Source organism: Phaenicophaeus curvirostris, chromosome 5 (assembly GCF_032191515.1).
Source record: "Phaenicophaeus curvirostris isolate KB17595 chromosome 5, BPBGC_Pcur_1.0, whole genome shotgun sequence".
NCBI classification, from domain to species: domain Eukaryota; kingdom Metazoa; phylum Chordata; class Aves; order Cuculiformes; family Cuculidae; genus Phaenicophaeus; species Phaenicophaeus curvirostris.
The window spans coordinates 20,631,889-20,703,977 of NC_091396.1; the positions used below are offsets into that span (position 1 = coordinate 20,631,889).

The 72,089-nt window shown below is 40.4% G+C and overlaps 1 protein-coding gene across 4 annotated transcripts; it reads right to left on the bottom strand.

The window, feature by feature from the left end:
* Positions 1–30,205: 30,205 nt before the first annotated feature.
* KMT5B (lysine methyltransferase 5B) lies at positions 30,206–57,599 on the bottom strand. Of its 4 annotated transcripts, none has more exons than XM_069857764.1 (10): positions 57,494–57,599; positions 51,035–51,277; positions 50,055–50,202; positions 40,243–40,408; positions 38,824–38,933; positions 36,736–36,902; positions 36,083–36,102; positions 35,773–35,909; positions 32,730–32,926; positions 30,206–31,754 (listed from the first exon to the last, which is right to left on the bottom strand). In XM_069857764.1, the coding sequence occupies exons 2-10, from the start codon at positions 51,192–51,194 to the stop codon at positions 30,286–30,288; spliced, it is 2,574 nt and encodes an 857-aa protein (XP_069713865.1). In that variant the 5' UTR covers positions 51,195–51,277; positions 57,494–57,599; the 3' UTR covers positions 30,206–30,285. The 4 variants fall into 4 exon arrangements, with proteins under 4 accessions (XP_069713865.1, XP_069713866.1, XP_069713867.1 ...); XM_069857765.1 differs by having other exon boundaries at positions 51,035–51,280; positions 57,494–57,572; XM_069857766.1 differs by lacking the exons at positions 50,055–50,202; positions 51,035–51,277; positions 57,494–57,599 and adding an exon at positions 44,970–44,988.
* Between the last annotated feature and the right edge of the window lie 14,490 nt (positions 57,600–72,089).

The following is a 72,089-nucleotide window of genomic DNA, read 5'->3' on the forward strand; positions in this document are numbered from 1 at the left end:
AAGAAACCTGCTCTAAGGAAGAATGTGCCAGAGCCACTTCTAGCCATTTCAAGTGTGCAGCACAGGCAAATCACCTGCACAAGCTGGAGCATGTTCCCCTCACAGCAAGTAGACTAGCATTAGGTGGGTTTGTTATAGTGACTAAGGAGGGGGGAAAAAAGCCACAGAATTAATTACCATGGATATAATAATGGTCACTGATAAAAGGCTGCAGAGATTCACATAGGAAAAGATAGACTATACCAAAGCATCAGGCACTCTCACTGCTTGTTTAAATGCTCAGAGCCTGTGAGCTGTGAAGAATCCAAGAGCATTCACTGGATGCTTGCATGAACAGAGCAGGAGCAAAGCCAATTAGAAGACTTCCTTCTTATGTTCATGTAGCTGCCATTAAACTGATAGTAAATATAGAATATTTAAATACAACACAATAAAAAGATCTGAGAGCACAGCCTCATCAACATGTTGCTTGAACAACAGCCAGTAGTAATATGAAAATGTGCATACATTTCTAAAACCTTTCAAAATCTATTATTGACCCAAATAGTGAGGTAGATTGCAGACTAATCTTAAAAAGACTTTGATTTCTAAAATAACATCTTTCTTTTTTTGCCTCCCCTTTTGCTCATTACACAACAAGTTGCTATGCTGAACATGCATAGCAATGGACTAATACTGAGCTGAAATAACTGATTTGTGATGGAACTTGCAGCTCCAGTACTGCTGGTGGAATAAAGCATGCTGCAGTTTGGGGCTTTTTTTCTGTGTTAGGATATAAAACGGTGGATTGCAGATATGGATTCCAGACACTTTGGTTTCAACTTGGGCACTGATTGTACTTAAGTAATTGATACAGTTTTTATGACATCCTGGCACAGTTTATCATCTATCATCTAAGCCAAAGCATAGTTTCTGGCTTCTTATTTCCTTGTGGGCTGTTAAACCTCTATATTGGGCACAATTGGAGTAAGGAAGTGGCAGAGAGAAGTTCGAGAAGACAAGCCTGCAGCAATGGCAGCAATAGGATTCTGCTGGCGGAGCTCGAGGCAAAAAATCCTGTTTGCCAATAGCTTCAGCAATCCACCTCAGACACATTTGTTCCTTCACAGTGATAACAACTAGCAGCCTGAGGTTAAAGAAAGGTCATTGAGTTAAGAAATGTTTCCAAATATGCAGCAGTATGCTTGTTCATGAGGAAGTGCCTGCCAAAGAAGTGTTCATGGGACTTAAGGCATACATGTGCTGAAGAGCAGACAGTGTAAATACCTAAAGAACAGCAGAGCAAAGAAGTTAAAGCATTTCAGGGAGCTATCTGTGTTCTCTCTCTCACACAGAGACATTGATATTCAAGTGTTCTAGCCTGAAACCTCGAAACCAATAGGTTGTGTCTGTTTCACACAGGATTTATTAGCCTTTTCAGACAGGATTTCTTAGCCTGACTGTAGAGTTTTAACCCAGTATGTCCATCTATAGGAGGAAATAAATAACTCTAAATTTCTTGTACTGACTGAGTTGTTTGTTTTTTTTTTTTAAATCCCTTTTCCAAAATATCAAACAGCATTTGCAAAGTCAGTTCTTTGCCCTAGTCTCTGACTAGCAATATCTGGTTACTGTACAGGTTTTCAGAATTTCAGTAATCTTTTTATTGCCATATTGGTGTAAAATGAGTGGAGTGGATTTTTCTACGAAACACTCCACATCATCCAGACAAATGGCCTTCATTAAGAAATAGTGACTGATAATGCCTGGGAGGTGAGAGTAGTTTTACATACAGCCAAAGTGGTTTTGTGATATACCTAAACTTGAAAGGTGTGGACTGTTTTTTGACTCCAGAATTAAGCTCACTGTTAATTGTAACTGGAATAGTGTTACACGCTATAGAAGTTTTTCACTGTGGCATTTTGTAATTAACTAATTTAATCTTACTTTGTTTCCATTTTGACACAGAGGAATAGTACAATTACTCATGACAACTAGAAAATCTTTACCAAGCAATTAATCCAGATTAGAAACCCCTCTGAAAGCAGAACAAAACCCATTGCCTCTTTAACTGGAGTACATTGTACTCCATTAAAGTTATTTAATAGGTTTATGAATTAAATAAAATTTGATATAATGAATTTCTTCTTTCCATCTGGATGATAACTTGTGCCAACTGAATTTACAAATCTGGCTTGTTATGTATTAACCAGTCATCGGGGAATCCAATTGAGTAACGCAGCAGTTGTTGCAATACCAAGACTCCCATATAAATCATGCCTAAGTCCTAAATAAATATTGGTTTAAATATTGATTCACATGAGAGATATGACTGCAGTTAAAGAGGTTATAGCTGCCAGCTGAACTGCTTCAGAGAGGACCACTCCCTCCACGTTCATTTGCGATTCACATAAAAGTGCTTACTTCACTTTGAATTCATGGCAACAGAGCATTTCCCCTCACTTTTGATATTGACACTCTTTGTCAGAACTTATTTTTGATTCTCTAAAATCAAAGGTGTCATATCATACGCAAGTACTAAGTTATTCGGTTATTTATTCTCCAGATGAATGTTATATCTGAGAAGAGAGAAGTGAGACACAAGAAGTTATTTTTCATGAGGCACTGAAAGCAGGAGGAGAGGAGGACACATGTTTTTTTTTCCTGACATATAGGTGCTATAATAAGTGCTGCCCAAAAATATCCAGAAGAAGGAATTTGAGGTGAAGGAAATATCTGAAGACAAAATGAAAATCTATCTTCCACACTTCGGAAAATTAGAGGAGTTTCTCATCAGTTGAAGGAAGCTCAAGGGAAAACAAGTGCCCTATCCAATTTGTTTTTACACTAACAAAAGGTATTGTGAGCCACATCTACACTAGCAATCTGCTTTTCTGTGGCAATATAGAGATCTTCTTTGCTTAGCCTTGAATCCTAATTGTTCTTCTGGGTAGGAGGAAAACATATCCTTTTGTTTAGATCTCTAACTGCAAAATGTATCCAAGGATGAGTTTCCCCAGTCTCCAGGGCACTTCTATCTTAGCAAGTCCTAAGTCAGCAACTGAAGAAAAGAGCACATATGTTCCATTCCAACCAGTCTGAATAAGTGGACTGTGAATAATACAAGTCAGCTGCTCTAACTCTAAGTCTTGTGGATATTCACTTTTAAGAGTGGCTCTGTAATTACTATAGTCACTAAGCAAATTGTTAAGAAAGAAGTTTACGTATCACAGAAATGAAGTTCCTGTTTTGAGCAATTGAAGTTAAGTATGTTCACATCAAAAGAGCTCAACCTTTTAAATGTAGGAAGCCTGGCATACCTGTATCTCTTAGATTAGCTCATTGCTTTTCTTTTTAAAGGCACAGAAAATAAATCTTTGCATTATCTTAGCTTTCAGAGTAACACTGTTTTCTTAATATTTGTAAGAGGAGTGATTGGAATCAAAGCTTAGGGCATCACACCACATGAGACACAACATAAATCATAACAGTTTGGAAGTAAATAACCAATACCTAACTAGTCACTGAATTCAGAGTAATTAGAATCATATATCCTCAGTAGGAAGGGATCCATGAGGATCACAGAGTCCAACTTCCGACTGCACACAGGGCAGCCTCAAAGTTAAACCATATGCCTAAGAGAGTTGTCCAAATGCTTATTGAACATCGACAGGCTTGGTACAATGACCACTTCCCCAGAGAACTTGTTCCAATGCTTGACAACCCCCTCAGTGAAGAACTTTTTCCCAATATTTGATTAGCCCAACAAAATATTCTCCAAGTGACACGTTTGCTATGATATACTTTCCACAATGCACATGCAGAAAATCACTGTTCTTTGAACTGTTCTCTGCACACACTCTCCTTGCCACGGACACATCCCATACCTGTGCAACTGAATACTTTTGGCCTGCAGCGTCTGCTGTGGTTGAGCCTCTCTTGCTCCATAGAACAAAGGGTAGAGTGAATTCAGTTCTCTCTCTGTTTCTTCTGATTTCCAGTAGATGTGAGATAAAATCTCCACTTCTATCATTCCTCAGCACCTTGCGCAATTTTAAACCCTTTCCTTACATATGTAGTTAGTTAGCATATTGCTCTGAATTGAGCAAGAAATTCTTTTGTCCACTGGTTGACAAACTTAGTTAGTGTTCAGTATCTTTTTGCTATTACCATCTAGTTGATGCAGCTGAAACAAACTTCTTTTGGTTCCCAGCTGGTCTCTAGCCATATTTTTTTGCCCTACAGAAGCTGCCTTATCTGCCACAAGAATTCAGTTTGCCAGTCCTCTTCAAAATGAGGCTCCTTTTGGGGACAGGATTTGGCCAGATGGAGATCTGCCTCAACTTCTCTCTGACGTAGGCCTGGCAAATCTACCCACCTTGAAAGAGCATAGGTCCTCCAGCAGCATGTGGGACCTCTCTGATGTGGCTTTCAGTTGGATGTGAGTGATCTCAGCTATGCACCTCACCGAAGTGTGGCATGCCTCATAGCCAGTCATCATATAAGGCACACAGTAATTCTTTGCTACATCTGGGGATGAGATTGGCCACATTGACTTGTTCCTCTGCTTATTACTATAGGATTTGCACCTCAGCCACTTGGGAAAGCTTCTGCTGTGATTTGGAAAAATGGCAGCAGCAAATTCAGCAGCAGTTAAAGTGGACTTGACAAACCAGAGCTGTGTGGTATCCAGCCGAACAACATCTACATCAGACATAGGATGAACTGACTAATTTAGTAAGTGCTGCTCTGGACCTGATGTGCACCTTTCCTGCTCAGAAAGAAAAATCTGCAGCACTGGAGCAGAGAGAGTATTTTGAGTAAGGTGTGGTCAATTATTGTGTAATTCCCTCTCAGCCCTTCTCTTGAACTGGCTTCAGGGAAAGGGGCACTTTTGTAGTGGTGTCATAGTCATTACTATGTTTTGAAGATATTCTTCCAGCTTCTAAACAAGAACATATAAGAGTTAAAAGATGTGGTTTCCGGGCATGCTTGAGATGTAAGATTACCAAAAACAATCTCTATCTCAGCAATTGGCTCTGCTACGAGAAATAATTCTAGCTCATCAACCACGTAAAACAAAAATTATTGTGATTACAGGCCTCCATATTCACATTAAAAAATCCTACTTAATTCTGACTCCAAGTATATTATCTGTAAGATTATTGTCACTCTGAGGTCTTCAGGAAATTGTCTTTCTGTAAGACATTCAAACAAGCTTTCAAACAAGAATATGTTCTTCCAAGAATGAGTAGTTAATTTGTTTTCTTACTTCTGTATTGTAGATTTGCCAGACATTGTTTTGTGAGGCTTTTTGAAAAAAGCATTTCTGCCAAGCAAGGAGATAGTGGACAAGAAATTTTTTTCCTTGGGGAATGGATGTAAAAGCCTAGTTAACCCTTTGTAAGAGGTGCAATTCTTTCACTTTTGCCTGCCAAGGCTACAGCTGCCAAGGGCAGCGCTAAAAAAGGTTTTGACTCAAGAGTGGATAACTTGCTTAGCACACTGGCAGACAGAGTGTGCAGATCTTGGTAAAATGCTCTCCACTCAGATGTTTTGAAGCACGCAGCTATCTGCTTGTCTTGTGACTTACCACTCCCCTCCTCCTGAGGTCCGCTATCAAGGACCTAACAGACAAGATCATAGCCTCATAGCAAGTCAACAGAAGAGCAGAGCCAGGCCGTCTCTTCCTTGCCATTAGCCTCTTTGGCTTGGGATTTTGTGTTTTTGTCCTTAGAGGACACCAATGTCCCTGTACCTGCCTGGCAGTTTGTGTTTCCTGGCATAGCCCAGCCCTGGCAGTCCTGTTATCCCGAGGAGGTCAGAGGTGGAGGTCCAGCAGTGATGGCCCTGGCCTGGGTCAGGCCATTCTGGCACTTGTGCATGACCAGTCTGTCAGTGTTGTCTGAGGGATGTTGCCAATGCTGCCTCTTTCTGCCCTTCAAAATCCTTACTCGTGACTGCATGGCTAATTGCCACAGAAAGACGGTGTGCAGTTAAAGTTCAAACCAAGTTTGTAGCCCAAAATCCAACTCCTGTTCCCTTCCGGCTCTGAATCAGAATGACTTCAAAACAAATAGAGTGACCTAAAAAAAAACCAAAAGAAAATAGAAGTACTATTCAAACACCACCTGACTTCCTAGAAAATCCTGTTTCCATCATTTGCATCTACTGGCAAGCCCTGCAGGGGCTTTCTATCAGTGTCTCAAGGCTAAACAGTCAAGCAAGCTAGCCCTAAAATGAATGTTGAGCTGTCTGCAGCGGTTTGTCCCCCACATTGAAGTCTACAGTGATCTGTTACATTTATTTTTCCATATTCAAAACCCATCCCTCTCCCTGTAAAGTTGGTGCTACAACTTTAATTGGACTTTCTCGTTCTTAACAGACTGTTTATTTACAGTTTTCCAGTGCTCTACATCTTCATTTTACAATGCAGAACAACTCAGGACCCAGGTTCTCCTCCAAGATTTTATTACACTGAGGGTGGGATTTCACCACGGACATCTGCATCTCAGCCCAGACTCTTGTGTACAGACAACAGCCCAAAGGCAAGGTTCACTTACCCCTGAAATTTCTTCAAACAAGTACCAATTTCTTCCCTTTGGCTATTAAAGGCACCCAGACCAGGCAGCTTGGGTGTACATATCTACCTGGCAGATACCTAGAAAAAAGATGAACACCATTCGAAGTGACTGAATTCTGTCTGAATAGGATTTACCTCCTGATTATTTTCCCACTGTTCATACAAATGAAGGGAAAGCTAAGCCATGCAGTGTCAGTGTGCCAGGAGCATACTCTTGTCTCCAGCAGGAGAGACAGACTTCCTTTTGATTTGTAACCTTTTCAGCAAGATCATTTTCCTTAAATGCACACTGTAAATGAATGAGATTAGATCCTCTTAAATTCAGTATAGTCCTCAACACCTTAGGTGAGACAGTCACTGTTAGGCCTCTGTGTCCTCTTGTTTCCTCAGTAAAGACCTAGAGAAAGTACCAAAGCATCAGCACAATTCCAACACACATGCTGCAAAGGCAGAAGGGATACTGTTTTCTGGTTATCAGCCTAGCTGATGCTTTTGGCTGACAACCAGTAAAACCAAAACTTTGCTGTTTATTACCACATTTGAGGCCAGTGCGAAGGACAACCTTGCCACCAGGCAGAGAGTAACACAGAGGAGAATCTAATAGCTCCCTTCTATCCTTTTTTTTTTAGACTGTGCTAAAACGATAACACTTGCCTTATCTGCAAACTAACAATAGCTCTGCAACAGCATAGGAAAGTTAAACAAGCCTTAAGTAGATGTAGCTGTCAATGCAATCCTATGCATTGACTAAAGCTACAGACAACATACTCTTCTGGGGAAATATCTGTAAAGGGAACAGGTTTTGAGGTTCTACAGTTCTGTCGTCCATCATGTTCCACCTACAGATATCTCCCCCAGGTCCCGATCTCAGGCTAGCGAATCATAGATTTTTGTTGCATATAGCAAAGAAGGGAAGACCTAATTAGACTGGGAAATTCCTGCTCTTTTCTGTGTTCACAGTCAGGCAGTTCACAGATGACTGATGAGTTCTCTTACAGCACTTAAAAGTTAAGAAAAGGGGAAGATGGAAGCATATCATTCCTTGTTAGAGCTGTATCAACTCTGAGTAACTCTGCTGTGCTGCATCACGCTATGCAGAATTGGACCCCTCTGCTTCTAGAAAGTTTTTATGCCACCAGTTACTGAAATACCAAGCAATATACTTTGCACAGAGTGCACAGTACTTGGATGATTCTCCTCCCACGCTACATCAATTTAATGAAAATATTACAGACTTCTGGGCAGGGCTTTGTTTGTTCCAATATGTATTTTTGTTCCTTTCAGTAAGATGTGTTCTTCCACACCCACCCTTTGGCCTTGAGAAGGCCAGCCCCTTAACAAATCACTCCATGCTTTGTTTGTTTTAGTAACTCTTACCCAAGGTCTTTATCTTAGAATCCTGTTTGTGCAGCTTTGGACAAGATTCAGTACTTGGTGGGGTGGGGAAGTGAGGGGAGAAGGATTTCTTAGTGCCTTTAGTATGTTATCTTACCTGTGACTATTAAGTAGATGATTTACAAGCTTGTTAATACTGAGATGTGTGGATCTCTGCCTCTTACAGTAGGTGTAAGCACAACTTCGCACAGCAGCTATGGGAGGGGTAAGGGCTATGGAGAGCTACAGTCTCTGGATAATGCACCCAGGAAACCTTAGGAGGAAACACTGCGGTGGGTAGCCCACTGCAAGTCCTTCCACCTGCTTCTGGCAGGTTTGTTCAAGACAGCCACCCACTAAAATCAAATTTCCCTTCTCTGGCAGTTTCAGCTGCAAATTCACAGCTTGCAGTGCTACACAGCAAATTTAGTAATTAGAGCAGTGGATCTGAGAGTCTGTGACTGAGTAAGAGCCACTTGCCAAGGCCAAGCTGCTGCAGCCTGGGCTATATTAGCTGCTGCTATGTGAGCTTAGCAGCGCAGTGCAGGAATGACTGGAATGTTTCTGCCAGCAGGTAATTCAGAGATCCCACTCTAGGAAATGCCTGCACTTCTCACAGAAAGAGTCCCCCTGCCCATTGCCCCACAGTAACAGTGGCCTCCCTCTTCTCCCTTCCAAGCCCCATAAAAATCGAAATCTCTCCAGCTCCACTCTTAACTCCAGCTCCCCTTTCTGAGGCAAAATCATCCCACAAACCAGCAACATACTGGTGCATTTCCAAACATGCTATGGGTCTGGGTATGGGTGTGGAAGGCAAGCTGCTTTTAAGGAATGGTTTCCTCCAGCTCATCAATTCAACAGCTTCCAACAGCCTGAAAAAAGAAGTTGCAGAAATACCATAGTTTTAAAGACCGTCTCTGCTTTTGTAATAAACCTTCCTGTGCTGTCCTCATCTTCCTCTGCCTCTCTAACACTGAAACACCTTGGAGATGTTATAAGTAAAATTTTCTGAGAAGTCCTTTTCCAGTTTTCCATATTTCTTAAAATTCCCACCTGTACAGAGCAATGCTTGGTAAAAGATGGTTGTCCCTACCACACTACCCACGAGCCCTGCACTCACTACCATTACCATCAAGAAGAGCAAGTACTTGCACTCCAGTGTCTAGGGCTATTCTGGAAAAGGAGGAGATACAGTATGGAGCCCTTTTTAATATCATATCCTAAAGACATATATTTTCTTCAGAAAATACTTCCTTGCAAGATTCCCAAACTATTCTGAGTGTGAAATACCTCTGTCCATTGGATTAGTGCTTGTCACTTCTGGACAGATAAAATGACTGGCAAGAAATATCTTTTGCTTATTTATACCTGGTTAAGAAACTTTATTTCTTGCAGGGAAAACTGTAAATCACTGTAGCTGGCACTAAAATTGACATGAAGCGTAGATGAGTCAACTAGGGGAGGGAATAAAAGCAGCGCTAATTGCAAACTCAGCAGTGTAAACCCCTGGAAACACACTAGTCAATAACATCTCCTTTCTTGTCTCCAAGTTCACTTGTGTCACTTAAGACAAAATGCTATCAACCAATCCACACATTTGCAAGTTTTGTATGAGTTTTTATACCCAGTGTGTGCCCCATTCATGAAGTTTATGTTAGGGGCACACTAACAGGGATGATCAAACCAGCTATTCCAAAATACGCTGTAGTCACTGGACGCAGATAGAGGTCTCCTAAGTGAGCTGTAGGCAGATATCTTGTGTACAGGCAGGATAAGCAGAACTTTCTTAAAGAAGAATTAAACTAAACTCCAATATTTCTTGTACAGTGGCAGACAGACAATTGACTTGTTGAATAGAAAATATTAATTCAATACATAAATATGAGAGGAAGGAAGAAATAGATTTACTCAATGCAGGATTTCTCTGTTTTGGGAATCTACTAAAATTGTTCAAAGGAGAGATTCCTCCCATGTTCAACTCATTCATCTTCATCACCAGTCTGTGGCACTGGCAGAGGGCAGCTCAATCCATCCCAGGTGCATGGAGCACAGGAAGGCTATTTGGATAGGATGCCTCCATTTCAGTATGATGAAACCCATCCTGAGACAAGCTGCTACTGTTTGAGTCTCAGAAGGAAAGGGGCTTTGACAAAGAAATTGGATAAAAGATCTTCAAGAGTGGCAGTGTTAGTTACACAGAAAAAGCTCAAATCCTCAGCCTAGGAGTCTGCATCCCGAAGCTGCAGACCCAGCAATGGACTGGAAGATATAGGACTGTGCTGTGCCAGGCAAGATACGTTGGACAGGTTTCTCAAATGCTGCGTACTCAGAGATAGAGCATGCCCTGAACAGGGAAGACTACACTTGTGCAGTAGCTATTATTCTGGGGTCCAGTGTCATACACAAATCCTGAGCAAATGGGGAATCCATCTGCCCAGGACACATCCAGAGAAACTCTGAACTACAGCAGCATCTCTAAATGACTAGTGTTTGCTGCTGTTAAACAAATGCACAAGGAGAAGTGATGTGCAGATTTAGCACTTCATATTGATGAAATGTCCACGTCTGTAAACAGCAAGTCCACTTCATGACTCCAGGAGAAGAGCTGGAGGAGGGGGAAATTAGTGAGATGAAAAACAAAAGCAGGCTGAAAGGCAGATGATCTGCTTGATGAAAGCAGTTTAGCTGTGATCACACACTGCTACTGTATGCCACTTGACTCTACGATACACCCCTATAGTAATTCAATTGCTTCCCTATTTTCTTGTCTCAGTGTCCCATTCTTTGCTCAACTCTGTCACTGTTTTGCTTCCATGGTCTCAACTGAGATTAGTGAGGCAATTCCTCTCACCTGAAACAGCATAGCTTGTTTATTGCTATCAGCATACACCTTACAGATCTCTGTACCTTAGAGCAGATCTGCCTCTTCCATATTTTATATCCTCCTTGAAGACCATTTAAGTCCATCCTTTCTTTGGCTCTTTCTCTAAGTATCCCAGGGCTCTTACATCTTGTACTAGAGAGCCAATTTACTCTTGTGCAATTCAGCATAAGAAAGGGATAATCCTAAACATCTCTTTCTCACTCCTGTCTACACCTCAGTTGTGCAGTTACTGTTTTACCTACAGCCAATGCTCTGTTAAGGGTCTTTTTAAGTCCTAGGTGTCTCTATAATACTTGACCAAGGTTTTTATTTAGCAGATAAGGCCAATGTTATTCTTTCATGCTCACAACTTGTGCAAAACCCTTGACAGTTCACAACCAAATTCTCTTGGAGCATGCTGTGATTGGTAAAGCCTGGGCTCCAGATCTTCAGCCCTCTTGGACCAGGTGCTCCCTCCATCAGTGGTTCTCTTTTGGTAGATTAGGTTGTAGTGGACATTGAACAACAAAAGCTAGCAGTCATTCAAATTGTCAGGAGTCTTCCTGTTGACTTCCAAGGTTGGAAGTACCCCCAAAAATCTTGGCAAAGTGGATATAAAAAGTAAGGGGTAGTCCTCTATGATTTAGGGAAAAGGATCTTTCTAATAAGGTAAAAGAAATCAGCATCAAAAGTACTTTGTCTAGAGTGCCAGATTTTTAAATCTTTTCAGCAACTCTCTTATGCAAAGCAAGAGAACATGAAAGCAGGAGCATCTGCCAAAGCTTTTAAGCCAATGGGACCGTCTGTTCTGAATGCTAAGAGGCCTGCATTGAGGTCATTGATCCAACTAAAGCCTCAGAATCTTGTTTTTGAGAAGCATCTGGCCAAAGGCAGTCCGAAAGTTTCAGTTCTTGGATTGAACTTGTGCCAACTGTCATAAAGACCAGAGCAAGCTGAGAGCTGCTGCCATTACCCACGCGGGACACATCCTGTAGGAAAGCACTGACTGTCAGTACTGGCTAGAATGAACCCCACCTTTCTTCTGGCTGTATCAACATACCCCAAAGCTTTTTCTAGGTAGAGACTGACTGGAAATACCAAGGAAGATGGCATTGGATATGGAGGGTTGGCAGCATGCAATTCAGGGGCTTCATGTTGCTTTTATGCTCCTTCAGGCACAAGAAGCCATCCTCAACTTTTTCCTAAAGTAATGCCGAGTAATGGGGCCCTTCCTAGATTGCCAGTGAGAAAGTAAGGCCAGTCCTCTATGTACACCAGAGTGAACTTAAGGTAAAAGGTAAGAAACAGACACCTGAGCTCTTGCATGCTAGTTGTAGGGCCCTAGACAGAATGCAATCAGCAAAATTAGGGCAGTTTCAAGATTTTACTAACTCAAAAGTGCAGTGACATCCACCCTGCAGTCTTCTGTGGCTTTCTAAGTGAGTGGTAGAGGTGGCGGGACAGCTTTCACTCAGTCCCTCAGTGTTTCTGATCTGCCACTGACTGAAACTTCAAAACAGATCAGAAATGTTGCCTGCTTAGACTGGTTGCCTTGCTTGCAGGGATGGTGACACAAGCTTCAAGTGAATGTGGCATAACTTGACTTGTACAGAGAGGAATTTCCTTTATATCATTATTGCTCTACCAGCTGTAAAAAAATCGGATTTCTATTTTTGCACAACTTTTCTTCAAACAAAGGCATTATACTGACATATGCAATTAAAAGCCACACTTTGGGGAACAGCAAAATTGCCCATGCATTTTGAAGAAGTAGCTTCTAGAAGAAAAATCATCAACTCTGGAGAAAGAGCAAATTTTTCACAAAACTGGGGGATGAAACAGAAACATCCCTTACTCTTGTATTTCTGCTTTTTATCACACAGTGTGTATGTTTCTCTCCTTCACTGCAGGAGAAAATGGTTACACAGCTGCCTGGAAACCTCAGTGCAAGGTCCCTCCTCCTCAGTACAGATTGTTGTTGTTAATCTTTCCAAGGTCTCCCCCTTCCACTGCCTAGTGCAGTTCCATCTTCTGGGCCATCACTGCCTGTTATTTTCTCCTGTCAAGGTCACTCTTACCTCTATTCTTGTCCTGTTCTTTCTGCATCCCCCCCTTCTCCTGTTGCTGTCTTTCATGCAAGTGCCACTCAGCCTCTCTGTTGTCTCACTTGCTAACTCACCCAGTCTTGATCCATTTCCAGGGCATCCGAAAGAGAGGAAATTGGTAGAATTCAGAGAAACCAAAGCCTGGCTACAGGAACAAACGTGTTTGCTGTCCCTCATAAGTGGAAGTAATTGCAAGGAGACTTGTTACCTTTCTGTTCTGGATGAATATGTTGTTTTCTCACATAGTGTCTCAGTTCATAACAAAAAGGCTTGTGCACACTGAATATAGTAGCAGATGAGAAACAGAGCAGGAAGGATTGGGAGGCTGTGTTCAGTTTGAACCGCAGCCAGTGGTATTTCCAACCAAGAATAAGGGTAGTGCATAGTGTTAGCTATAGTGTCTCCCTCTGATTAACAGGTCAAGAAACCTGCATTCTTCACAGCCTTGTGTTCTGCAGCTGGAGTGCACCCACTTCTGCAAATATCAAAATGAACAAGTGATGCTCCCTCACTGGCAGTAGTCTAGCCATTGATATTTCTCGATTAGGTATTCAGCTCCATCCCTGCACAGTGAGTTTAGCAGCTTAAAGCACTATCGCCACCTTTGCCGCATAGTTTGCTCTCAGAGCACGAGTGTCACAGGGTGTTCTTTTACTGCCCCAGAAACAGGACAACAGCACAGTATTCACAGAGCCTGAGGGAATGATTTGCTGGAGCATACAATGTTGGCTTCGTGACGCTACCATGGATGTCAGGGATCAATCTGCCATTGGCTTATGTAGCAGCTGGTACTATCAAAAAATGCTACCCTTGGGCTTTGTGAACTTGGGCTGCTTTGTATCTCCCACAGCAGAACTGAAAACTACTTTCATCCACAACACTGTGAAGGGGATGGGCAGTGGAGAGTGCCATCCAAACAAATATCCTTTTCTTTCTATCAGCACTTTGAGATCTGCCCTTTAACCAGACTCCTCCAAAAAGGGACAAGATCATAACCCTTTAAATAGTAACTTTTTCTCTTGCATTTGCATGCAAGTAGAAGTCAGAGAGCCCACTAGTTGTCAGAAATCATCCAAAACTTCCGTTGAACTTAGCTTCTTGCAACAGTTTATCCTGTTTTATAGTTTTTCTCCTTGTTTAAACAGGTGCCCAGACTCAAGCAAAACATGATGAAATCAAAATCCTGGGAGACCTACTTTGTGTGATTATCACAGTTTAAGCACTGCTGTTGTGATTTCAGGTACAGTCATATCCGGGCAGTGTGGTGCCAGCAGGTAGAAAGGCCACCTGAAAAGAATCTTAAAACTTAAGACACAAAATTGCAGTAATGAAACATCTGAGCAAAGAGCTAGAAAGACACTAAAATGGAGCCTGAAGAGACTTGCCAGTGTCAACAGACAAAATCTGCTGCACACCCAGCCTTAACAGGAAGCAGGAATTCCTTGCCTAGAAGTATATTCTGAACAAAAAGTCCCGAAGATGATAAGCTCTGTAAGAATATTGACCCTTGGATGGTACCAGCCAACAGGTCTATGGTGAGACACCAAAACTGATTCCTCTGAAGTAACGCGTGCCATTATCTTAGAGCACATTACAAAGCTGAAATGGACATGGCATTTATATTGAAGTTCAAGTCATCTTTGTTTCAATGGATGTAATTCTGGAGCTCCTTTGGTGATCCATCAGCTGTGGAGGTCCAGAGTCTAAGGTCAGGCCCTCATAAATGGGAATTTACTCATGCTCAGCTGACTGATGTTGCCCTTTGAATTGACACATCAACAATGTTAAACTGCCTCACCCACTTCCACTACCCCCCTCCTTTTTTGATACCATTTTGTCAATGCAAACTGGAAGCAGGTATGACAACTCAGACCTGGTAGAGTGAACTTTGGCTGCAGTGTGAACTGTTTACTCTAACCACTGAGTAGTATCACCCATTGGGTTCCGAAATCAACATGAACTACATGATCTGATAGGCTTAGATAACATTCACTAACAGCAGAGAGAGCAATGCTAAAGAAGTAAATTATACTCCATCTACTGCTTTGTGAATTGCAACATCATTCAGGTGCAGTACACTCCCTACCCAAAAGAAAGGACACACACAGCTTTACAACTGAAATTGTACTTCACTAGTACACAAGCTAGTAACACAAGCTGTTTGCCAGCACTTGATCACGCCTCCTTGGACTAACTTGAAAGAAGCTACGCAGTTAAAAGTTTACCCCATTTCAAGCTATGTGTCTAGAACAATAGTCTCCTAGGACTGTTGTTAAGACTGATAACTTGCACTGCTCTCCGTCTGTCCTTCAGAACTCTGCTCAGTGCTCCCTGGAAAATTTCCCAGAGTGGTTCAGCTGACAGTAACATTAACAATCACAGCATGTGTCTGTAGACTTCTTAGTATCAAACGTTCAGAGCTAGCACGCAGCAGAGATGTAGTTGTGGCTGCTATGCTCTTAAAAGACCGCTTCTGACTCAGGGTATGTCTTTACCACAGATGACCACCTCCAAGCAGACAGCTGCATATCCATTGAAAATAGTTCATTCCCCTAACAGCTGTATAACTTCAAGTCTTTGCTACAAAATCTACTACTTAAGTTTTGCCCTTAATTTGAAGGTCATCCACTCACAAAACCTGGTAAATCTTTCTGCTGGAACATCAAAATAAAGAATAACACTATTATTAATGCCAGCTACTCTACAACAGCCTCTCTGCCAGACTAGTTTCCCAGGACTGGTACTGAACACATACCTTGCACTCTCCTCCTTGTCTTGTCCTTGAGAATTCTGCGCATTATTCCTTGGAAGTTTTCCCAGAGAGGTTCAGATTACAGCAGCAGTAAGAATCACAGCACATGCCAGTAGATGTTTTTATATCAGATGTCTGGAGATACAATGAAGCAGAGGCTTAACTATCACAAGGCTAGTTCTGTTACATTCCCTCTTGGTTATTAAAAAAAAGAGGAAGAAAAAAAGAAAAAGTAGGGGAAAAAAGAAAGAAAAAAGAAAAAGAAAGAAATCATCAGCAAGAAACTGCAAACCCTTCCTTAAAGTACAGCCAGGATACTGGTTTTTTTGGAACTTTTCCTGATGTAACAAAAGACGCCATGAAGACAGGAACTTTGGCAGCAGTGGTTTTGAACTCCACAACCCCTAATTTTCCTCTGGTTTTCTCTGCATCACTGGAAATGTAATTGACTTCTAGGGGAAAAAAGTCAACCTCCAAGAAGATATCTAAGCAGCAGCAAGCCTCTGGAAGTTGCTAGAATCAAAAGATTTTCACCAAAGCACCCCCAAATTCCCAGGTTAACCAATATCCTGTTTTGCGTGATCACTATCACTACAGTGACTGCAGGAGACTGTGTGGCTTGGGTCAGAGATGAACAGGATGCAGCACTGGGAAGGAAGTGACTTGAACTCAGGGGCCAGTGATGGAGACGTGGGCTGTGGGATGGGGTGTTAGAAGCAGCCTTGGGGTGCACTGTTGTGGGAAAGGCAGTTTAAAAAGGGAAGAGGTGCAAGCACTTTCACTGAATACCAGCCTCGAAGGGCTATCACAGACAAAGGTACTGTAATGTTACGAGAGGAGTCAGGAGGCGAAGGAAGAGGAGTTGAAAATTAGGAACATCATAGAAGGAAGAAGGCATTCACAGCAAGCAGCAAAAGCAGTTTAGCTGGAACTGGAACAAGTTGGTTCATTCCCTTTGACATCATTTGCGTGAACTGCTCCCTCTCCTGGGAAAAACTTGCCAAAAAAACCCAAAGCCGAAGCCCACAACATTTTTTCAAGCAAACAATGAACCCACAGATCTTACAGGCAGACAGTCCCCATGTTTGCAAGTTCAAGTTGGAGAGGGCAGGGTGCAAGATCCCCATGCTGCCCTTCCCAATATGTGGCTCTGTCCCAGCTAGAGGAGCTCAGGGTGATCAAGCAAGCAGTAACCTCCAGACTCCAGCGTACTGTTCCAGCCTGCACAGACAACAGCCAAGGTACTGCTGCCAAGCACCACTCAGACCATCCTCCGCTCTCAAGCCAGTGAAGTTGCCCAGTGGCACAACAGGCCAGGATCCAGGAAACAGTGCTTGCAAGCACTTTTCAGAATGAATGCTGGAGCAAAAATGCCTCTTTTCTGGGAACTGGACAGTTCCAGTCATGACTGCTGGTAAGGACTGACATTTTTAGCCGTAGAAATAAATTACAGAGTCTGTGAGCAAGGAGAAGGGAGAATGATCTTGAAACGTACTCTCGTTGTGAGAAATATTCACAACCTACCTACCCTTTACTCCTTTAGGATTCCAAAATCCAGTTAAAATCTTTGCAAAGAAGCTAGCTCAGAAGATCTTGCAGTAAGATTAAAAACAGCTGTTAAAAAATGGCAGGTTACAGCAGCCAGTAAATATCCATATCAAGCAGCCCTGAAAAGGTGAAAGGCTCTTCTGAGCTTAACAGCTCGTGAGCATATACCATACTGGCTGATACCAGTGTATGACTGATGTCTCTTCAGGCTCTTTCTTCTGAATTCTCACCTAGTTGCTGATATCTGCTGCAGAAAACTTATAACACACATAATTAATATGGGAAAATAATTATTTCCATTTTACAGAGGGGAAAAGGGGGCAGGTTTGCCTGTAAACAGGAAGCAGTGGCAGGGCTGTGAAAAATACCTAGCACTTTCCACATCCCTGAAGTTTGATCAAAGTTACCCACCTTGCCTAGTCGCACGTGCTATGCCAGCTTTGTGGAAACTTTCATCTTGGTGATGCAAGGATGAAAAGATAAGCCTCACTTGATTCTTAGTAGTCTATGAGAGTAGTCTAAGAGTCGTCATATGATACCACGTCGGGCAATCACACAATCAGCAAAGGTCACGAGACATACAGACATTCCTTTTGGCTTTGCAGCCACATTCCAGAGCCAAGACTCCTTCTTATGCCATTTTGCAGTCAAGTGCAGCAGCCCTCATGCCTGACTTCCAATTATTTTACTGTTCTGACTATGGGAGTTACGGCTATGTAATTGAAGACTCTCATTGCATACATAAGTTTGCATAACTAGTAAAAGACCTTGTCCTGAGGAGCTTATAGCTTTATTAGACTTACAGGCTTTCTTAGGCTTATAGATTTATTAGGTGACAGGTAGTATCATCCCTATTTTACAGATGGGACACAGATCAGGAGCCAGATTTCAAATACTTCAGTGGTGTGTGAGGCAAGTGTGAAGGACACACAGGTACAGGAGAAGTAATAGATATAAGGTGGAGAAGTTCAAGACTGTAAAAAATATGACCCATTGCAGCCCTCCCTAACAAAAACAACCAAGCAGCCCTATTCCCAAGCACTCAGACAAACTACTCCTTTCCTCTAGAGACTGGCATCTCTGCTGCTGTGGCTGTGGCCAGTGCTTCGGGCGCCACAGTGCACAGCCCTGTGCTTTGTCACTAACCAACATCCACCAGAGATTATGTATGCGAACTGGGTGGCTGAGGTGGGGCTGCGGGTTCCCTTCTGCCTCCCTTGGCCTGATCTCCTGGCAGAGACATTTCTTTCAGTAAGCTCTGGAAAGCTCAGCTCTCAGGGCCCTTACCCCACTGATATCTATGACTATTTCTTCGCTGACTAGAAGCATCTGCATATGCTTTAGACTTGGCAAAGCCTCCTAACTCCTCATCTTCCTTTCTGTGGGTCAATTTGACTTTCAGAACAGACAAGCATTTGGGCATTGTTCTGATCTCTTTTACTTCAGAAGTAAAATTCAGATTCTGGGGCCCAGTTTGAGGGCACACAAAAAGCTTTTATTAGCCAACCAAGATTTCCTGCATCTCTGACCACTGTCCTCCCACCAGACTAGTGAGTCGGTGTCAGGAAATGCTTAAACCTGCATAGAAGGAGACACGTCAAGTCTTTTCTCTGCACTTCAAGCAGTGTTTAGGACATCGGTGCTATTTCAGTCTCTCACTTCTTTGCTGCGTTCCCTTAAGGAAGCCAGTTCACATTTCTATGGCCCAGCGCCTCAATCTCTCCAACCACAACTCTGATCTCCTTTATAGGTCATTGTGATATGTGGTAGATTATTGCTGCATTGTTCTTGGCAATTCTTGATTTAAAAAAGGCATGGGCAAAAGTAAGAGTCCTGAGACTTAACCCCATGGTTTCTGTGAGAGCAGCAAGCCAGGGATGCAGTACAAAGGAAAAGGGCGACATAGCCTGAACTGAAGGAAGGCCAGGTAGAATTTGGCTACATCTTTCACTGTTTGTATTCCTCCATAGTCGTCCGTAAGACTTCACAGTAATTTATCTGTTATACTGAGTCACTTTAGTCAATAAATACCTTGCAGTGTGGGGGAGGATATCAAGTAAACCAAATACAAGAGTGTGTTATTCTAGAAAGAGATGCTGACTAGATGGCCAGGATCTTCCTACTGCTGACAGCACATAGCACGGAGGTGCAACCCCTGAGTAAACATTGATTTAAAATTGCTGCATAGCAACAGAATAGGCAGCAGCCAACTTGTTCTCACTTGATTTCAGCTGTTAAGACCAGCCAACAACCCCTCCCCCTCACGAACACATAGGTATTTATGAGGCAAGTGTTAATGCTGGATCTTGACCAAGAAAGGATTCTTATAGACTCAGCAGATGAGAGGAGGATGTTATGCCGCTTGCCTCTTTCCACTCTTTCCCCCACTAGCCTCATTCCTCCTCTGTTTGTACTTCCCTTGTCCAAGGACCTTTAACACAGCAGCAAGCAGCTAACAGCAGGATGTGGGGGGCAGCACCACATGGAGTCTGCCTACCCTTGGCAGGAATTATCCTGACTAACAGAAACAGTAGAAACTCAAGAGACAGGCATGGATAAGGCTGGAAAATGTTGAAGGGGGAACCTCCTCCTCGTGGAATGCAAAGGGATTGAAACTAGCATGAGCACAGCTGCATTCAGCATCAAGTTATTCCCTAATTCCCCTTGCCGAGCACTGCTCTGTAACTTGGATTGTTCCCTCCCTTCAGATCACTGCTGGCTGGTTGTTTTCTTCCCCCAGCTATCATTCAGATGCACTCTGGGATATTACACAGCAAAACACAATAAATAGACCAACAGCTTGTAAATAATCCATACTAGTTTCTAAATGTGAGTGGGGCTGCAGGCCTGAAAAATCCCTGTCTGGGAACGAGATGAGTGCCACCTCGTGCTGGGAATGGTAACAGTCAATGCATGAAACTCAACTTGTCCAGAAGAACAAACGAGAGAAGAGGGACAAGAAGCCGTGTTTGCAGCAAAGGGTTTTTGGCTTTTGGAGATCTTTTCTCCTGGTACCAACTGGCATCACTCTCAATATCCTACTACAGAGTAGATTCTGCTTTTTGAAGGGGAAAGTGAGCTACAGTGATCAGCAGTTTGCAGATGTGCTCTGACTCCAAACAGCAGCACAAAGCCTTACCCAGTCAAGCCAGACCTCAGATGTAACTGTGCACGAACAGCTACAGCTGGCAAGGGTCAGATCTGTTCAGTGTAGAGATGTCCATGGAGAAATAACCTCAGACAGTCAAATCTTTCTGAATATTACTGACATCCACACTGGAGCCTGGTTTGCAACAAACTAATACAGGTGGGGAAGACGAAGCAGTAAAATGCAACAAGTACTTTACAGAGCAATTTCCAAGTGTAAAATAGTACTATCATAAACCAATGTGCAGGTGAGAGAAGCCAGCTGCTTCTAGGGGAAAAGAAAAGCTGGGATTGAGTTTCTTATTTGTTTCTTTAAAATTCACTTTGAGGATTCTACTCTAAAGATGGTTCAAGTTTCATCTGGTCAAATTATATGAGGTGCCTCAAACGAACTTCCGAAAATGCCTGCTTCTCTACTCAATTTTTTAGGAGAGCTTTAGCACAGTCAGGCTCATGAAAATGTTTTTTGTTTGTTCAAAAATGCGAGGTTGTTGCTGTGTGAAAATATATTTCAAAGACAACCTAAAAGATTCTGCACTGCTGTTGAACAATTTGGGTTTAATCTTTTAATAACTTGGAATATTTTTGCAAGCTGACTATAGACTTGGAGACAGTATTGCTTTGAGTTTTATTTACCTTAGGGTTCCTTCACAAACTTAAGAGTAAAAAATCAGCTTCTCGAAAATATTTCTGTAGCAAGGTAAGAATTCCTTTGCAAACCCCTTGAAAAGGTACAGGTATCCTGTTCATGAAAACTACTGAAAATGATAACCCAGTAACCTGAATTTTGAAGTTAAGACCACAGCTAAGTACTCTGAGAATTTCAACATCACAAGGACAATGCTGTTTTCTCTCAGAGCAAGAGTGAGAAACCCAGGAAATTTAGACTTCAAGTTATATTCAAAAGAAATCTTAACTGTGCCACAGAAATGCAATTAGAGCGCACAGCTCTTATCCCAAAGGGTCTCATACAAAGCATTTCCAAAGCTACACATCTAAGCAGTCTCTGGCTCCAGCAAGACCAGAGGTGCATATAAAGGTTACCTCTGTGTACCCACTCACAAGGCTGAGTCAATAAGAACTAGATGGATCATTTTTTCCCGTTAGGGATTAACCACCACAACTGTGTGTGGGCGGGGGGGCGGTGCATCTCAGCTTTTTGACAGAATGTAACATCACATTCTGAAGGGGGAGGAAGAATGATCAACTGAAATTTCAGAGCTGAAGGCAGAGGGAACAACAGCAGGCTTGAATTTTGTCTTTCACCTCCTTCTCGTGGACTCCTGCCTCCTTTGGCATTTGCTGGACATGAGCTCTGATGCAACAGGACATATGAACATCATTAGTGACATCATCTAGTTCAGCAACTACGGTAGCGAAGAGGTGCCAATGGTGGTTCCCAGCAGCAGGGCTTGTGCTTTGGTGCTGCCTGTACAACCTCACCAGAAGGATAAGACTTCACTGCAACTGCACAGGAGTGAAGGTTTCAGTTTGACCCAAGCAGTGGTCCTTAAGGTGATGCTTAGCAACCACCGTCCATAGTGGCCTGAGGACAAACATTAGCAACTACTGGGAGTTCAGGGTTCTTTCTGACTGCTAGCTCTGCGCTCCTGGACACAAGCTGTTAGGTGTTTTTTTCCAGTCTGCAGACACCCTTCTCCTCTTTCTGTAGATGCAGCCACTTCTAGGACAGCAGCTGCATGTTACATGCAGGTCAGCTGCATGGGATGGAAGTGTGATATTGGCACAGCCCTTAAATAAAAGAGCTGACGATGGAGTAAAACATTAAACTCCCAGATGGAAACAGTAAGCAGGGAGCAGGAGGACTGCATGACCTAAATACTTCCCAGCAGGGAAGTATACTGTTTAATTGGATGCTTTTTTGCCATTGATGTGATCCATGTGCTCTGCCTGGCAGAGCTGCAAGAAGGGGTATGTACATATCAGCTAATCACTGATTAGCCTAATAACACTATCCAAAGTATTTGATTACAACACTTTTACTGACAGCATAACTGCCCAACCTGACAGAGAAGCACTACACACAAACAGGCATGAGAGCCATTAGCTTATCTCTTATCTAACCTGTCTTCTCCCTAGCCAACAGTGATCACTTTCCCTTCCTTCCTACCAAACGCTCCTCATAGCTCTTCCTTCTTCGGGTTTCCCCTTCTTCAAGCTTCTGAAAGTCCTGTATGTCCTGTTCATCCTGTATCCTGACACACCTTGTGTGAGCAGATCTGTGATGAATGACAGACCAAAAATGGTCCCTCTGTTACAGCATCACGTTCCTGACAGTCACTGATAGCAGAAGATTGGCACATAGCTAACAGGTTCACACACTCCTTTTCAAGAGTACTACCACTGTTTCCCCACAACTGTCTGAAGCTCAGGGGTGTAAACTCAGGGGTGTAAACTCCCTGTTAAGTGACGACACTGGCAAATACTACCATCAGTGTTCCATAGGCACAGCAACAGCTTTAGAATTTGTATTACAAACCTAGGAAGTATTAATGCTTTCTGTATTTATTCTACAGGGAGTAAGATTAAGTTCTGTTGTTTTGTTGGGGGATTTTTTAAATAAAAAGATGAAATGCTACATTTCAGCCTTTTTTGAATCTTTTAAAAATGTTCAGAACACTTAATATATCAATTCCTTAACCTTTCCTTAATGCTTCTCCCATTTATTGGCTGTTATTTTTCTTCTGTCTTGAGTTCACATTTGATGCAATTCATGTCTACCAAAATAACTCAAACACACACGCATAGTTTGTTTCACCAGAAATTACATTTGTCATCCTCTGCTATAAAGTAAAAGTAGATATACCAACATCTCTGGGCATTTTATGAGAAATCTAATAAAACTGAGAAGATTTTCATTTTACACAACAATTCCCCAAGCTGCTATCCTTCCCCATTAGTCACTTACTCTAGACAATTGCTACTCAATACCAACCCCAGAATTCAGATTTATCGGCTACAAAGAGTAATGCAGCAATGCAGTGCAGCACGGAACAGCATGAGTTTTGGGGGGGCAAAACTTTTTCTGCTTGATTTTACAGCACTCGATTTCAATATAGAAGTTAAGAAGACAGCTGAGAGAGGACAGGAAGAGATAAGCTATTCTGCCTCAAACATATTCTTTCCTCTCCCGCAACAGAAGAATACACAAATATTTTTTAATTTCAAAATGGTTTTAAATGAAAGCCAGCATGTAGAAAATGCACGGGGCAATCTACAGAGTTTTAACAACTCAAGATTTAAAAACCTGCATGTTATTCAGGTATCAACAGACACACATTAAAAAAAAAAACAAGAAAAGGTGCTGAATTTTCAGGAGTGATTAACATGACTTCAGAATCTATGTTTGGTCCCATATTTAAATGGGCTATAGGTAGTTTGGCTTCTGGATTTCACCGTAGATCTAAAATGTCTGGACTTGACACAATTTTCCTGTGCCATGTCAAGAAGAAAACTTTCAGAAGCATTGAAGTCACTTAAAAGCCTAAATCTGATTCATAAAAGCAACTGTAAATCCTGTCTTACTCTTAGTACTGAAGGCACCAATGCAGTGTCTTCCTCTCTAAGAACATATACTTTGAGGTCACACCTAAGGTTGGATCTCAAAGCTTGTTGTTACTTCTGAAGTTGCAAAGTGTTGTTTGCACAATCATTAGCACTTCAGCATTATGGGCAGGTTATCCCTCCTGAACTGTAGCCTGCTCAGACTGGACAGGCCATGGCTTATCTTTGGCTCTAAAACATTCTGGGCAGGCCTTGCACTTGAATACAGGAGAGTTCCTGCTCTCTGGATCTGGGGAGACTATCCTTCTGTCTCTGCATCACGTATTATCCAAGAGATTTTAGTAACCCTGACTGTGAATCACCCAGCAGTCCTGCCTTAATGCTGTATTCACATGATTTATGCAAATATGAATAAAATCATGTCTTATCCAACACATTTCTATGATTGTCATTCTCTACCCTTAGATCTACCAGTGTACAGCTAATTCTGTAGTAAAATGATGCAGCCAGACATAGTAATTGGAGCAGAAAAACTAATTATGAAATAGAATTGACTTATGATGAACATCATAAAGCATCAGTGGAAAAATCTATGGTTTGTTGGACCCATTGACAGCTCCACACTTGACTTAAACTCACTACCAAACACAACTCTTTGCAACACCATTTAACTGGCCCCATACCTGTTTCAGTGCTGACATAGTTGACCTACAACAAGGAGTCCTCCAGTGCCACCACAGGAGCTACTGTTTCTGCAGCAGGAGCTGTTCTCATCAAATGTCATGCAAGGATTAATCCGAGGAAAATTATAGTTAAATCAAATGTAGCTGCTTGGGAAGAAGTCATGGATTTCCAGTTCCTGTGGGGAAGAGGAGTAACACTGAAACAACTATGTCTGGTAATAATAGAATGGGATTAGTGTTAATAAGGCCCATGAACTCAAATATGACTTACCACAGAAGTTCCTTTGGTGGGCAAAAAACCAAGCAGCCACAACAGGCAAAAAAGAGCAAATACATGGCTAATGTTGCTGCCATTAAATGATGCTAAGACAGACAACCGACCATAACTTGTTAACTTGTGAAATCCAGAGTTTAGGAAGGAGTAACAGAGATCATGCAAAGCTTACTTATGACCCAGCCCAAACAAAAGGATACTCGCTGGGGAAGGGGATTTAGGAAAACACACGATAACAGCAGATATAATGCAAACGTAAATAATTTTGCTTTTATTTTCCAGTAACTCTTACTCTGCACAGCTCATGAACCTTCACCCTTTCATTCTAAAAAAGGCAAGCAACCATACAAACATGAGGGGCAAAAAAATTCTGTTTGTGTTCTTATGTTAAAGAGCGTGCACCGGCAGCACCAGGCAAGGCGGGCAAAAAGAAACCAGAAAAAAACCAACCAAATAAGACAGGAATACACACTTCGGGAGAACCTTGGGTGCATTTTAATGGGTAATAGCTGGCAGCGTAACTGAATAAAACCAATGCATTGTGAACAGCAGAGTAACACTGAACAGACTGTGAGCTTCATGCAAGCTGATACCTGACCATTCACAACACAATGTCCAACAAACATACTGGGGGCAGGGGGCGGGGAAGGGACAGGGAGAAGAAAAAAAAATCATTTTCAAAACAGAAGAAAAAAACCCCACAGTAACAGGACATTTATGTTAACTTTGCAGAAAATCCACAGCAATTTTATCAGATGCACGTTTTTCAAGTCCAAAACTCCCTGCTTGCACACTATAGCTGGAGTTACAGATGAGGTAGAAAAGAGCATGCTTGAGTAGCTCAGAGGAGAACTAATTTCAGACAATATTACAGGAACATCTGCCACTCACAAGCTTCTGCTGTTTGCAAAAACATTTGCTTCTTCTTGCTACAAGCACTTTTCCAGAAATTTCCCAATGTCTAGGGAAATGTCCCTGTCTTATTTGGTTATTTCCAATCAAAACACTCCTCCTCAAATAAATGTAAAATACCTTTCTATACCACTCCAGAGAAACATGGGAAAGGTTAGGCTGCCCTATGCAGGGCAGACAGAAACTTATTGAGTAATCATCTTTTCTGTTACTCTGGGATTGATGGGGATAATATCCAATAGGATCAAACTGCCTGTAACGTTATTTTGCAGTGATTTTACTGTCCAGTAAATCTATGCAAGCTTCTACTTGAGCAGAGCACTTCAGAGTGCTCCCTCTCCTATGCATTTATTTTTTTTTAAGAACACTCACAATTCCATAACTGTTTTGTGAAGAAACAGTATTTCTTTTTTGCCTTATGGAGAACCAACACCTTTGCCCCTACCCTACTAACTCACCACATCGAAGGTGTAAGTCAGCTAACAACTGAATCTGCAACCCAAATGTTCAAAAGCTCACGCTAAACTTGTCCTGAAATATATGGCAGCTCAGAATGCACCACCTGTGCCACGATGCTCACAAATCCACAGCCAACCTCCCATTTTCATGGTGGTTGTAATGTTTTCCTTTTTAGCCTCACACTCTGTTACACACAACACAAAACTGGCTTACAAAGCCCATCAGTAATATGCTTCCTTCAACTCTTCAGTGTGTAAAAAGACGTGCTGTAACCCCTCTAAACTGATGCAGCTATTACATCCTTTCTTACCAGTATCTTGGGAAATGAGAGACAGTCTCCAGCACTCAAATCACTATTAACTTCAGAGTTCTTTGTGATCTGAATTGGACAGCAAGGAACATGCTCAGGTTGTCAGGTTCTCAAGCATGTGACACAAACCTTCATCTTCTCTTTCTTCTGAGCTCAGGGAATCATAGAAGAGTTTGGGTTGGAAGGTAATTTGAAGATCATCCAGTTCCAACGCCCCTGCCATGGGCAGGGACACTTCCCACTCAATCAGGCTGCCCAAGGTCCCATCCAACCAACCTGGTCTCGAGCACCTTCAGGAATGGGGCATCCACAGTTTCCCTGGGCAACCTGTGCCAGTGCCTCACCACTCTCATTGTGAAGAATTTCCGCCTAATGTCTAGTCTAAATCTTCCCCTCTCTACTTTGAAGCCAATGGCCCTAGTCCTGTCACTACAAGCCGTTGTAAAAAGTCCCTCTCCAGCTTTCTTACAGCCCCTTCAGGTACTGGAGGGTCACTATAAAGGTCTTCTCAGAGCCTTCTCTTCTCCAGGCTGAACAAGCCGAACTCTCTCAGCCTGTCCTCACAGGGAAGGTGCTCCTGCCCTATGATCATCTTTGTAGCCCTCCTCTGGACCCATTCCAACAGTTTCGTATCCTTCTTATGTTGAGAATTACAGAACTGAACAAAACACTGCAGAGAAGTTATAGAGGGGCAAGAGAGGAATAGAGAGACACCATGGGAACACCATTATTGGACAATTCACATATAAATGATGAAAGAAAATTTTTTTTCTGCTGCAGAAGGACAGAAGAGACTATGGTTGTACAGCTCCTGCCTACCTGATCAACTTGGGGGACGCATTATTTTTAAGGTATCTAACATAAAAAAAAAATCAAAAAAAATCTGTGTAGCAGGACACAGCTATGTACCCAACTCAGAAATGACTAAAACTTTTATTCCAAATTCTCCAAGATAAGAAAGTTGTTTATAAAACAAGACCAATCCAGAGTTCCTGATGTCCAAGTAGCTATTTGTACTTATTTCCACATCACAGAAAAATCGTTCTTGTCGTTAAGGGGTTGGATGAACTAAGTTGGTAGGAACATCTCCTCCATCAAAACTGCTCCTACCTCTAAGGGCAGAACTCTTTTTCAACTGTTTCACAATCTGATTTCATTGCTTGTTGCCATTTTAGCAAGCCCTAAACTTGCCCTTGGGTATACTGGTCAGTAAATACCAACAACAGCTGGAAACAACCTGCTGGAGCAACCCCCCTTTTCCTCAAATGCCCAGGTGAATTACCTTGCTACGAACCACTCACCTCCCACGAGAACTACCAAGACTATCAGAGCACCTTTCAGCAGTCTGCTGTAAGGAATGGCAGGGAAATAGAAATGCTGTAAGAAAAACTAACTGGAGAGCAAAGTAGGGGAACTGGTATCCCAGAGCACATTTCAGTAAATAATCTATGAAGCAGGAAAAAGAAAGCATGCAAATGCTCTGCTCAGCTCTTCATGTTGTCTGTTGACAGATCCACATACTCACACGGCACATTGCCCAGTGAAAATATGAGTGAATGCCTGAGGAAAGAGCTGAATTACTGTTGATTGTCATCACCTGCTTGCTGGTAAGCTTCCTACTACAAAGCAAGCCTTTAATAACACAGCTATCACCCCTGTAACTCTACCTTTAATAAACCATTACTATATGATACAATTGAAAATCCCACAAGACAATCCACCATAGCTGACTCTACTAAAAAAATGTCAGCATACTTTCCAAAGCTTTTGTGTTCAGCCTTCCATGAACCAAAAGCCCAGGTCTAACAGGAAAGACTATGCATTACAAACATTTTTTTAAATTATATACACTCTGTACAGGAGACATAGTTGGCCTTCAACAGAGGCTGGACACTGTACAGTCAAGGTTACAACTATGACATCTAATTCTCATCTTAATTTTCTGCTAAGAATACAGAAGGGAAGTGAAATGAAAGCAGATTCCAACACCTCATCTGCAGTGTTACAAACTACTGAAATGCATTTGGAAGAATTTTTTTGAAAAGTTTTTTTCATTCTGAGGGTCAGAGACATGGACCAAACCATTATGATGAGCTCATGTCAAGTTCACTCCCTCGTTTCCACTAATGCCTTTACAACTGGATTGTACAGTGATCATGTAACTCAAGCTCTTGCTCTTCTGGGCAGAGGGCTGGACTTGGCATGAAAATAATATGAAGCGAACAGTGGATTCAACTAATACAACAGCGTATTTTATGATGTGACTTCCATTCCTACCACCCTTAGATACAAAAAACCCTCTAATCCGCATTTTACATGAACACCAAATACCATACACTGAAGTGCTACAGTTATGTTAACTATGACATTTTAGACCCACTTCAAAGAAATGGCTTATAAATGAGCCAATTTACACATACAAATAAGTCCATTGTGCCCAGAAATTTCCTTTTACTAAAAACAAGAGCCAATGATTGCCCCGATGCTCTTCATAGTTATAAACCAGACTCTAAGCGAACTACGTATGAGCAAATAACTCCAACTGATGCAATTTAAAACTAGGTTTACAATTTCCTATTTTATTGGCATGGATGTATTTCTAAACTTAAAAACCCTTCTGGCAAGTTATCTCAATTTCTTATGACAAAATTTCTCACAACACACAAATATTTACAACATATACATATTTTTTCAGTCTTTTACAACTGGTTCTTAAAAGACAAACAATTAATAGGTTACCACAGAACAAAAGCTGTGACTTAGTTGTTTTTAATTTCATAAAACTATCATAAGTTAAAGTGAATAGATTTTCTTTAAATTCCTTGTAGCATTTTACAAGTGCAACAGAAAAATATGAAGAACCAATTTAGGATAGCTGCAGTTCATTGGATAAATGTTGCCCATCGTAATCACATTATTTCACAGCAAATTCTTGAAAAAATAAGCACCAATCATTCTTGCAAAGAACAATTTTATCTAAAAGTATTGAAAAGTGTTAAATACAAGGTGTTTAATTTACATAACAAGCAATAAATACACCATATCCAAACTTTTATTCTGCATACTGCTACCCTTGTACATATAATGTACTAAAAAGTCAGCAAATTGTTAACACTTTTTCTTTTTTTTTTTTCTTTTTTTTAAAGAAATCAATTTGACTTCCAACCAACGGTTTGCTACTATAACAAAGGCCACAAACAGTACGTCTGGGACAGCATACAGTGTTAAAACTGACAAACTCCAGGGGGGGAAAAAAAACATCTAGCAAATAAATTGAAAAGCTGTAAATCATTGCTGGTGATATTAACATATACTAGAAAACTTTAATGTGCTGCTACTATGATTTTTTTAAATTGTTTAGTCAAATATTGTAAGAGTAAACTAATGCTCTTACTGATCAAAAATAATTATGTAGCCACACTGCATTCTCATTGTCCTGCATGGAAAGACTTGATGCAATTTCATAACTTTGCTTGAGCCTTTATTTTACAACAGAGCATTATCTCTTAACTGAGAATTGCACATAAGAAAGCTATTAAAAAGTACAATAAAAATCTGCACAAATCAGACTTAAGAAGAGTCAGTATGCTGTACACTTTCTACAATATTACGTTGATAGTGAACAAACAATAAAGAAGTGCTGCCTCTAAGTTCTTCAGAAAGTTCTTCAGTTGAGGAATAATGAAATGGAATTTTTGTTGTTGGTGGTTTTTTTTTATTTTTTTTTATTTTTTCAAAAATGACATCCAGGTCACTTTAAGACCTATAAGCTTATGCATTGAGCCTTAACGACTGATCTTCTCTCCTCCTGGAAGAAATATCAATGTCTATTGAATCCTTACCAACAATAAGCCTTAATCTCTTTGCTGGAGGAAGGGGAATAAAGTCATCAAATTCATCATCATAGTCATCTTCCTCTTCATCATCCTCTTCTGATGAAGACTCATCTGCTGTTTCCTCTTCATAGCGACCATAATCATCTACTTCCATTCTTGACTCCAAAAGGGAGAGAGTTTCACTACAACACATACCATTTTCATGAAGGCCCTCGGGGTATGCCCCTCTGTTTTCTTCCTCTCGTTTTAGCTGTATTTTTAATTTTGTTGAACTATTGCCTGATCCTGAGTTAAATCCATTATTTAGCTTTGCTACATATAAATTATTATCTTTTTCATGGTCTTTACTTAATTTGATGCTTATTTTCGAAGAATTCATTCCATCACTTTCTTGGTCATTTGCCTTGCTACTGCTATCATGGCGTCTACGAAGAGTCAGTTTAGGGATCCCAGAGCTATTTTCAAGAATAAGTTGTGCATCATACCTCGTGATCCGTCTTTTCTTTTTATTTTTTGCAGTTCTAAAGCTGTCTTTTGCTTTAAAACTGTCAGATGTCACAAGAGAGCAGCTACCAGATCCAGGGATACAATCTTTATAGCCCACAGGTGGGTCCACCACATTATTCCTCTCTCCGAGTTCTGAATGAGAACTAATTGAATCTTGTACTTCATCTTTCACAGGTGTATTGTGCGTAGTATCAGTTTCTTCTATTTTTGAGGGTGGTTTCACAAGTTTTCCTTGTCGAGATTTCTTTTTTGACATGCCTGCATCATTTTTCTGGCACCTAATCTCCCCTTTATGTGATGGTCCATGAGCCATATCATTTTCGGTTATCACACGAGACTGCTGCTCTAAAATGTCTGATTGCGTTCCAGGCAGATTATTCTTATAGCTATCCAATATATTTGGTTCAAGCTTTATGTCAGAGGTCTCCTTCAAATTCATCCTTGTTCTCATTGACCTCCTTGTTATGTACGTGCAGGGTGGTATATCACCATGCTCATGAGCACCTTTCACAGAATTCAGTTTATGTTCTCTTGCTGCATGCCTTGTTAAGCATCCACTAGAGACTGCGACTTTGACTGGTCCCTCCAATTCTTTGTCCTTTTTAATGGGCAAGTTTTTATACAAAACTACTTTAGGCTCCTTGAGAACTAAATTTCCCATTTCCAGCTTTCTAGAAGCATTCTTTTGCTCTGGCCTTTTGCACTGATTTCTCAACTTTATCTTTGAAAGTAAAGGCTTTGCAGGCTTTTTCAGTCTCTTTGGTACCCTGGAATTATTTATATGAGTTAGTTTAGATGAGGTAGAATTTGATGATGCTGGAATTCTTGATATAGACTGTCTTGTTAATGTTCTATTTTTGCTGTTCTTTTTTACGCCAATTGAAGATTTTCTGTTAGCTTCAAAAGAAAAAAAAAGTGGTTTAGTTATAACACAGCTTTATCCCGAGTTTCCTTCTCCCATTTTAATTTATTTTAAACACTTCATCAAAATCTGTGAAAAAAGCTAGGTAGTGTGCAGTAAGGAGCAAGACTGCATAACCTGCAACTCAGATATTAAAAGAACTGTCAAACAAGTAAAAAGTACATCTAAATTCCAGGTATACTTCCCTCACTGCCCCCTATACACCAAGTTTGATTTCTACTGAATTTCTTCTATTTTAAATTTTTTAAAAAACATCCATCCCACATTATCCACAGTTTTTCCTGGGTATTATTCCACCAAAAATCAGAGGATCAGAAGGCTCTTAAATTAAACCCAGAATTTTTCCTACAGGGGAAGGAAAAAAACCTTAACTACTGTAACTGTTTCAGTTTCAGGTATTCAGTTTTCTGTCACCTGCTGTGGTAGGTAAGAGACTTTTCTCTGCCCAAAGTTGCCAGTCTAAAGCTTTGTAATTAGAGGTCATTATAGCGTTCTGGGAAGTGGGGTTTTTTTTTCTTTTTTTTTTTTCAATTATCACAGCAGCAAACAGGACCTGCGCAGAACCATAATATTTTATTTGCCTCCAAATCTCTTTGCTAGTTAAGTCAAAGTTTTAGGTTACTTGTATTTTGCCTATATGGGAGGTGGCAGGGGTGGGGAAGGGAGGAAAGTAAATAAATGGTAGTCACTACTACGTGAAGAGAAGTCTCTCGGGAGCATCACAAACAAAAATACCTTCCGATTTCTTCTGAGATTACTAACTGTGCAGTTTCACTTCAGAAAAGGTACTTCACCTATCAGTCCTGGATATGGACATTTTACTGGACAGTTCTAAAGACCAGTATCTGAGATTTATCTCAACACAGAGAGGAATTCTATCACAGTGCAAGTTTTTCACTTTTTTTAATTAAATCTTTAATCCTGCACTCCAAGCTCTGCCCCTTACTTACTTGCATTAGCTTTTTCCTGAGTGGTATCTGCATCAGTATTAGAGCTGACAGACTGGCTGTCTGAATTTTTGCTGCTGTCGCCCAGCTTTTTAAGTCTGTTCAATCGTTTATCTGTTTCTCTCAGTCCATATTTACTATTAATCACAGGAGTAGGTGCTGGCAATCCCACTCTTGATTTAAAAGCACCAGTTCCACGTCTACAAAGAAAAGAGGACACAATGTATTAGTATCTCTTTATATAAAAAATCTGACCTTCATTTCATCCCAGGTTGAACACCAGCTGTATGTGGATAAACAATACCAATAACCATTGAATTTATTAGCATTTGGGGGTTGTTTTAGTAAGATGTCTATGTAATTGTCATTTTAATAAGCTGTGTAGAAAAAAATTCTATTTATTTCTCACAAGAGGACATTGAATAAAGCAAGAGGAATCTACTTCTGCCTATTTTAGTATCATTTCATAGTCAAATTATACAGGTGTTAAGTGCAATATGGTAGTTCAAATACTACTTGTATCAGCTTAGAGAAAAACTTAATTTTTTTCATGATCATATCAGGCTATTAAAAAAATGCCATCTTCAGTTGCAGTACTGCATCAGCAAGAGTTGAAAAGTACAGAAAACAGAATTAAATTATCACAAATATTCCCAAGTGACAGGGGACAGGACGAGAGGGAATGGCCTCAAGCTCTGCCAGGGGAGGTTTAGGATGAACATTAGGAAAAAATTTTTCACTGAAAGAGTCTTTGGGCACTGGAACAGGCTGCCCAGGGAGGTGGTTGAGTCACCTTCCCTGGAGGTGTTTAAGGGGCAGGTGGACGAGGTGCTGAGGGACACGGTATAGTATTCAACAGGAATGGTTGGACTCGATTATCCAATGGGTCTTTTCCAACCTGGTGATTCCATGATTCAAAGTTCTGTGTTCCGTCATAGCTCAAAGACTCCAGTATGTATCAATCATGAAAGTGAAATGGCTGAGCAAATCTAAAACTACTTTTTTTCTTTTAAAGTAATCACAGAAAAGCATGAAGACTAAGAATTCCTGTACTTGCACTTCAACCACTACTGTTAGGATTCCTTTGATGCTCTTTTAATAATCCAGTATGCTTGTACTTTGCAGAACTCCTGAAGACAACTTCCGTTTGTATTCAGTGTGCTATACTGGAAAAGAAACACCTACAAAGCTTAACCAAAAGCGCACCAAAAAGGTCAAATAAGATCTCAAGCTCCACAATGTTAATTATTATGCAGATACAACACTTGATCTCAAATTAACTGGTATTTGGGTAATATGAAATATTCTTTTGGTATTATTTTGAATTCTGCAAATTACAGGCAGCTTAAAATACTAGACTGAACTTAGCACAAGCATCAGCCAATTCATATCAGAAATTAGCAGTGCTGTAAACAGCCACAACTGCCCGATGATGTGTCATCTTTGGTGCCCAGTTGTCTCAGCCAACATGAACAGCAGGCTCACCTAAAAAAAGGTACATGCACATATGGAACGATATGTAAATCTTCCTGGTGATGATTTTTAGATGTTTGAAAAAAATTTGTATAGTGCCAACCTTCCCACAGCTCCCAAATCCATATCCCATGGATTCTCAGAATTTAACACTTTTTAACATTACAAATAAACACGCTTTGCAGCACAGTCAAAATCGTCATTTCAAGATGTTGGGGTTTTTTTGTGGTGTACAAAGCAACAGCTGCCTCAACAGTGCTGATAAGGACTCTTTTTCCCTTGCTCAGCTTCCTTAAATTCAAGTCTATCATACATGATAGCTGTAACACAGCCTTGTGACTGAAAAACAGATTCCTAAAGTCAGAACTTTTCCAAATATTAGCTTTAAAATATAATATTTTCAGGTACTTAAATTACGAAGATAACCTAGGGAAAATTTTCAGAAACATAAAATTGGTTTGTCCGAAGGGCATACCGTTATTACATCAAAATCAACAATCAAAGAAACCTGAGCAAAAAGAAACATATCACTCAAGAAAAGAATAATCATGGTGCCCACTTATTAAATACTAAACTACTCCCAGGACTGAAGTATATTATTACTAGCAGTTCTCTAGATAAAGTCTCAGGCTCTACCCTTCACTTGGAATGAACTATTGACACTGTATGAGCTTGAGAGGTCCACACCAGAGGTTGTTCTTTGAATTTCAAGAATTCTTAGTGACCAAACTAGCTAGTAAAATTGAAGGTAGGATTATTAAACTATTTATATACAGGTGCATCAAGCTATTTCTCAATGCAATTAACATTTCATCCTTTATATGTATTTTCTCTCTACAGTTAGATCAAACAGTAACAACTCTTATTGGTTCTCTGTAGTTTGGCTTGGAACTAGATGAGGTCTCACAAATGATGTTGAGCTTCCATGTTCACATTAAGCAGAAATTTCAACATGGCAAAACCCAACTATAAAATCCTTTCACCTGATTCTGTGAAGAAACTCCAGCCAACGCAAATAAAAAACAGACAACAGCTTTGCTGCTATTGTGTGATGGACAAATACAGACAAGTACTGCCCAAGTCAGTAGATCTTTATGAATATACAAGCCTCAAGTTCTAATAACACAGGGTGACAACTACTTTGCCCATTCACAGCAAAAGAGAAATTCAGGTCAACACATAGAAAACATTAATGAAATCTGCTTTCTCTAGTGCAAAAAAGATTAAAAGTTGGGGGTCAGTTGCCATTAGTCTCTTAGAAGGTACAACAGCTTTTATGTCCAATTCATTCTTATCCAGTACAAACATTTTCAAGACTCTACACTCCTCTTCTGCTATTCTCATTTTGGGCTCTCTGCAGAACGGAGAATCAAAAGAAAAACAAAATGCAGAAGTCGTGAGGAAACATGACCATTCTTGTAACAACATAAAAAAAAAAATCGTAACAACAATATTAGCCAGGAAGCAATTACAATGTGTCCAAAAATCTGAGTACTATTAATCAAGGAGTTTGTTTCACAGGTATCATGAACATGCCAAATTCCATTTGAAACTTGTTTACATCAATACACACCTTTCACAGGTGTAACATTCGCAGTATTCGTTATTTTCTCCAAAAAACCCATCTCCATAGTAACACGAGATTTCTTCTCCAGGCTCAATATCTCTTAGAGCTTTCACACATGCTGTATCTCTGCCCGTTGATACAAACTGTGGAAGGAGACAACAGGGAGGGGGCAAGGTGAAGTGGAAAGGTTAATCATTAAGGCCAGAGAGTAGCTGAGCAAAAAAAAAAAAAAAAAGTGGAAGTGTTGGGGAGGAAAAGGTGCAGGGACAAATGGGGGGGGAAGAGTGGAGTGCTTTACTTTTAATTTTTTGCTTACCTTACAGTTAGGTCTGCAATCTGAAAAAGGTCCAAAAGATAAAGTCAATTAACTGTTGATAAGACCTGAAACATGAATAGTTGTAGATATCTAAAGTAAGGATTCACTCTGACTTCAATAACTGTAGAATCTCAACTAAATACTGGGAGTTATTAGTATTGCACAAAGCTATATATCAAAAGACACCTATTTTGATATAGCTTGCTTTCTGAGCTCTTCCCTGTGCTATCACAAATACTTCCTTAAAGTAACAGGTTTTATTTTACATGCTACCTGCTTGTCCTTCAGCAGACGAATGCAACAGAAGCAGTTAAGCTTCTGTGCTAAAAGTTAAAGGCACATAACATTTACTTACTGTTGACTAACTTTCAAGGAATTCAAGTTAACCCACAATATGCTTCATTATTTTAGCTGTCTGTTGCAAAGTCTCTGTGAAGAAAAAAGGCATCACTTCCTAAAGCCTTCTGTGAGTTTCCCAGTTCACAGCTGATTAGCTCTGAGAAAATTCCAACAGGATGATATCCTAGAGTAAGCCAGTATGCCAACTTCAGATATTTTCTCTGCAAGTCCCATGTTGCTCAGCTCACATATAATAACGCTTCTAAGCAGAATTGCCTACGTCCTTTAACAAGCTTTCTGTACTTGATACTCACCATGATTGATAAATGCAGCAGGTCCAAGCCATAGCTGTGCACAGTTTTTCCGTGTGGAATACATGACACTGAAGTCATTTTCCCCATGTCTCAGCAGCATGTTTTCTTCCATTTCTGATAGTTCAGCAATACAGCCCACAAGTAATTCTATTTTATCATTTCGTTTCCTATAGTGTAAAAATAGTAGCAGAAACAACACTATATATGCCAAAACTAAAGTAATTTCACAGAAAGGAAAGTTGTCAATAACAGGAAGTATTTAGTAAATCATTTCTCAACTGCTATAAACCTCATGTTTTAATTCAGTTAAGAGACAGGTATTAGGCTAAATAGACTTTTAATCAAACATGAAATAAATGCTTTCATACTACTATATAGGATCAATTACATCAATTCTGAGAGACATTATCACCGCTGTTTCTAAAATTTCCAGAGACTGCAAGCAAGAAATTGCAGGAGTCGATTACCTCAACTTCTCCAATTGTTAAAACCCAAAAGCAAGATTTTCTTTTCATTTGTGCACACTCCCTCCTCATCAGCATTTAAGACATTTTTACTTCCTCCAGCTGCTCTTATTTGCATTTCCTACACATGTGGCCACAAAAACACAGCACAGCAAAGATGCTTATAACTCTATGCCTTCTGAAAAAAGGCCCAGTATTGACTCAAAAAAAGAAGGCCAGAACTCATACAACATATTTTCTTCCCTCACTAGTAGTTCTTCAGCATCAAGCTGGTCCATGAAATAGACCATTGGGGATGGGTAGACACATGACCAACAAAACCATGATGTCCTGATGTGCAGACAATCTGCCATCATAAATATAGCAGATCAGAGGCACTGAACACTCAGCCTAGTAAGAAGTGCACAACTTCCATTACCTTGCAAGAGCATTGTTTCCACTGCTCTTTAGACCAACCATTCCAAATTTCAGCCAGATTACTCTAACACAAAAAGAGTATGCAACATACTAAATATACACAAAAGAAGTATATTTAGTATGATTAGTATATTTTTAAGTGCAAATTTTGCTTCTATAGAAAGTGCTGAGAATTCTTGTCTACGTCGAGTCTCAATAGTTTTCCAGATATTGGCAGAGTTAAGATGCAAACCTCTTGCCTTGCTTTCTCTCTCTCTCAGGTCCCAAGATTTTGAGCATGAGAACTTAATTCACACCCAAAACCAAAGCTTCCACCCAAAAGAAATCAGCCCAGGGGAGAATTCAAACCAAAAAACCCAACCCCAAAAGTCCTAATTGGATTGTGGAACTTTCAGCTACCGTTACGAAGGTCTAGAAACTGGCTTCAACCTTCTTAATGCTTACTCTCTCACACGCTGAGGCCATAAGGCCATAGCCCCACAGTAACAGCCCACTCGCTTGGTGCACTGCCAGCGTAATGCCTAGCTGCTCAGTCCTAGCCTGCATATAACAACCTATCCCCACCTCGGACGTGCTGTTATGACCAGGTACTGCCACAAAGCAAAACAAGTATAAAATACAAGGGTAGAAGACGGGGAAAATTTATTATAAAAACTGAATTAACCCAGGGATCTACTGGTGCCTCCACAGACACATTCATAATGAAACTCAGATGCGCCAAAATGATATGAGAAAATACAGTGAGGTTTCAATTTTGTGCTTCCAGGAAATATTTATTTGTGTACTTTGGTTATCTGAGATAACACCCCCTCCATTTCAAAAAGCTCAAAAACTAATTTGGCCCACAAGTATTCGTTGTATAACAAATCCAGCATAATTTGAGTCCTGATATGGTCATGTTTCTCACAGGAGGCCAACTATTTTCCTCTAACCATGAATTGTTATCTGACTGAAAACAAGATAAAAAAACCTTGTATACTGGAAAACTGTACGGCTAAGTTCAAACACACAAAGGAACGTCTTACAGATGCACATATTGTGAGTTAAGTACTAAGCAAAACTAGACACCAAATTCAATTTCTAAGTAAAAACACAAGAACTTATTAGGTTATTGGTTGCAGTTTTAATTCTAAATCATACTGTTAAAACATATTTTTTAGACTCTTCTTGACAGAAACAGAATGCAACAGTAAATGATACTTCTTACCATTCTTTTGTTGCAACAATTTTGGCTCCATTTTGCTCAGAAGAATACCGATTACAAGGCAGTATCTCAAACCCACTGTCAGTTGCAAACATTCGTAAATAAATAAATACCTGCCATGAAAGAAAACAGTACTTTTCTGTTACAAGCAAAACAATAGCAATGAGCAACCTTACATAAATTATGGAAGTCAATTAAATGCACAAAAAAAACCCCCACAAAAAATGAATATTGCAACAGGATATTTGCTGAAATGCAATTCTGATTATGAATTTTAGCTATTCACATTATGTTAATCTTACTTCTTCAGAGTGACTTGCAGGAATCATATGGAATAACATCACTATCCAAAGAGTTTAAAAAAAATTAAAGATATCTTGAATGGTATAAAATTGTCTGAACCAATGAAAATAGGTAATTTCTTCTTACAGCCACTGAGTACTTGCATTCAAGAATCTCAGATCTTTAAGTACCACTGAGACATAACAGTCTACAGGATCTCATTTTATTCTTTCCAGTTCTGAAGACATTACGTCCATGACAAGTCTAGATACTGAATTTGGGGATTAATGGATCAATTCTTTTTTAGTTAAAAGCGTGGTTGTATTACTCCAAAAAACACTTTGGGAAAACAATTTGCTGCATACTTTTTATCTACACAATTAGATTTGATGCACCTCAAAGCAGGCCAAATTCCTTTAGGTTGTATCTGAAAACCATGTACTAATTCCTGGAGGAGTTCTTTTTCCTCTTACTTTTTTTTTCTTTAAAGTTCTACTTTAATTTCCATGCAACTTTGAGAGTCAATAACTTTTGTGTGATACACAAAATGGATTTGGGGTGTGGGAAGTGAAGGAAGAGGTATAACACTCCCACACGAAGTCCCTATACTCAAAACAGCTGAGGCATCTTGAGGTAGCAAGGCTTCTCCCTTTTCCTTTACTTTTCTTTGTCACACAATCTGATTTACAATAGATGTAAGTATTAAAAAAAAAAAAAGCCAAACAAAAAAACCCCCAAACCCACAAAAAACTCAAAACACAAATATAAGAAGGGGAGGAAAGAAAACCCTTCCAAAGAACCAAGGAGGTCCTCAAAAACTCTTGTCTCCTGGAAGCAGGTCTTCTGGTCTTTTCTCTTCTGCTTATAACTTAAGCCAACGGCAAAAGAAGCAAATGTGTTTTTATTTCTACATGTCTATTAAATAAAAGGCAATGGTGAGTTAACTCAAGAAAAAAAAGGAGGGTGGGAAGCTTGCTGGGTTTTAAAAAATGAAGTTTCTGTTAAAAAGCAATCAAACAAATAACATGTAACAGAGCAGTAGATTATTTTATTCCACTACTGCTATATTCCTAAGAAATGTTTACATTTTCTTAGCCTTTCAACCATCTGAATAAGCACATTAATTACAAATACACCTACATGTTCTTTGAACAACCTTTCCTGCATTTTGTTCTTGTTAAGAAAATAGTGCCGGGCCCAGTCACCTGACGTCAAGGACTTGAAGGCTTTTTCTAAGTGCTCATCTTTCTTAAAACGTTCAATCACCTCTTTTAGTTCTTCTTGCCTTCCTTTAATAGGTCGAAATCTGAAATAAAGAATAAATCTATTCCAGTCCACTGTTACTCATTCTCAGTTTTCATGCAGTTACTCGCGGCATAGTTCTTTTGCTAGCCATACATTTAATTCCTAGCATGAAGAAACTGACCTTTATGTACTCAAATCACAGGCTCTTGTTTCCTGAGGTAAGGTAAAGACAAGCATACTACCCAGAACATTAAAAATCTCCAGTCTGCTAAAAAGGATAATTTATTTATAAAACAAATCTCTGATAACAGTAACCAACCCATAATAATATTTCACTATTTTTAATGCCTAGCATTTGGAACAAAGAAGCTGAAGAAATAGTATAATAAAAGCATTACCGTCTCTACTTTCCTAATAAATTTACTATCATTAAAACTGCATACCAAAAAATAATCTAGCAAATAAACTGGACGCTCTATGTTTCCTTGTTAACACCAGTATCAAGTGATCCATGTACAGTTCTGGCTTTGTAGTTGGGTTGGGGGCATGCAGGTGTGTGTGTGTGTGTGTCATTTTAAGTTTAAGGCCTCTACAACCTCACATACTACACTTAAGTTTTCAAATAGGGAGCGAATGATTAGACAGCACAATTGAAAAAGTAATTTTAAATCAACTTTTCCTCAATCTAAAACCTTATTATAGTGACGAATCCACTATATGGTTTTATGTAGACCACAACCTTAACATCTGCGTTCACAGGGAACACACCTCAACGATTACAAAAGTAATAGCTATAAAACAGTAACACACAACATGAAGCATAGATCCTAGGTCTGTAGGAGGCTGAAGTTCCACAAGTTAGTGTGATCATCAGAATTCTTCCCCAAAATATTGGCTATATGTAACAGGAAGCTGAAAATCATGAGTAGATAAAATACGAAAATAAATCCCTGTATATTAGCAGAGAATTCGGTTATTGTCATGAAGCTTGATATTTAAGATAAAGCTATCCTTCATACCTTCAACAGTAAAAAAATGGTTACAAAAAAAAAACCCCTACATGACTGCAAGACGCAGGAGCTCCATTTCTGACCTACAAAATGACAGAGTGAGCAAAACGCTGAATCTCAACAAACTGCCTTTGACTGAGCACATACTCTGCCTTGGGGCAGAGGAGGGGTCTGTGTATGTATGACATACACCAAGGAACTCTTCAGAAAGATACAGATTTTCTAGGTTCATGAGAAATGTTTTTCTGCAGCTCCTTTTACAACTCATACCTTATGCTTACACAGCATATGACAAAAGTGTTAAACAAGCTATCAGCTTTTGCTTAAATCCATAACATTAAGTCCCATTCCTTGTTGCTTGAAGTGTGTTACCATGCTGATTTTAGTTCCTCTTACTTACCAAACGAAGCCTGTATTTGATGACGAAAGTAAACAAGGAGAAATAAATTCTTGACATTGGTGGAAGGAAACCTCAACTACTCAAACAATGATTTAGTGTCTTTAAGTTACCGTATTACTTGGCTACTCCTCATCTTAGAATACAGTATGTTGCACCTAACTTTTTTTCAGGTGACCAAATAAGATTTGCTTCTTCTACGCAACTTGCATGAAGAAAACAAAATACATCACGTGTTGCACAACCCAATTTTATTTTGCCTTGTAGAACAGTAAGAGTTATCAGAAATAACTAATAATGATGAGGATTCAATTTCCTTCATGAGAAGTAAAATGCTGTATTTATGCTTCCAATATTACTTTTGGCTTTTACACACTAACTCTGCATTCTCTACTTGAAAAACCTCCTTACAATATAATCACTAAGCAATCTTAGATCTTTGTGAATATGGCAAAAATTATCAGCATAAACCCATGCGCTTTCAGAGAAGAAAGCACAGTAAGTAGGTCTAAGAAGACATTGAAGTTTTCTTCTGGCTGGGATAATGCGTAACAAGACAACAAGAGTCAGTCAAGAAACAGATGCCCACTTTGTACTGTAGTACAAACCGTGTAACAAATTTCAAATCAAGTTCTTTAATTAAGAAGGTATCTAGCCCGTCTCCCCGAAAAGCTAACTGTCCAACAAGCTGCTGAAACTTCCTTGTGGAAGAGAACTCCCTTCAGACTACAGATGATACAATCACTATTATTTTTGTTCCACAGCACAGCAAAGTCTCCCTCAACTTGCCAGCCAGATAGAAGAGTATCTCCTTGTTCTGCTCAAAACAGGAAGACTTCTCCCAGATTTGACAATCATAACTCAGAGCTTCCTCAGAGATGAGAGGAATTTGATATTATACAGCCTAGACCGAACCTGATTGGTTTTAAAATAGGACTTGCTCTCATTTTCAGTTTCAATCAGGAACAGTTTTCCCAGCAAGGGCCCAACTGTACTTACATCATGAGAAGTGCAAAGCACACCAATATACACAAACATGATAGGTCAACATTTTGTTCACATCTTTATCTGCAAAGACTACGGGAGTAAAAGTCACAAGATCTACATCTAAATTTGGTCTTCAGCTATGTTTGTTCTTGTTAGGCTAAATGAATAATTGTTCTCTCGCACTTTATACTATGTGCAGAAATGCATCATTTTTTAAGCTAAGTGACTTGCACGAGCAAATTTAGATGGAAAGCCCATCACAATTAAAATTGCATTAACACCTGAGACAGGCAATATAAGTGCTAATAGACAAAATCATACTTGTTTACATCATCAAGAAGCTTGGTCTAGGCTAGCTAAAGAAAGCAGCACCCCAACTCAACTGTAGCAGAAAAACAAACAAACAAAAAAACAAGGACAGATGCTAAGCTTAAACAGTAGCTTTCAAGACCTACCATAAAAGAATCAATGCTCTACATTTTCTAGCAATTAGAAACACATCTTACAGCCCCAAAGTGATGCTCGTATTTCAGGTCTTTCACAACATACTATTCTCAGAGGCAGACTAGGTATCTAACTGATCTTAGGTAGCTCAGAACCTGGTCCTAACTTTTACAAAGTCTCCCGCACACCTCCATAGGTCATAATTCAGCAGGTGTTTCTACGAATTCTTGTCTCTGTCATTCCACACTGCTGGTGGAATTCCTTTAAATGTCTCGCAGAACCTTGTGTAACATCATTCCTGAGAAGTACAATAGTTAGTGTATGCCCAAGTCTTTAAACAGTCAAAACGAAGGCTGCAAAGAGGAAGAGGGTGATTTTAAAACCCCCAAAACATTAAAAGGTCAGATGAATGCCACGCTGTATGCCAGGTATTTGAAACTTGAAACAGGAACCCAATTTTACGAAGAACACTAGTCTTGGCACCCAAAGTTAAAAAATCAGTACCATTGATCTTCTGCAGCACCTCTATCAAAACACTGTACTGATATTTTCTACATGGTGACAGGACAGATAGCAAAAAACCAAACAGGAATCCAAACATGCAAGAAAGATGAAAAGATGCTGGAAACCAACATCGCGATGTACAGCATTTTACTTCAAGCATTCCCAGGCCAATGAAACAATAACACTTTGCACCCTTAGCCTGAGTTAGCGAGTTTTTCATAGCTCATGTAAATAGTTTACAGCACATGTAAACGGCACTGACAGCATATCAAGTTGATGAGCTAATATTGAACACAACTCAGACCCCCCATGAAATCTGCGGTACTTTCACAGCTGTATCTCAATATTTACTTTAAAAGGTACCTTCTGATTTGAGACACTGAAGAAGCCAATGCAGCAAGAAAGCCTAGAAGGCAAGTATTCCTTAAGAATCTGAGGGTCTGCTGACAGACACTTCTCCCAGGAGTACCATGAAATACCAGTTTATGCATCAGCCTTTCCCAGCACTACCTACCAAAAAGCTGATCACTTTTGAGAAGCAAGCTTAAATATTTGGTGTTATAGGGCTTTCTAATTTACACATAACACTAGTAAAAAAAAAAAATAATGAATGTGCTGGAACCATCTATATGATTCTGAGTACCACCTGAGGAGAGCCTGAAATGACTCCAGAGCTCAATGGATGTAAACTGAGCCAAAGAAAATGGCTTTTAAGTATTAGTAAAACAGGAGCCTAGTTCAAAGAAAAGAAACCAAGAGCTAGAAAGAGTACAAGAAAACCAACAAAACTAACCAGCCAAGTCCACCACTAAATAGAGTCAATTAAAATCAGGATTGTTTATCTAGACTTGTGGTTTGCTCCTTTTATTAGAATCTATCATGGAAACTGAACAAGACACTGGTGTTTGAATCTACTCACAGGCACGGCCATCCTACAAACATCTTCAGGAGCCAGGTCTCACAGAACACAAAGTTTGCAGCAGAACAGTAATTTGTTAAAAGAAAGCTAAGAATGAAAAACTCAACTAGCACAGTACTGTTAAAGAAATAACAGCCCTTCTTCCTGACAAGCTGCAGAATTCAAACTTTTCACATTTCCCTAGGCAGTACTCCTCCCTAGTCCACAAGATCCAAAAAAAACTATGGCAATTGCAGTTTCAAAATCAGCTATCAGATGACCTAATCCCAGTTAAAGGCAAATTGAGGTGACCTGAATAAAGCAGATGTAGGAAAACGGCTATGGGAAGCAAAGCTCTTTCCCTAGCTCAAGTTTATCTTACCTCGGGAATACTTAAAGAATCTTGGAACTCCAAGGTATAAAGCCAAAGGTCAGTGAGATGCTTGCCTATAAAGGAAGTTAAAGGAGAGTTTCTGGTAAGTTCAGAAGCACAGTACCTTTCTCAGTCACTGAGAGCAGTGAGTTTGAACAAAACGGATAAACTGATCCTGCAAGAGATTCAGCACAGAACTCCACACAGTGGACCACTGCATGATAAAAGTTCTACTTCTAGACCTATTTCTTAACTTCTGACTAGGGAACATCAAGAAGAATGAATTTATTAAAGCATGGCATCCCATTAGCCTCTTAACAGTAGTCACTTTGTCTGGATGGTATTTTTATTTAAGGGCCTGTGGAAAGACAGCAGGTTACCGTTTGTCTAATACCTGAGGCTCAGCACAAAATCTAGCTTAAAATCAAGTGGAAACTATTTAGTTAGTAGACATTTTGGTTCACCTCCTGCCCAGCCACGTAGTTTGAGTATCTTAAGTAAAAGCTAGTTGTATAAAAATCAACTTGTTCTGTGTTTAATCTCCAGTATTGTCTGGAAAAAAAAGCCACCATGTTCTTTAGAGGTCAAAGTTACAAACTGCATTTTTAATGAAGAAAGTAATCCACATTACTTAAATTTCTTAAACTGAAACTGTACACACGTCAGTGTAGTCAAAACTCCAAAACAGCCTAGAACAGAAGTAAAGAAAATTCTAATCACCACAAAAAATTCATTCTTCTTAATATGGTTAGAAAATAAATGTTTTTTTAAAATAAATATGGGAGGGACAAAGAAAACTTCACCACTTTCATTCCTATTCTGGCACACCACATATTAAACTTAATTTAACAGTTATAATGATGCAAGCCACTCCACCTTTTGGAGACAGAATCCTTTTTATTGAAGTTAAAGGTGCAACTAGAAAAACTGTATAAGAACAAGCTGGTGGATGTTGGGCAGTTGGAAGGAGGTTTTGTTGCATTTTTTTTTTTTAAAAAAATCCAAACATTCAGCAGCAGCAAAACAGTTAGTTCCAATGTAGTCACTGTATGATTACACACAGTGAAGGGAGACAACCAGGAGCATGCTAGAGGACTTTACTGAACTGGAGAAAGCAGATTTTACACAAAAGTCAAATAAAATAATTTTGTAAAGCACACAAGACACTGAGGTCTGAAGAATGCAAAAGCTTCACTCTGAAACACAGTATCACCACATAAGAGCAGTGTACCTCTAATCCAGTACCTCCTGAGCATCTCAGCACTGGAATTGAACTACACCTGCACGTAACCTTATTTAGCAGAAGCCACGTGACTTGTTCTACCCCCAAACCCTGTTCAAGATGAATACTGAGTCCTTTAATTATTATACAGAAATGAGCTAAGGAGCATAAGGCAAGATTCAGCACAGACTCATGAACGCAAATGATATGGAACTGCTTTGCCTTCTTTTTGTCAACAGTGACTATAAGGGACAAAGAGTAATGTACCCTGTCAAGTTCAGGAACGAATGACAGTTTACACCAAGGCCAGCAATTACTCCTGGTGCAGCACTGAGAGAAAGCAGCTTCTTGTACATCCCCAAGCACTTCATGTTTGCTATGGACACCATGGAAATTCTGAAAGCTTGGTTCTTTAGTCTCTTGTTATGAGACAAAATCACTTGCACCACACACCAGTTTGTAACTTCACTGAAAACAACAACACTGAATTAGGAAACACCTCTAGATTCTCCTAAAAAAAGACAACGTGCTTGACTTCCTAAATAACTTGCAAACTTAGAAAGACACCAGAACTGCTCTCAGTATCTTCTAGCATGATGCTTTAGGGAATCATAAAACAACAGTGACTGGTAACAGCAGCAGTACGATCAGGAGTCTGGCTTAAGATTTAAATGCTAACACATTTGTATACAAGACAGTAAAAAGTGGATGAGCCACTAAGACATGCAACGTCAAGACTGAGCACTAAGCCTACGGAAAAGTATCTGAAAATAAGAGACTAAGATAAGCAAGAATTCACTAGGCTTTTTACAAGTGTCAGTCCTAATATCTAGTCTTAGACAATATTCAACCAAGGAAGGAATAGCTTGCAAAATCAGTTTTGTTTTTACAAAAAGGATAGGCATGTAAATTTTATGTAAAATTTACAACCTGGATAGCCTTTCTCAAAGAAACAAAAAAAAGGTCTTATATGACAGGATTTGTAGAAGAAGCAACAAAACCTCTTGGAACAGCTATATTTGACAAGATTATACATATGCATATACATATGGGGCCTGTTTTTATTAAGTGCTAACTTGCTATTTTGTTGAGGTAAGAGCTACCAATCAGATGAAAAGGTGACCACAGGGCCTGTAAAGAGGGCCAGAAGCTCTGGAAACAACCTGCTTTCTTTTGGAAAGCCAAGAGGATGAAAAAAGTGACTTTTGGATAAAGCCAATGAAGAAATTTCCAGAGCTACATTTTATGCTGTTCATCAATTCCTGGTAACAAGAAGATATTTCAGAGGAACACTGGAGAAACTCACCGGGGATCTGACTGTAATCTTTTGAGAACTAGACTTCAGCACTTGCAGACACTACTGACTTAACAGCTTACAGAGCTAATAACCCAATTCCCAAGAAGAAGGGCATTCAGGAATTGCAGGATTTTATTTTTATGGCCCCCATAATAAACAACATAACAATCATGTTCTTGTCACCACTCTACCACACGATCACTAATCCAGTATAAAGAAGATCAAAACCAAAGACATTCCAACCATCACCTAGATATTTTACTAGAATGTTATGAGGTTTTTTCCCTCTACTATATTCTGGACAAAACAAGAGATCTTTACAAACTTTTCAACTAACGGAATGAATGAAGTACAGAATGTGCTTGTATAGAAGACACTTATACAAACAAAAATACAGACCTCACTTCCAGAGTAAGGTACAATTTCAGTAAATGATCATCAACTTACACTTGGCTGCTAGTCGGAATAATACAAACCCCTTGTCTATTTCCAACAGCAATGCAGAATGCCGACACAGTCTTTCCCACAGTATTTCTTCAAATAATTCAGAACAAGGGAACGGGAAATACCTGCTTGCCATTGTAAATGGCTGGGGTTTTCTAAGTGCAACACAATACACAAGCTAATAAGACTTCATCACACTCAATCAGAAGATGTCCAAACATAAGCTATAAATCCTAATTTCTCCTACAATCATGTATTTCGCTATTGGAATCTGGTATTTTGAAAACAGTCTAAGTCTTTTCATAGGCTTCCCCCATTCCCACCCACCTCCCCCCTACCAAAGCCATACAACCACAATAAATCTCTGGAGCTCTAGGAAAACTTCAGAAGGAAGATGATCTAAGCCTCACAGCTACAGTAACAAGCAGATGAAATCACTGTACCAAAAAGATAAACAAGAACTATGCAGATGCCTTTATTTTAATTCACTGCAATAACAGAAACTCTCTCAATATGACATAAAGAAAGAGGCAAGAAGATGCATTTCTGGTAGAAGTTACAAGCCTCACCTAAGTATTTCCCATAGCGCTCCAAGATTATTAACTACTGTCCTTGAAGGCTGCCTGTAACTGTTCTCCATGTCTGAGAAAGGAAGAAATACATGATGACAGCTGTTGTGTAGTCTTTTGATTTAAATTAGTAATTAAAAAAGTATTTTAAGTATTGAAAGCTATCAGCAGAAAGTAACATTCATGAAAGGAGCTTCTCCAGCTATTAAAAATGAATATATAGACCCTTATCATAAAGCATAAGAGTTAACAACCTGCGCATAACCTGTAGACTACCATTCAAGCAACAAAACAAAGTCTTCTGAGCACGTATATTTAGCTTGATTAACTGCTGGAAATACAAAGAAACTCTGAATTGAGCTGTAAGACTACCTAGACACTATTTTGGGCACTATGCGCTACTGTAATGAATAGCACGGAGGGAACAGGAAGAACTCAGCACTCCTCTTGAAGACGGATGTTGCGCTCTTCAACAAAGAGGAACAGTCTCTTTGAAGTAAGTAATTGGGACTACACTGCTCCAATTTCATGTGCAACTCATGCTGTCAGTTTATACCAGCAACCATTCGTGTTATGTGACCACACCAATTAATCTAGCTGTTATTTTTTAAGCAATCAGCTTGTTACATATATTTAAAAATCTACTTAGAACTGATACTCTGGTTATATGACCATGCTGTGCAGGTAAGCTCTTGTTCTTTAAAAATAGCCACAGCAACAGGTTGAACAGTTGAGCATCTGGTTTCCCATGATGTGCTGTCTTGGAAACCCCAGCTCTGGTTATTGTACAATAATAAGCACACAACCCCTGTCCTTCGAAACTTATCATTTATACACAGCTTCTCCATTAAACTAGCAACACAGATCTTGTGTGCAAACGAAAGCTTAACAGAGATCTATAAAATATACTCACAATTGGTGGTATGTCTGTAAAACAGGAAGAAGCACGCAACAATTAAACCCTAAGACCACACTGAATTTACACCAGAAGTATTCAGACAGGTGCATAACACTGCAAAAGCATGTGCAGTTCTGGTAAGCAATTTTCCAGTGCGCACATTATTTATCTTAGACATGCAGACATGTCTGGGTAGCATTCCCTCAACATGGGTCTGCAAGAACTTAAGATCAAGTGGCACCAACATTGAAGTGCTCAGACACTGTATCTTTCTTGTGATGTTTAAAGAGTAAGGGGCGGGGGGGGAAGAGAAAAAGCACCCAGGCACAGGAAATAAACAGAAAGGCCCCAAACACTAACTTACATCTTTGAAATAGTTCAAATCATTAACAGTTTAAAACTCATGATTAGTTAACTGTTTAAGCTAGGAAACAGTGGCTATTAACAACCTGTTCTACAGCATAAAAACCTATGATAGCACTGTAAATGCATGCTGCTACAGAGCTCCGAGTTTGTCTCACATGTAACACCATTTTAAAGGTGGAAGCTACTCAAATTGGCAATTTTTCTGACTTCTGTAATCATGCAAGGTATTTCACAGTTTTGCTGTGATTACTTCAACTAAGAATAAAATCTCTTTTCTAGAAAAATAGAGACAAGTTACCTAGTATTCATTTTGTGTGTCTGAAAACCTAAATAGGGATCAAGAACCAAACTAGTTGCTAGGTCATCGTTTTCACACAGTTCCTTGGCAGACATTCCAGAGGAAGGCACATAACGACTCTGACCCTCAAATCCTGAAGCACTGCTACCTGCAAATAAGAAAAGATAAAATAGGTATTATTTAAGGAATATTATAAAGCCCAGCTATGTTCAAGCACAGACAGCCACCAGCCAGAGACAAAACCCAAAACAATTAAGGAAGATGATAAAATATCTGAAGAAGTAGAAGGACCATTCATTTTTCACTCTTGCTTTTGTTAATTTATGTGGCAGCCAATGCAGAAAGTACTTTAGAATACATTTCACGGGTGTCTAATTAGTTTTGATTTCCTTCTCTTTTCCCCTCCCCTACCAGAAGCGTACTTCCAGACTACACAGTTCAGTCATGCCTGCCTCTAAAATGTCTGACCTATAAACATGAAGCATTAAACTTTCCAACCTGATTTTCTCCAAAATCCGAACAAAGCACTTTCTCTGAATTTGTATTCATCCCAGATCAATAGCAAAAATAAAAATCTATGTTCCTTAAAATTGTTTAATAATGACTATTGATGTATGTGACTTCATTCAAAATGGGGTTTCCTTTTACATGGCATTCACTAAAATCTGGGCTAGTAATTTGAACTACGCTGTTCACTTGTAATCACACTAGTTCTCAGTGCCAGTCATGTATTTTATACTTATACCAGTCCAAAATTAGTTTACATCCAGTTATTCTCACTTAACTTTTAAACTGATCAGAAGAGATCTATATTCCTAAAGTGAGTTAACATCCAACAAATAGAAGCATAATTAATAGTTCTGATGATAGCTACATGCTGAATGTAGACCTCCATCATGAATTAAGACAGTACAGAAGCCTGAACTGCAAATTGGTAGATGAATCACATACAGCACAAAGCTGCATACACGTGTACATACATCTGCTTGATCTTCTCTCAACTCCATTTTTGCCCGTCTTCGGATTCTCCTTTCCTGCATGCTGCAATTTGGTCTGATTCTGTGCATGGTCATTAGATGACCGGCTTCCACTTCTCCTGCCATTCACCACCATGTTCTTGGATTCTCCCAGCCACTTCATTCCCACAGACAGTCTGACTCAGTTGCATTTAGTCACTTTTCAAAAGTCTTAGAGAAGCAGATGAATAATTTCAGTTCCAATTCCTACTGGAAACAAAACAAATATGATTAGAGCTTACTGGGAAACCATTTCCAAGACACAAATTTCAACAAAAAGAAAAAACAAATTGGGGAGTGGGGGCAAAGGAAAAACAATGATCTGCATGTGCATTAGCAAGAAAGAAAGGCAGATCATTAGCACCAGTACAGGGAAACACCACAAATATAGGTATCCACAGGTGAAGTATTGTCCTACAACTGGAAGTAAAGGCCGAGTTCTAAAGATGACAAACAGCTAAGGACAATTCAATTTTAAGAGCTGGCTATTCACACATACATACCTATGTGTTTATATAGATATACATACACATGGTTAAACACACACACAGATGTCACCGCAAAAAAGTATTTTCAAACATACACCCAATTAAGATTATAGTTCCTAACAAATAAAATCCTTAACCTGTTTGGGAACTCTACAGCCAAGAATGACATTATACAAACATTCCCTAGAAATAAAGACATCACAGCTAAAAAAACCACCAAAAACAAGGAACCCAAAAACTGACATACTTGAAGGAGGGGAAAAATGTTGAATCTTAGTTTAAAAATCAGAGTTCAAAACCCCCTTGATCTAGAGGACCTAACAGAGTTGATCTAGTAGAGCTGAAATTTTACAGTATATAAATGGCCAGCAAAGCACACGCTATTTTTTTTGTCTGCAGTCTCAATTCCTACTAATGCTTTTGTACACAGTTCTGTGTCTCTGTGTGTAACCTGCAGGAAAAAAAACCTGACACCAACTCACACAACTATTTTACAATTGCACTTATACATTAGTAATTCATTTACTTGGTTTTAATTCATCCTTCTCCCTACTGTTTCCTCATAAAGAAATAAACGGTGCCTTCTCTTTTTACTGTTATTAAAGAAGACTGTCAATGTTCTCATCACAGCAGATAACAGGAATTTCAATCTGGTGGAAGAAATTCACAACAAACTAAGACGTTTTAAAACAGTGCCTTTTGTAGAAATTCTGGTTTTTATCAGAACTTCTGATAAAAGTTTCGATTTCTGTCAGACAACCATGTGATCTGGTGACTTTAAGATACACAGATTTTTATGGCCAGATGAATAGTAACAAAGTTACCTACAAAGATTCAAAAGATTGAGGTATTAGAGAGAAACTACAGACAACTTGCTTAACAGATGTAATGGCTCAAACATCTTACTAGAACTATCATCCAGATATTTACAGGTTTTAGAACCTTTTACAAATTGTCAAAGGAGGACAGTAAGACTATCACCAAAGTGTAACAGAATTGTATTGAGGAAAACTTGGCTGAACAAGTCCCTTAATACAAAGAAAAATAATTATGACAATTTCAGTGGACAATGTATTTTCTTGCTGCCAGTGACAGAAGGAATGGGCTTTGCCCTCAAGATCAAAGAACAAAACAAAACAAAAAACCAACCCAAACTAAACCAGTTTAAATGTCTACTTTACTGGACCAGAGAGCTTTAACACAGCTCTTTAACAGAGCTGGAACTGAGCAGTTAGACTACCAGAATGCAGAAGTTGCTCTGTGGACTGACAAAATTCTCCAGAAAACAAACCAGAGACTTAAAATTTGCTAGGCTAAACGCTATTTAGTCATTGCATTTAGCTATACATAGAACCAGACATTTTCACACAGTAACTCCACAAAAAAAAACAACAAACCCTTGCTTAAACCTGTACCAGCCAACACTAGGCTCTTTTTTCCCCCCTTCAGACAACTTGTCTGATAACAGGCATTTAAAAAGAGAAAAAAACCCCACAACATCCCAAAACTTTCTTGTTAAGCGTCCCACCTGAACTCCTTTGAGAAGACAGCTACATTGTGAAGATCCGCATTGACTACCACATAAATTTAATGATAAACTCGCTCTTTAACTTCCCTCTTTCTGCTTCTCAACACTTTACAGCTCTATATACTCTAATTAAACCCTGTTCCCCACTTTTGTAAGAGTGGTAAGAAAGAGTATTAAAACACACTTCCACTAAAACAGACTTCTACTTCAGTCCTCGTTTCTTTGCAAGCCAGGATGGTACTATAGCGCATGGTGTGTTACCGTTCAAGAGCAGAACAGGTGAATGAAGTCTATCATGAAATCCAGCTTTAGATGAATACCGGTAAGCAGCAATCTGGAGGAAAAGCACTGTATAGGGTAGTGTTTCTGACAACTAACAGTAACTGCACTTTCAACTGGAAAAAGGTGTATTCTGCACAAAGAAGGAAACTGATCTTTCAGAAGTCCCGTTTGGGGAGGGTGAGTACTATCTGGGCTAAGGCACTTCTACCTAATACAGTAATTACAAGGAATGTATGACAGCAAAGGCTAGAAGGTATGTGGCCACAGAAGAATACTCAAACCATAAAAAGCATTAGGAAAAATCTTGCTTTTGCTGCAAAAGAGATTGCAACAGACATCTTCCCCAAGCAAGACCAAAAGTCACTTAGTGAAGCCCAGGGAACATTCCTCTGAATAACCATTATTTATCTGAACCTAGCAGTCTAATTAGCAAGACCACCTTTGTTTCAAGCCAAATGACAAACTTGAAGTGTACTTCTTCAGCCTCCTTTCCTCTTCCCACTACACAAACGCTGCTTTCAAGAGAAGGCATCAAAAGTCAGAACTAGCAGTTAGGATTCCTTTTCCAGTGAATCTCACAGCTGCTAATACCAAGGCATAACCTAAAAAAGCAAGACATTCACCACCACCATGTGATCTTTAATACATCTTCAGACATTATTTGCTCTCAATGCTTTCTACATCATGCTCATGCTGACAAGTCCTTTAGAAACAGGAAGAAAGGAAGAGATGAACACCATCTTCCTAATCAAGAAAAAAGTGGAATATACTTGCACCTCCATACACTTAAAAATTCCTGCTAAAGGGTTGCACCATAAAATAATGCAACACCACGCATTGTTTATAACTTTGGGTTCATCTATACTGTTAAGTTTACCAGCACAATTACAGCTTCCAAGGGATCTTCTTATTTCAACGTAAATGTCCACCTTGCTGTTTTTACTCTTTATTAATTTTGTCAGTAATCTTTTAATATATTGCCTTTTATAATTCTATTATAGTACTTCTACAGGCATATTTCCTCAAATGTCAAAATACAGCTCAATGGCAGTTGGCACCTCTCATGGAGGAATTTAGCATTTCATTAAAACCGTACTCTCAGAAATGCAAACTCAGCTTAATTTACCTGGCTGTAAAAGTTCTGAACCTATTAACAAACTTTCTGAGCGTTATTTGCCTTTCAGTAACATCTGGAAGTACCAATCAACAACTGAAGCACAAACACGTTAAATGCTGTAGTCGCATAAGATACTCACAATGACAGATTTATCCAGATGTGTTTACCAGACCGATTAAACGGTACAATTCAGATTAAAATCGCATACGAAGAACCTTAGTCCTTTTATACTGGGAAGTGTAGTAAATCCCTATGAATTTGAGTAAGGAAACTATGGCTGTTAAAATGGACCTCAAGAGCTGTCTGGGCCTCCCAGGCTCTGGGCTCTCATCTATGACATCGATCAATTCAGAAAAGTTTTGAGCAGGGGGGACACACAACACAAAACCATATCAATGAACACCTAAACCATGCAACCACATACATCAGTAACTAAGAAATTCAATTATCATTTATTTTAGCCTCACATAACACAGGTTTTGCTTATAAATATTCATTACTTAAAGCACAGGAACATTTTCTAAACAGGCAGTGCATTTTGTTCATCTGTCTCCAGGCACAGGCAAAGATAGTGGGATCAGGAGGTTTCCTAACAGGCAAGACCATCCTCCCCTTTCCCATGCTCTCCAGTACACAGGCAAAGGACCTCCTTTTAAAATACAGTTTCTTGATAATTAGGTTTTTTTAAAAAAAAACCCTCTAAACATCTAAACCAGTTTTTGTTTTGTTTGTTTTACATCAACTACAGCTGCAAAAAGTTTTCCTCAAAAGGACAGTGGCCTAAAGCAAATATAAGACACAAAATCAAAACAAAAGACCAAATGACCACAGCCTCAGCTTTTCTGGACTAATCAATGGTATCGAGAGAAAAGACATGTGTTCCATTACTGATAGCTCTAAAAAAGGAACAGAGCTTTGAATTTGGGAAACAGAGCAAAACTATGCAAACAGTTTTTCTATAGGATCACCAGGCTGTAGATGATTTCACTACAGCTCTATCAGGGTAACAAAAAGCCCTCATCCACTTCTAAAAAGTGTTCAAGTTTCTAAGAATACTGAGCAAAATCAAAGCTGAATGAAAACTTAAACAGCTTTAAGAAGTTACTCAAAACAGCCTCACATCTTATTTTGGTGACTGTTTTTTGACAGCTCAGGCAAGTACCATTCACCCAGAGAGGAAAGGGAAGCACAGAATCGTTCTGGCTCATGTAAGGTGTGCAGGCAATGCACGGTGTCACTTTAAATACGAACCTAATATTACGTTACACTATAAGTTAGTATTGATGACATTAAATCACAGCAAAACCAGGCATGGAATAAGAAAATAAGATATTTGTGAGTTAACTTTCCCGTAACCTCTGTAGTCAAAGTTGTACCTTAAAGAAAGGTAAGGGGGTCCCACAGGACTTCAAAGATTCTGAATTTGAGGCCGAGATTCCTCAGTAGGATAAAAGCTAGCTAGGAAGGGCTACTTCAGTCCCATTCCTGCAGGTGTTTATTTTAGCCATCTGATTTCCCACTCAATTTTGACTTTCTTTGCCCTTGGGATGAACTGCCTCAGTAAATTAAAGCACCAGGAAAAAAAGAAAAAAAGAAAAAAAAATCAGGGTTTGAGCACGTCTTTTCAGCTGTAGTTAGTTCTCAGAATAAGCTCAGTGCAGAGCTAGACATGAATTAATAGTGGCACACGGGAGGCTGCTTTTAGTGCTTTCTGTGTGCACCCTTGCCTGCTTGTGCCCACTTCCATCCCATACTCCCTCTGTGCCAGCAAAACAAGCACAGCGCCAAGTGGTGACAAGATCAGGGGAGTCACCAGAGAAGTGTGAAGCTTCCTGGCTTGAACCACGGTGGACGGACACGGTATGGGAAGTGGCAAAGAGCACTTAAGATGGACTGATCCCAAATGCTTTGCATTCTCAAGCCACAGCTCTAGGTTCCTCGTTTGGCACACACCTTACGCTTACTATGTTAATTTGTGAACTGTCTGTTGCATTAAAGCACAAAGCTGTTTGAAGTGAAAAGAACACTGGGAGTTGTAGTCCTGCAATAGGATAGGGCTAACAGCTCAAAACAAGTATTCAAGAGCCCAGTTCAGTCCTGTTTCTGAGTGTACATCATTCTACTTATTCATTTAACGTGCAATACACTAAGTAGTTACTTTAAATAAGTCATATTGTCCAGTTTGCGACCTGAAATGGGTATAAAGCAGAGAAGTTCGTGTCTATCTCGCTCTAATAACAACATAGCACAATAAACACACAAATCCCATTTTTCATTCAAGTGCATCTCGATTTCCTCACATAGCGTTAACTTGTAAGGAAGAAGACTTAATGACTCGGAGACTAAAGTTCCTTTTTAATAGAAACAGCAAAGGATGATAAGCAGGGGGGTTATCATCCTACAGTCACCAAATCTCCGAAACGGGACAAGACCCCATGAACTTACTCTAGAACACATTCTAACCTCAGGAAATAAAACCTCCCAGTTTGGTCTGTTTGGTTTCTTTCACACACGCAGCATTTACAGTCGCACTATCCAACACTCTGATCAAACCGCCGTCTCCTATGAGCCCAATTCAGCCCACCGGGAAACCACGCCAAGGGACACGCTCCGGATCCCCACAGCGCCTGCGGTACAGCCCGACACAACAGCGCGTACTCCGCCTCACCCTCATCTTTTCAGAGTAACCTACTGAACATAATCTGACTTTAAAGTTTCAGGTACAGGCGGCTGACCAGGACGCGCTTTGCCACTTCCTTAGGAGCGTTTCTTTCCCAAAGGAAAATCACAAAGCAACCCCAGCGGCCAGCCGTTCCGATCCAATCGCGGCGACCCCCTAGGCTGGAACGAGCTCTCAAAGCAGGACTTTAACAATAACTGAGCAGCGCGAAGGCGGGTTCGAACTTCTCTCCGCGTTCGCCCGTCCGGGGCCGCCCCCGCCCCGAGCGCCCGGAGCCCCGCGGCCGCCCCGGCCCCCGCCCCCCCGCGGCCCCCAGCGCGCCCCTCACCTCCCGGCCGGGTCCCTCGCCGCCGCCAGCGCCGCCCCTGGGGGGAAATGAATCATCAAAGGGAAGGGAGCGGGGGGGGGGGGAAGGAGAGCGAGGGAAGGGGGAAGCAAAGACGGAGCGAGGGAAGGGCGGGGGGGGAGGGGGAAGAAAAACTAAGAAGGGGGAAGAAAAGCTGCGATAGTGATAAAAAATAATTCCGAGTGGGGGGGAGAAAAAAATGGCGGATTAAAATCCAAGATGGCGGCGCCGAGGGCCGAGCGGAGCAGAGGGAAGGCCACGATTCCGCCGCTCTGATATCCCTCCGCCGAGCCCCACGAGAAAGAGTCCCTCGGGCTCCCTCGCGGAGACTCCGCGGGGCGGCGGCGAGGCCCGGCCGCCGTCGTCGGCGCCGCTTCCTCGTCCTCCTCCTTCTTTTCTGCGGGGAGCCCTGTTTCTGCCGGCCCGCCGAGCCGGGCGGCCCGCCGCGCTGTCCACCGCTCCCCGAAGTTTCTTCTCTCCCGGCGAAGCCGGCGACCTCCTCGCCCCGTCCGGGCAGACGCCGCCCGCCGCTGCGCTCCCGGCGGCGGAGGAACACCGCGCGCAGACGCTGCCCTGAAGCCTCCGCAGCGGAAGGATACACCGTTCGAAATAAAAAAAAAAAAAAACCCCACACAAGCAGGGTTGGCGTGCCCCGCCGCAAGCGGCGTCGCTCCCCGCCCCCTCTCCTAGCGGGCGCTTCAGGCGGGGCGGCGCAGAGGCCGGCCACGAGCCCACGAGCCGCCGCGCCTCGCCCCCCGAGGACGCACGACGCGGTCCACCGCTGCCATGGCCGCCCCGCGCGGCGCTGCGCCGCGGCGGAAGGATTTCACCGAGGGGGGCAAAAAAACGAGGTCCGGGCCACCCCGCAGCTCGGGCCGCCCGGCCGTGTGTGCGGAGAAGAAGTTCCGGACGGCTCACGCGGCGGAGGGATCGCTCCGCCCGGAGCTGCCCTTTAAATGCGAGGGGACCGCCCGCGGTGCCGCGGTCTTTGTCAGCGCGGCGGGGGCTTCGCCGCTCCCTCCGCCCGGCCCGGCGCGGGGGCTGCCACCTCTACTGCCGCCTCGGGGCGCTCCCGAGCTCTGGCACCTTCCGTCTCATCGCTACCTGACGGAGGCATTTAAAAATGGCTCCCGCGGCTGGGAGGGGCTGGGACGGCGCCTCCCTGGTCGCCCTCGGCCCCGCGTCCCCGCCGGGTGCGGGCGGAGCGGCGGGGGCTGCCTGGGCCCGGGCGGGGCTCCGGGACCCCGGCGGGCGCCGCGGCCTTTGCCGCCGCGGGAGAGCCCGGGGACGAGCGTTTGCTGCTCCAAGTCCGGAAGTTTTATTATCTATTTAATATTTTATGTCGCCCATTGTTTCCTGCTCTGTGCCGGTTGCGGTACGGGGTGTTCTCCCAAGTGACAGGGGACAGGACAAGAGGGAATGGCCTCAAGCTCCGCCAGGGGAGGTTTAGGCTGGACATTAGGAAAAGATTCTTCACAGAAAGGGTCATTGGGCACTGGAACAGGCTGCCCAGGGAGGTGGTTGAGTCACCTTCCCTGGAGGTGTTTAAGGCACAGGTGGACGAGGTGCTAAGGGGCATGGTTTAGTGTTTGATAGGAATGGTTGGACTCGATGAGCCGGTGGGTCTCTTCCAACCTGGTGATTCTGTGATTCTATGATTCTCAGATGCAAACGTTAGGAGTTCGCCAGAAGCTTTTAGATGATCTGCATTCCCTTTGAGGTGGCCGTAAACATTTATGAAAGAGGAAAAAGATTTATTCTGTAAGATCTTCCTTCTCGGCAGCCGCTCACCAGAAATGCCGTGTCATCGGTTTTATTCCTAGTAGGATGCTGAAGTTATTTTAATAAAATATAATTTTGTGTGGAACTAGTTTTGCTTTAATTATTGAAACAATATTTGGAAATGGGATGTGTTCCAAAAAGCTGAATCGCTGGCTAAACCGGTGTTACTATAATTTGATAACAAGAAATTGCCTCTGTAGCTGAGGTTTTGCATGTCCCGTTGCTAAACCAGATTAACACGGGCTTTTACAGTCAAATTATAAATCTCTGAAAGATTTGCTTTAAAACCAGAATGGACTATTGAAAATAAAATAAGCCAAGTGATCAAACCACGGTTAAATCGTAATAGGATGCTTCAGGAATAAATTTGCTATGTTAAACAATTTTGAATGCCCATGTTTGTTTGGGTTGTTTTTTTTTTTTCTGGAAACCAGCAGATGTAAGGCAACTAAATGTAGCTTTAGAAATGTATTATATTTTGTGTTGTGAAAGACTCATAGGTAGTTTCAACATCAGCTTCACTTCCTAAATTAATGCTACCATATCAGGCTTAACCCTCACCAAAACATGAAAGGTCCCAGATAATAAATTTTTATTGTTTTCTAATTAGTTACAAAAGGGTGGTGATATTGCATCATTTTTTATAGGTATAAAAATGTAATTGAGTCACATGTTACTCAATATGGTGATTTTGTGACTTCTGCTGGAGAATTTTTTTCTGATACTGTAAGACTGAAAGATTTTGAACATACACCAGGCAATAGATGAGTTTATCTCAGTGTGTGTTGACAAGAATCACAGAATAACCAGGTTGGAAGAGACCCACCGGATCATCGAGTCCAACCATTCCTATCAAACACTAAACCATGCCCCTTAGCACCTTATCCACCCGTGCCTTAAACACCTCCAGGGAAGGTGACTCAACCACCTCCCTGGGCAGTAATCAGTAATTTTTATTTCACAAAGTACTATTCCTAAATTGTTACAATTAAAAAATTTGCTTTTTACTGATTTTGCAGATGTTCACACTGGGAATAGTAGCTTTTACGTTTTTGGCATCCCATATATGCTATGACAGTACAGTCCAAATATTGCAAATGTTTTTGGTCACCTGGTTTTCACTGAAAAATTGTAATTATTAAAATACTTGTGATGGGTAGTTTTGTAAAAGCCATGTCTTTTATGAAGCAAAACTTGAACTTTAGGCTTGAGTTACATGTAGAAGATGCTGATGCATTGCAACCCCTGGGGCTTTGTATCTGTCCAGACTTCTGCCCACAGCTGCAGGATCTGAATCTAGCCCTCAGCCCTAAACCTCCCTCTTCAAAACCACCCCTGCAACAAAACCTTTCCAGTGATATGAAGCCAAATCCAGCTTAAGCTGAAAAAGATACAGCTCTAGCTGAGCCAATGGTGTTTTGACCTATATGTCCATCCATAATTTATTTGCAAATCTGGCTTAAAATCTGTGGCAATGGGTAATTTGGAGGACTAGAAACATATAACTACAACTGAAAAGTCTACCACCCACTTGACAGTTTTACTCAGCCACACAAGCATTTGGGATTTTTTCTGCTTCCTTCTATTCTGCAGTACGTTTACTAGGATCAGCATAAGTATATCTGAAACAGACGTCTGGGAATGTTTATACGCCAGTAAGAAAGTCAAGTTGTCATATGTCCTTAGCAGGCTATAAGGCACCTTTGTGCCATGAAAGTTTTAAAGCACACCATGTCTTGTGATATAACTTGTGTTGGCACTTGAATCTGGAAGTATTGTTGCTAAATCCATTGTGTCCAAATCCCTACCATTGGCTCTGCCCATTTAAAGAGACTAGCAATGCCACCCAGTGAAGCAAAAGCATGAGGAACCAGAAAAAAAAAAATAAAAGGAAGGAGCTGAAGGAAATTGTCAGGTGTGATGGGCTTGATCTTCCATTTATGGTAATGTTTATCTTCTGTTTACAGAAAGCATATGCTTTACAGTCGTTATTTTTGCTGCTGGGAAGAAAAGATGTTGTGCGAATGGGTAACAGGTTTCACATTGCGAACAACGCTTTTCTATTGCATGGGCACACAAAGAATTTGTTTCCTTTGTGTGCTGAGCAAGTGAATATCCTCCTGTGACATCTTTGAGAGGATCAGTCCCTTCTATCTGTGCATGAGCGTGGCCCTAAGCCCTAGCCACAGTGCCTCACTAAGCTTGCTGCGAGACGTACCATTGCAATCAATATGTAATCACCTCTGGCTGAAGGCACAAGTCAGTTTTCACTGATGACTACAAACTTGCAAATTAACGTACATAGGAATAAAATTAAAGATATTTTCTATCAAAACCATATTAATTTAGTAAAAATATACATATTCTTAGTAACAAATGGTCAATAATGGGTGATAGATGGCCTCCTCTGTGTAAATTAATGGCTGTAATTCACTCAAGGGGATCTGCTGATGTCATAAGCTGCCAGAGTGCAGCTTGAGTGATTTATTAACAGCTGTAGAAATTCTAGAGTGAATTACATCCTTGTATTCACTTAGGGTCTGCAGATTGTTATTTATAAAATATGGAGGTTTGTATTTCTTCATTACTGTGAGAATCTTTTCTGTGACTCTAATACAGGGGCACATTGTAGAGTGATGAGTATAAAAGCTCTCTGCCTGCAGTAAAGGCAGATTTTCTCTATTAATGCATATCAAAAGCAACCCTTTCCTTTATTTTTAAAATGAGCTAACCAATATCTGCAGAGGTTTACATAAGTCCTGTTTTATTTTCCACCCCCTTCGCTCCCTATCAAATACAAATAATGTGTGTATCTTCTGATCCAGGAACCTCTGTCACTTAATGTTGTGTTCACTGCCTCTGTGCATATTAGCCTAACATCTCCAAAACAAAAAGAAGAAAGCTTCTGTTCCTGAGAACAGGAATAAGTGCTATCTCTAATAATAACTGGATTTTTCTGTTTAGGAAGAAGGCAACAGATCTGGAAGTCAGAAAAGGCACCTGGAAACCAAAATTCTTTGTGTACAGGGAAGAGACTGTTCCAACTCCTAACACTATCTCAGGAGAAAACCTTTCATTTCCTCCATAAAATTCCCAAGTGGTGAAAGGGAAAATTTTCTCAGTGTGGATCCTAGGTTTATCACACCCTTCTAACATGTGAGCAGATGCAAACAAATGAAATAATATTAATTTCCATTCCTTCTCCCCCCCTCAAAATAAGAGACATCTGGGATGATATTAAATCCTTTTTCTCAAACAAGGGATACATTTCCAAAAAGTGGCACAAGTTGAAGATGGAGATGAGAATAAATGATGAGAGGCTGCATGGCAGGAAGGAACAGTCAGAATTAATTTTCAAATAACTGTGCATATTATTTTTGCTAAAGATGCAGAATTTCTTGACAGAACTCACAGTGAGTATTTGGACGCCAGCTAGGTTCCAGTAAAAACTGTTCCAGCCTTCTCACTTATCCAAGATTATTTTTGTTTGTTGATACTTCAGTTTTATCAGCCCTTGGGAGAGTGCTGCAGTTATTATGGTCAGCAAGGAATATTGCTTTGGTACAAAACAAGTATTCCTTTACTCCTGCTTTCCTTCACCAAAGTCTGCCTTAGTTATCTGTCTCTACATATAAGGTAAGGTAAATATAGAAGAAAGGCGATATTTGTACAGAAAACAAAGGTTATAATGTGATGAAAAATAGGACCCAGAAATTGTTCACTGCCTTGAGGAAAAACCCTTTGAAGTCATTGCGAGTTTACTAATTTCAGTAAGTCTGTTATTGCTCTTAAAATGTCATGGACAAAGCTCAATCACATCAGGATCTCACTACGTTAGATATTATACAAATGCACAGAAGGTGCATTTTTTTTTTCCTCCCTTTTTTCTGCCTTCTAGACTGAAATGCTGTCGTTTGGATGCTTTAAAAGTTGTTTATGAATTCATAGTAGCATATATCCTGAATCTTGACTTGTTACTTAACTTTCACTGTGTAGGAACTGTACACAGAACAGGTAACGAGCTAGACCACAGCCTGTGTGTGATTTGCAACTTCCAGGTCAGTTCTGAAACAGACTCCTTCATTTTCTCTCAAATTGAATATTGAGTCCATCTCTTTCCTTTACAAACTGAAGTTAGGTTGGTTCAGCTTTTTTTTGGTTGTTTCTGTGTGTCTACTTGCTTACTTTGGATCCAGTTTATATGAAGAATGCTGTGCCAAAAAGTCGAGAGCCTGGCAAGTATCACCCTTAAGTTCTATTAACCTCTGTAATTTCCATGCTTTGGAGGTAGGAGTTGTAACTGCCTTCCCAGAGCTCCATTGTCATTCAGAGATTTGTTATATTGGCAGGGATTTTTCATTTGTCATCCCCACAAGGAAGGCTGCTATTTCTGCATAAGTGCTATGCTTCAACACCTCTCACTTGTCTCCCTTCTATAGCCAGATCTTTCCTCCCCATACGGAGTGGCAAATCTGTGCTGGACTCTGGGGTTCTGAGGATTTACAGTATTTCTCCCTGCTCCTGCATTGTTTCTGCAAGTTCTAGGATTATTTGCTTCGTAAACAACAGTGAACTGCCTAATGCTCTCAGTCTCCCAATTCCTGTAAATTGCAAAATAGGAGTAGTTGTTACAGTTGATCTAGTCCTGAATGGCTACTGAAAGAAACAACATACTATTTGTTATCTATAGATCCATGGTAAATAGCAGTGGAACAGGTTCTGAAATGCAGCCTCTTTGGGTTGCCTAGACTGCAACTAAAACACAGAATCATGGAAAATTTCTGATGGCTACTGATCTGATTCCAAAAGAGCATGCTGATTGAGGTGTTATTTGTCCAGTTATATTACTTGTATTAATTATCTCAAACGGAAAAAAATAGTGTCTGATTCTAAAATGATTCAGAGGGCAGAAAAAGGGCAAAAAAAGAACAGAAAAATATGCTTGTTTTGTATTTTTGTTTGCAGATTTTCATGCACTGATGTTGTTCTGTTCATTATCTGATTATAGAACTAATAGTAATTTCTTTTCATCACTGCTTTTGGTTGTATTGAAGAGATACGTGGATACTTGTCTTTCTCCCTCTCCTACCAGCGTCTGGCAAGCTTTCAGTTTTCTCGTGATGGAGGACAGTTCTCAGGTGCATATTTTTTAAATTCATAGCATGCTCATTTCTTTTATGCTTCATCAGTACTAAAGGGTTACTTCACAGTGAGCACTGGATCCACATGCGAACCATATATCCCTTATGACATAAACTGTACAGCCACTTTGCCAAAAGTAAATCCCATGAGAAGGGCATTAAATCAAGCATGATGTTCTGTTTTCCCCGTGGATACCTCAAACTCCAGCTATTGTTTCCAGAGAGACTGCAATGGTGCAGCAATGTTGCAGTGGAGAATAATAATTGGTGTGCTTGTAGTTTTGACTTCATGTTCCAGAGCTGGCATAGAATTTTTCCTCCCCCCCCAAAAAAAATTAGAAAAACAGAGCATTTCTGTAAATTCACAAATAATGAGTCGAGTGCATCTCTGCAGTATTCCCATCAAGCAAAATGAAGTTCACTGTGTTCATGACTTGCTCAGAAAGGGAAAAGGTTGTCTTCCACCACATGATCAAACATTTTGGAGGCATGCAAGAAGTTAATTTAGTGGAGGGAAGGATGAAGAATTAAGCAAATTCTGTCCTTGTCTGCTTCATTAATCTGTTTTTGGGAGGAATAAAAAACATGAGCTGAAGTAAGTTTGGACAACATGATATATCAACACCTGTACCAAAGGAAAATGGCTTGGGATTTAATATGTGTAACTATGGAGCATCTTTTTTTCTTGTTACAGTGCAGGCTAACATCTTACTAAGGTATGTTTGAGACCAGGTTAGGAGGAAGCCAGAAAAAAATGTCTTTGAAAGCCAGCCAGTTTTTGTTAGTCATTTGGTTATGGTACCAGCTGTCAGTCATGTGAGCAAAGCCACTTTGGTTTTATTTGAGGCTGAAAGATATATAGCAATCTCGCGATACAAGTGTATGGGTGAGAGTTATCTCCTTTGCTGTGACGCCCTTATAGTTCTGCAGACAGGAGTGTCACCACATTTTAGAAGACATTAGCCTTGAAACAATACTTTCTCAGCCTCAGGAGAGGTTCATGAAGGTCCAAGGAAAATTCTGTTGGTATAAGTGGAATTTTCTGTGACTTTCCCTTTGTTTTACCACTAGCCATTTAAGATGCCAGGCTCAGTCTGACTGATTGATGTTGTTGCTCTGCTCTTCCAGTAGTTAGACATCGTTGTAAAATTTCTCCAAGTGGGCACTCTGTCTCTAGGTGCTTTTGAAAATCTTGGTCATAATGCCCAGTTGGCTGCTTTGTTTGCACAATGGTGGATTCTGCTTGAGTCTCTGGCATAGACAGTGAGTTGCTTTGGTTACTGAGAGTGGAAAGGAAAATAGATGATTTGTCTATGCTAACTTTTGAGGCTTTCACTCAGTATGCCTGAGAAGAATGTATATCTCAGTGCAATGGAGTTACAGCTTTGACAACATCCCTTCCTTAAACATGAAAGAAAGTCTTGCTAGATTCCAAAGAGCAATGCAATAAATCTGCCTCAGTTATTAATGCTTCTGGAGCTGTCATAATTGACCTGATTCCTTGTGACTGTAAAACACATTGAAATACGTCACTGGAAGTGGCCTTTTTACCCTCCTTTCAGCTCTGTCAAAAAATGAAATTTGGAAAAAAGACTGTCTGGTTACTGTCATGGATGTCTCTGGATAGCTTGATGTCTCTATTCTAAGCTTTGGGAAGAGTGTTATTTGTCAACACTGATTCGAAGGCAAGAGACAGAAATTTTGACTGTATGCATTTTTTTACACAGGCAAGTGAGAAAACACCGACACATCTGGACTGGGCTTGGCCTTGACAACAAGTGTTTTTGGCTTGAAAGTGTTTTTTTTCTCCTTTATGGGCTCCATTCTGATGACTTTGGGCTTTGTGTGGAACTGCAAAATGGCAGATGCAAAAGGCAGTGTTGCAAGCTCTGAATTTGGAGGAGTGGGGCTAATACTTTTAATGACAGAAGGATAGGATCAGACAAACTAAAAAAAATGGGATATAATATGTTCTAGGTGTGCCTGCCTACTCTTCTGACCTTCTTTTTCTGCAGAAAACAACTTCCTCTTGGTCTATCTCAAAAGTTGCCTGTCTGCTTTTCCACTTAATTGTAACACTTTGCTAGCAGTTTTCGGAAGAATCATTATGAAAACATTATATCCTCCTACTCAAAATGATGCCATTAGAGGTTAGGGAAGGACTGGAAAGACAGATTTCTCAATGCAGATCTAGTTTTGCATGTGCAACATTTCACTAATCTCCTACCTCCCTCTTAGAGATCGCTGCAAAATTTCACAAAGTGGGCACTCGGTCTCTAGCTGCTTTTGAAAATTTTGGTCATAATGCCCAGGTATTTCTAATAGTCTTTTTTATTCCTATCATTAAGTTAATGAAATCTACACCAAGGCTTTGCCATGTAACTTAAGAGTGTTTTTAAAAGTGCAGTTGGAGTAAAAGGTCCTCCTGAAGTTCAGCTTTTCACATTCTCCTCTTCTCCCTTTATTTAGAGGAAGAATGAACTTGCATCCAGCTTTCTAGCTGAGCTGGGGAAAAAAATCTTTAGTATTATTAGAAGGCAAAAATTGTTATGCTTGTTCAGACCTCTTAGAAGGAAAAGTATCAAAGCTATCATCCGGAGACTATTGTTTTTCAATTGCAAATGCAGATCATACCCATGTGTTATTCAATTTGCTGTGACTTTCTGACATTCTCTCAGTCTTCTCACAGAAGTAACTGTCTGTAGCAGTGCAGATGATAGGTCTTGGAAGATGAAGGCTGATTTGGCAATTTCATCTTTGTTGAAACCTCCACAAGTTTTGAGGACCTGAGAGTTTTGAGTTAGGAGGGTAGAGGTTTACCAGCAGGAGAAAGGAGGCCCCAGTGTGCAGATACTGGATTACTAAAGCCATTGCTCCAAGACCGAAGGTAGGTGTGCTGGTCTGGGCTAAAGCAGAACATTTTTCTCTGACTTTTCAGCCTGATAGTTATCCCCAAGGCAATGGGCTACTGGTGTGCAGGGACCACTGCTCACACCTACTCCTGTGTAAATCAAGGCCATCTCAGGGTCACTGGCAAAGGGGAGCGGTGACCCAAGCCTGGACAATGAAGTATTCCATGCCATACATGTCACACTTAGTATATCACCTTAGGGACTGCAGGGCTCCTCTTCTTCCATGGCCAGAATTCAGGAAGGACCTCATCTGTTCATCTGCATCTGAACCCATCCACGTGTTCCTGAATACAGTTCCTGGATCCAGTTCCTGAGTCCAACTCCCACTTGCCGGACTCCAGTCCCCGCATCTGCCCTGCAGCATCAGTGGTGATGTGTGGTTATGGCAGAATTTGGGTGAGGTTTGGATACTTGAATATATTTTTATACTTTCTTATTAATATTACCTTCCTTTTATTATGGTCATTTAATTAAAGCTGTTTTAGTGTTATTTTCCAACCCATAAGTCTCTCTGTAGTTTCCCCTTTCCCTTTCCTGGGATGGGCGAGGAGGGGATAAATCAGTTCAAGTCTGGCTCACGTAATTGAGGGCTTCACGTTTGTAGTTGGGAGGCCTGGCACTTCAATGCCAAACCCACTTACTTCTTTGAAGAACTCCAAGAGGCCTGTGAGGGGAGGTGGAGAAGAACAGAGAAACTTCTTCAGTGATGCACTAGGATAAACAAGGAGTTTCCATGTTCAGGGTTACTGAGAACATAGATGCAGCGATCAGAAAAGGTGCTTGCACACATGTCTACAAACCGAAAGCAAATGATTCTGTGATTCCCCTCTCTATGCTTTGCTGTCCTTCCTTGCCCCTGTTACCTGAATGCAAAACAACATCTGATGATAGGAGAAACTTTCTGTGAAACTTCTGAATGTTGATGGGAAGCCCCTTTTTCTTTTAAGGAGATCCTGGCTTTCTGGTCATGGTTTCTTCAGATGAAGAGGAACTTTGTAGTTCTTCTGCTTTCAGAAGTATATCATACCATACTATCTTGTCAGAAAGCGGCTTCTCTAACACATCTGCCAACTTGAAAAGTCATATTGGTCTGACCTGCCGTGAGCAGAGAGTGTCTGTTCTCTCCCAGGGAATCAGAGCCCAGTTTATCAATGCAGCCTTCTTCACATCTCAATTACCCTGTTAAAAATAACTGCCAGGCAGCTAATAAATTCTTAGCTCCAAGAGAAGACTAATAGATTCAAATCTGTAGGTGACATGGCAGTGGAGCGGGCACGGAAGAGCCATCTAGGTAACTGCAGGATGTGATTTTTTTTTTTTGTGATTTTTTTGGGGAAAGCTGAATGCAGTAGGAAGGCCCTGGTGTCACCGAGGACCTTGTGGATAAAGGCTATGCCATATAAAATCTCTAATTAGGCTGATAGACTTTGCTGTATGTACCCACATCAGAATTCCCGTCTCGAGATTGGGAGTTAAGGACTGCCTTCTGTGACCGTGAAAAAGAGGGCACTGTGTGTAAGACCCAGATGTTAAAGATGCTGCTGCATGTGCAGCGTTGTGCTGAATGCAGAGGGGTTAGTATACCTTGACAGAAGACTCTGAAGGTTTTCCTCACTTGCCTCAAGAAATCCACCAAGTTTATTCTTTGCTTTGAAACAGCTTCTGTACTGAAACCAGGAAGCATAGTCATGCTTTTTTCAGTCTGGCTTTGCTTTTGGTAGTGAGTTCATCTCCACAAAAAAGCAGAAGAGCTGGTATGTGAGAGCAACCCTTTAAAAGATTAAGTGATTGAAACCAAAACTTTTCTGTATCGTATCTCCCTGAGAGGTCTGGCTCTTCTTTTCATTATGATCAAATAATATAAATTTGCTTAAATTTTTTCATAGTAATGCCTAATATATGATACAGATACTGGTACACTCTTGACTTCCACCATCCTTTTTTTGTCCAGAAAGTACAGAAACGCAGAATAGATCAATTATTCCAGTTAAAATATAGATTCGTAAAGGAAAAAAAAAAAAAATTAAAACCTGCTTAAAGTGATGCTTGGGTTACAAATGAAGCTTAATGCTGAACTCCAAAATTCTAGCCCACAAGATCCTATCCTGCATCAGTTCCTTTGTGAAGCTACAGTCTGTACATAGTCCCCAGTCTGGCAGGTCTACTGCACCTCTTAATAAGTAGTAACCTGTTCTCTATGGTTTTTTTCCTTTTCATCCAGCATCTGTTAGGTGTAGCAGGCAGGACTAGTAGGATAGAATTGGCCAGTCTTATGCATCCTTGTCCCGAAGAGGCCATATCATGCTGATGTTCTCTTCTTCCAGTCATTGTCTTGTCAGAGCTGCTCTGACGATCTAGACCTCCTCAGGCTCAGCAATACTGGTAAGACTATCGCATCTTGGAGCCTAAGCTGATACAAGTGTGTGTATTTCAGGTGATACTTTCTGCATTTGTATAGAAATACATTTTTTTTTTTTTTATTCTTCTTGCGGTGATTTATGTAGGGGATGAAACTTCAGATAGCAGCTATATTTCACAAGCAAGCAGCAGTGGTCCACTTATAGTCCCTGTAACTCTTTAAAGCCAAATGGCCCCTTCTGACCAAGAAGTCAAGTCTAGAAGTAATCTATTTAATTACTTAAATTTGACATAAAAAGGGAAAAAAAGAACACATTCTCTTAAGTGATCATTTTTTCCTCATGTGTTTGTTTACTCAAGGAAGAAAATTGTGTTTGGTTAAAGTACAAGGTATTTGCAGGACTAACAAGGGTGGTTCTACTTTTGGTGTATTTTTCAGCAGCACTTTGTAGGTAGTGTCTAATTGCTCGACTACTGAGTTGTTCTGATAGAGCATGTTCTAGCTCATATTCCTCTCCGGTATGTCACAGAATGAAAACTCCAAAGGTCATAAGCCAGTAATATAGTAATGTATGTACTACTGTAGCAGTAATTTGTGAGTTATGTAAGTGTATATCTTGTTTTAGTTTATTTGCTCAGTTATGCGATATCCTGTTAGGGACAGGGACTGGACACAGATAAGGAGGCTACAGCTGTCAGCAATGAAATTAGGTCAGAAATTTGGAGAAAATGATGGAGCAGTGTGCATTTGCCCAAAGTTTCCTAATGCTCAGAACCTGGACATACTGCCTTCTCTGGAAAGTTGGTCCCTGTAGAATGTTCAAAAATGTATTCTGTAACTGCTTAATATTCACCAGTATTTAATAGTAACATCTTGTTATCCACTACAATCTATGAACTTATGAACTGGGAACTAAATAGAGACCAGGGACTGTCCCAGTATTGACCTTCTGAATACTCATTTCTTCTTCATCACTGCTACAAATTATCCCTTTTCTATAGCAGAGCAACATGACCATCTTACACTAGAAAATCTAGAAAACACTTTCCCAATTAATGGCTTTCTCTCTCCCAACAGTTTGGGTCCAGCTGTTCATTTAACAAGTAACGATGTTGCTCTTTTCTCTTAGCACCCTCTAATATACCAAGAGTACCGGGCTGACCTAGTTATTTGAATTGCTTAAATAATCTTCAATGTGGCAGTATAACTTGATGCCTTAAAATATAAGGCATACAAGTTGCAAGTTAAAAGAAGATATGTTGAATGTTAATGAAAACGCAACTAGGTAACATAATTGCCTGAGGGATATTATGTTTCATAACTACCATTCCCCTCCTTTCCCTCCCCGCCCCCCCCCCCAGCTTCATCTGCAGCATTTTGTTCTCTCCTCTTGTAGATTAACTAACTCCTCAATTTCTGAATGAACCGGGCAAACTATTAATGATCTAGAGCTAAAATAAGAAGTGTACAAAAAAGATAGATGTATTTTATATATTTAATAGGTCATGTTTTAAAGGGAGTGTGCTTGCTTTGTGCATTTCTTGTGCATCTCTGTGCAATTCCATGATTAGGAATTTTATGAATGTATGTCTTCAGTGTGCTACTGAAGACTTCTACTAGAGAATGTATTTACTGGTAAATGAAACAATTTTGAAATGTCAACTCTGTAAAAGCCTTTGCTCATACCTACAATCTTGTCTTAAATAAAGACCACTTATTGCACAGCTAGGAATCCTCTCTACCTGGGCTTGTTGGATTTCTCATCTAACAAAAACAAATGCCAGTCATCTTACTTTGCCAGAGGAAGGACTCAACTGAATGAGAAAAACCTAGACAGGAGACGGAGAAAATGTGAGAGCAGCTTGGAGTGGTTAGGAAAATGTCTCAAATCTGTTCTAGCAACTTTCAACAGAGAACTGGGAGCATCTGGATTAAATTGAAATGCTTGATCACTTCAGTAGCTGTGGAGCAAGACCAAAAATTACATAATGACAGCACTGTGAACTCTCAGCTTCTGATTCTAACCAAGAGTCACATTTACATTGAGGAAAAAACAATGAGAAAAAAGAACTAGATAAAGAAGACGTGGACTCAGAAGTTTGATAACTATAAAACTAGTTGAAAAATGCAAAGAGAAAAGTTGTGGAGCCAGGTTTGTTCACAGGATGTCTTTACAAAAGAATTAATATATAACTTCTTTTGCTTAATTTTATGACTTCTGTACTGCTGTCATGTTGTGTAGGAGACTTCTGAATTAACTCATGAAGAAAATTATGAAAGCTTTGTTATAAGTCATGTAAGACTGGACTGATGAAGTGCTAGCAAATGTTACAGAACCAGATGGACATTGGCCCTATATGTGGAAGGACTCATTGGATTCATCA

What these genes read in the sequence shown, in the direction of transcription:
- KMT5B (XM_069857764.1), bottom strand. Translation starts at nt 51,194, where the DNA reads ATGAAGTGGCTGGGAGAATCCAAGAACATGGTGGTGAATGGCAGGAGA. An exon ending in TGAGAGAAGATCAAGCAGAT is followed by an intron (nt 50,203 to 51,034) that starts GTATGTACACGT and finishes TCTTATTTGCAG; the next exon opens with GTAGCAGTGCTTCAGGATTT. An exon ending in ATTGCAGACCTAACTGTAAG is followed by an intron (nt 35,910 to 36,082) that starts GTAAGCAAAAAA and finishes CTCCTTCCACAG; the next exon opens with TTTGTATCAACGGGCAGAGA.